The sequence below is a fragment of the Spea bombifrons genome, chromosome 10 (genome assembly GCF_027358695.1).
Source record: "Spea bombifrons isolate aSpeBom1 chromosome 10, aSpeBom1.2.pri, whole genome shotgun sequence".
NCBI lineage: Eukaryota > Metazoa > Chordata > Amphibia > Anura > Pelobatidae > Spea > Spea bombifrons.
In genome coordinates, this window is record NC_071096.1 from 20,998,925 (window position 1) to 21,071,013 (window position 72,089).

The following is a 72,089-nucleotide window of genomic DNA, read 5'->3' on the forward strand; positions in this document are numbered from 1 at the left end:
CTCACTGAGCAGAGTTTAGATGGGGCCCCTAGCAATGAGGGAGGAGATCAGTCAGAAGGGAGTCAGGCACATAGCTGGGTAACAGTAAGACGTGGTTGCAGTGGGGGAGGGAAGAGGGAAGCCAGCCCAGAATTTTTCCATCCCAACAAATTTGCCCATTTAAGTGAGCATGTTGGGGAGGCAGACTCAGAGGTAGGCTTTCCGGAAAAAGCTGTTCTCTCTAACAGCGGGGAGAGCAGCTCATCCAGTGTGCAGGGGACCCGAAAGGAAGGAAAGCCCAGGCAGGTTGTGGGGGTAAGGGATTCAATAATTAGGAAAACAGACAGGGTAATCTGTAGCTCTGATCGCAGCAACCGAATGGACTATTGGGGAATAATCATACGGAGCATCTGAACTCCGCATCAACCACGGCCACCTTGTTCCTGAATACGGTGTTTCGGCTTCACCGCAGACCATCACCTCGGACCGTAGAGTACAATTCACATCACGCTTCTGGAAGGTTTTCTGTCGCAATCTGCACATTCGTCCCACGCTGTCCACGGCTTTCCATCCACAAACCAACGGTCAGATGGAGCGTCTAAATCAGATACTAGAACATTATTTAAGATGTTACACCACTTACCTTCAGAACGATTGGCTTCAGTTCCTCCCTTCTGCGGAATTCACCTACAATTCTATACAAATGTCACCATTCTTGGCGAACTATGGTTACCACCCTACCCGGTCTACCCACTGAACCCACAGCCCCCAGAATCTCGGACTGAGTCACCGCACTAAGGCCTATAAGCTTTATGCGGATCGTCATAGGTCCAGTCCACATACCGCTGCGGTGACAAAGTGTGTTTGTCCACAAGTAATCGACCTAAGTTTATTGGCCCCTACAGCATCACAAAGACCATCAATCCAGTGACAGTACAGTTGAAACTGCCACCACCTGTCGGATTCATCCCGTATTCCATGTGTCGCTAGTCAAGCCATGGGTGGCTAACCCCTTCCCTGATCGGGTACCTCCTCCACCCGCTCCAGTTGTCATCGACGGAGTTGAAGAATATGTGGTACAAAAAATCGTTGATTCCAGGATCCGTCGAGGGCATCTAGAATATCTAATACAATGGAAGGGGTATAGCCCGGAAGAAAGAACCTGGGAACCTGCAAAACCAAGTTCACGCCCCTCAATAATCAGCAGCCTCAATAAAGTTATTTTTTTTCTTTTAAAAGGTGAACGGTGGTTCGTGGTGTAGGGGAATGCTTCGTACCAGAGGAACCGCCATCTTTGGTACCTTACTTCCCAGACAGTTTTTTTCTTTCCATTTTTAACATATGTGCGTTTAATTAAGACTCCCCTTTTCCGTGTTTCATGTACCCATACAAATTACACATCCTTTTTTCAGAACAAATAGGGATTTAATTTGAAACCATAGAAACATGCCAAATGTAAAAAAAAATGCTAGTATGTAAAAAAATGTTATTCCCTTTGCCCTGAAAAATCTACGATCGATTTCTTCACTCAAACGATGTTGTTCTAATGCCTCGACATCGAGGCATTCAGCAACACCAAAAAAATTGTCTGGGCCCCATACGATCACTCCTAGGAGTGCATACATTAACTATTTTGAAAGACTGCACGTCTTTCAAATATGGCGGTGCCCTGCAGCTGAAAAACGGGTTTAGGAAGCGATCGAGAATTGTTTCACCTGTTTAGCAAAGGAAGCGATCGCTTCCTAAATGCTTTTCTTACCGGCAGGGCACCGTTGTATTTGAAATATACGCGGTGTTTTAATATTGTGGCGCCCAGCAATCTGGGGGGTGTCACTTGCTGTCATCAGGGGGGTGTTGCTGGATGTCATGGACATCCAGTGATTAATACCCCCAGCATTCAGATCACTCAGAAGAGTGATCATGATTTGCTCAAACAATGCTTTTGACCAGTATGGATCTGCCTCTCTCATTCACTTGCTTTTAGTGAGGGAGAGTGACAGATCCTTGTGTGAAAGCAGGTATTTGTGCAATAAAAAAATATAAATATATATATATTGATCCAAAGGCTCTTATAAGAGCCATCCATTTGATAAAAACCCCTTCATTTCCATTGATCACTGCATAAACGGTGATCTTGCATAGTGGCAATTGTTTTAGGGGTTAAACATTTTTAGGTTTTTTTTTACATTTTTTAGGGGTTAGTTTGTTTTTCCACTGTAATTTATTAGTGTCACAAAGGATCTTCTTAGAGCCATTTACCCTTTCATTTCCCACTATTCAGCTGAGGCCACTGATATAGCATCAGATTTTGATGTATCTGTGGCTGTTGGGTCCCCTGCCTCAAATAGTCGAGGCAATGCACCAGAAGCATGGGTAGCGCCTTATAGGTATAAGCCAGATATCCCTCCTTTTTCTGCAATTCCTGGCATCAATATTGATGTTACAGGATTTACTCCAACTGCAATTTGTGCAGGTCTTTTTGGGAGATGATGTCTTGGGAGACATTGTCTCACAAACAAACCTTTATGCCCTAATTCTTTTTGGGCAAAACAGCCATGGACTCCCATTGACATGCCAGAATTTCTTAAATATTGGGCACTCACAATGTTAATGGGCATTATAAAAAAGCCTTCCATCCGCTCCTATTGGAGCACCAGCCCCATCTGTAGTACCCCCATTTATGCCCAGACTATAGCTAGGCCAAGATATGAAATTATTCTTCATTTCATGCATTTCAACGACAACAGCCTGTGTCCCCTAAGGAGCACCCCCAGTTTGACAGGCTCTATAAAATCCGCCCCTGATTACCCATCTCGCTGACAGGTTTCCAGAGGTTTTTACACTTAGAAGGGATATCTGCGTGGATGAATTCCTGACGAAGTATAAAGGAAGGTTGGGCTTCAAGCAGTATATTCCTTCCAAGCATTCCAGGTATGGAGTGAAGGTGTATAAGCTCTGCGAGAGCGAGGCTGGGTATACTCAGGCCTTCCAGGTATACGAGGGAAATGATCGCCACCTTGACCCTCCAGGCTGGGAACCAATGCAAAGATTGTTTGGGACCTAATATTCCCCTTTATGAAAAAAGGCTGCCACTTGTATGTAGACAACTTCTATTCAAGCGTCCCTTTGTTCAAGCAGATGTATCTGGCACGAACCCGGCTATAAAAGGGGGGGACCTCGGCTTTACATCAATCTTGGCTTTGAAGTTCAGGGACAGAAAAGAAGCGTGCATGCTGAGCACCATCCACAATGAGAGGACCATGGAGGTTTCTGTCCGTGGCAGAGCTGGGGTCACTAAAAAGCCAGTGTGCATCAGGGCCTATAACAAGAACATGGGTGGGATTGATCTGTCAGATCAGCTCCTACAGCCCTACCTCATTATGAGGAAGACAAAGGCCTGGTACAAGAAGGTTACAATTTATCTCATGCAAATAACAACCTACAATGCTTTTTTGTTGCACACAAAAGCAGACACTGGGATGAAACTGTCTTTTTTTGCAGTTTCTGCTCCAAGTTATTTCGGGTATCTTGTACCGGGATGCACCTGGTCCCCAAGTGGTGATGGGATCAAGCAGAATTGGGGCTACCCATTTTATTTTTAAAATCCCCCCAGCAAAAAAGAAGCAGAATCCCCAAAAGTGATCCAGAGTGTGCTACAGCAGGGGGCAAAGAAAGGACACCACATTTTACTGTACCAGATTGCCCTGAAAAACTTGCACTCTGTGTTGGTAAGTTGTATCACACAGTTGCCCATTTTTAATTTTTTTTTTGTTCCTGTTCCACTTTTGTATTCTTTTTTTTACATTTACTGCTTTTTAGATTTTTTTTTTGCTCCACCATTTTGATGAGTTTTTATTTCCACTGACAAGTGTCCCCTGTGTCTATTCTGTGATTAAGGGTTCGCTTAACAGTGCTAAATGAAATCCCTTCTTGGAGAAATGCCCGGCTTTCTTGTAACCTGCCCCTTCTGATAGTTGGGTACAAGCACTTTACTCAGATGTAAAAGTAAAAGTTGAAAAACTGAATTGCTCATTTTCCAAATGTAGCCCTTTTGCCCCCAAACAATCTGACAAACCCATGCACGTGGGCAATGTTCCATCTAATTTTTCTTAGTTGGCGTGCGCAGAAAATTTCTCTTGTGCAAAAATTTTCACACAGCAGATTTTTGGAAGTGTGCGCTCTCTAAAAAAGCTATGTGCGCACGCACAAGCGCACAGCTTAGAGGGAACACTGCATGAGGGGGAACACTGCAGTCAGGAGATGTTGCTGAACACATATTGGGGTATTGTGTGATAGCGACATATACCAGGAGCTGTAAATTCACACCTGAAGTACAAAGTCTGTGAAAAAAAGACCAAAAACAATTACTATCACAAACTTTGACAAGGGCTGGTGGTAGGATTAGTGCATGGAAAGGGTAAAACTATCAGCATCTGAAATACCCTGCGGTGTTTTCCAAAATACCGTATTTGCTCGATTATAAGACGACCCTGAATATAAGACGACCCCCCAAATCTGAATATTAACTTAGGAAAAAAAGAAAAAGCCTGAATATAACACGACCCTACAGGAAAAAAGTTTTACCAGTAAATGTTAATTCACGTAAACTATTTTTTTTAATAAAAGCTATGATTGTGAAAAATATTTTGGTTTTATTTCCTTCTATTTTCCAAACTGCACCCCCAGTTATGCACATCTGCCCCAGAAATGCCTTATACCCACTGTGCCCCATGATATGCCTTTTAACCCTATATGCCACTGTGCCCCCATGATATGCCTTTTGACCCCCTATGTGCCACTCTGCCTCCAGAAATGCCTTATACCCCTATATGTCACTCTGGGTTAAAAGGCATATTATGGGGCAGAGTGGCGTATAGAGAGTTAAAAAGGCATTTCTGGAGGCAGAGTGGCATTAAGGGGGTTAAAAGGCATTTCATAGAACACTCTGCCTCCAGAAATGCCTTATGCCCCCATTTAACACCCCCCCCCAAACTTACCGGTGCTTCTGACTCCCCTGTCATGCAGCCGGGGCAGCGTGTAGATGTCTACGCGATTCGCGTACACAACTTACGCTGCAGCCGGAAGGAGGTGTGGCTAGCAGCGGGGGTTGTCTGCGTCCATCGCGCAGACCTTCCCCGACTGTCAGAGAGAATTCCCTGCACCGGTGCCGCGAACTGCGATGGACGCAGACAACTCCCGCGAATCGCGTAGACATCTACACACTGCCCCGGCTACACACCGGGGACTCAGAAGCACCGGTAAGTGGGGCGGGGGGGGGGGACAGGAGGATCCAGGGCAGAATTACCAGATTCAGAGAAAAATATATGGTGTCTGAAGAAAGCCCTTGTTGTCCTGAAAAAAACAATATATAACTTGTGTGTGTATACTAAATGGGTGAAGAGAAAATTACAGCTAAACACAAACACCACAGAAACGATAAAACAGCCATTGTCACGAAGGGTACAAAAAATAAAATCAGCCTTTGTCACGAAGGGGTTAACTTGAAACTTTGACATATAGTCCTTCTGCCACCATGTCCTATTTGGGAGATCTTTGAAGCCAGTCAGTTCAATTTACTTCATCAAATCATATTTTTTTTAAACGAGACACCACAGCTTATTTCCAATGGCTGTATTTTAGAAACATAGAAACATAGAAAGTGACGGCAGATAAGAGCCAGAAGGCCCATCCAGTCTGCCCAACCTCTGAGTACTCTCCTTTAGTACTTGCCCTTATCCTATATCTAGCTTGGCATTATGCCTATCCCATGCTTGCTTAAATGACTTTACTGTATTAACATCTACCACTTCCACTGGGAGGCTATTCCATGCGTCCACTACCCTTTCCGTAAAGTAATATTTTCTGATGTTACCATTAAACCTTTGCCCCTCTAGTTTATGCTTGTGTCCTCTTGTTGTGGTTTTATTTCTTCTTTTAAATAAACTTTCTTCCTTTACTTTGTTGATTCCCTTTAAGTATTTAAATGTTTCTATCATATCCCCCCTGTCCCGTCTTTTTTCCAGGCTATATAGGTTAAGATCCTTTAACCTGTCCGGGTAAGGTTTATTTTGTAATTCATAAACCATTTTAGTAGCCCTTCTCTGCACTTTCTCCAACATATCTATATCCTTCTGGAGATATGGTCTCCAGTACTGTACACAATACTCCAAGTGAGGTCTCACCAGTGATCTGTACAGCGGCATGAGCACTTCCCTCTTTCTACTGCTAATACCTCTCGCTATACAACCAAGCATTCTGCTAGCATTACCTGCTGCTCTACTGCATTGTCTACCTACCTTTAAATCCTCAGAAATAATTACCCCTAAATCCCTTTCCTCACACGTTGAGGTTAGGACAGTACCAAATAGTCTATACTCTGCCCTTGGGTTTTTATGCCCCAGGTGCATTACTTTGCATTTATCCACGTTAAATGCCAATTGCCACAGCTCTGACCATTTTTCCAGCTTACCTAGATCGTTTGCCATTTGGCTTCTTCCTCCAGGAACATCAACCCTGTTGCAAATTTTTGTGTCGTCGGCAAATAAACATACCTTTCCATCAACACCATCTGTAATATCACTAATGAAAATATTAAAGAGAATGGGTCCAAGTACAGATCCCTGAGGTATCCCACTGGTAACAAGACCTTGTTCTGAATATACGCCATTGACTACAACCCTCTGTTTTCTGTCACTCAGCCACTCCTTAATCCATTCAACAACATTGGGATCTAAACCCAGAGATTGCAGTTTATTTATAAGTCTTCTATGTGGGACAGTGTCAAAGGCCTTACTGAAATCCAGATACGCAATGTCTACTGCACCACCTTGATCAATTACTTTAGTCACCCAATCAAAAAAATCAATAAGATTTGTTTGGCAAGATCTTCCTGAGGAAAACCCATGTTGTTTTTGATCTTGAAAGCCATGTGACTTCAGATGTTCAACAATCCTTTCCTTTAACATGGTTTCCATTCATTTTCCCACTACAGATGTAAGACTAACTGGCCTGTAGTTGCCCGACTCCTCCCTACTGCCTTTTTTGTGTATAGGCACAACATTCGCTACTTTCCAATCCCCAGGGACAACTCCCGTTACCAATGATTCGTTAAATATATCAGTTAACGGTTTTGCTAGTACACCCCCAAGCTCTTTTAATAACTTGGGGTGTATCCCATCAGGCCCCATCGACTTATTTGTCTTTACCTTAGACAACTGAAGTAAAACCTCCGCCTCGATAAACTCACATATTTCAAATGATTCAGTCTTTTTTCCCAACTGAGGTCCCATTCCATCATTCTCATCTGTAAAAACTGAACAGAAATATTCGTTGAGGCAGTCAGCTAAACCTTTATCCTCTTCTACATATATGCCTTTTGTTTTTAGTCTAACTAATCCTTGTTTAACTTTCCTTTTCTCATTTATATATCTAAAAAATGTTTTATCTCCATTTTTTACTGATAGGGCAATTCGCTCTTCTGCCTGTGATTTGGCAGTTTTTATAACTTTCTTTGCCTCTTTCTGCCTAATTTTATAGATCTGTCTATCTTCCTCACTTTGGGTATTTTTGTATCTACTAAAGGCTAACTTCTTGTCTTTCACGATTTTGGCCACTTCTGCAGAGTACCACAGCGGTTTCCTTAATTTTTTACTCTTACTGACCAACCTAATACAATTTTCTGTTATCTTCCATAAAACAGCTTTTACAAAATCCCATTTCTCCTGAACACCATTTAAATTGTGCCAGTCTGATAATGACTCCTCTATACATTTTCTCATTTTAGAAAAGTCAGCTTTTCTAAAATCTAAAACTTTTGTTTTTGTGTGGTGTGACTCAGTCACTGTTCGTATATTAAACCACACAGACTGATGATCACTAGATCCCAAACTTTCACCTACAGAAATATCTGTTAACAAATCTCCATTTGTGAACACTAAATCCAATGTGGCCTCCTTACGAGTTGGTTCCTCAACCACCTGTTTTAAAGATAATCCCAATAAGGAGTTTAGAATATCCGCACTCCTGGTACAACCAGCTACTTTCGTTTTCCAGTTCACATCAGGGAGATTAAAGTCACCCATGATTATAACATCCCCCTTCACTGTCATTTTAGCTATTTCCTCCACTAGTAGATTATCGAGTTCTTCTACTTGTCCTGGGGGTCTATAAATCACACCTATGCGAGTTACTTTACTTTTGCCAAATTGTACTGTAACCCAAACCGACTCTAAGTTCTCTTCACCAACTTGTATTAAGTTAGATTTGATGTTATTTTTCACATATAGGGCCACCCCTCCCCCTTTCCTGCCCTTTCTATCTTTTCTATATAAAGAGTACCCCGGTATTGATATGTCCCAGTCATTTTTCTCATTATACCATGTCTCAGTAACAGCCACTATATCAACATTCTCAGTTGCCACAACTGTTACAAGTTCATGGATCTTATTCCCTAAACTGCGAGCATTTGTAGACATGACCCTTTCCATGCTAATTTTACCACCAGCCTTTGTGAAAAATTGTGGTAGTACCGTATTTGCTCAACCCGGATAAGACGACCCCCCCAAAATTTGAATATTAATTTAGAAAAGATAAATATACACATGTAAACTTTTTTCATATTTAATAAAAAAATATCTGAGAAAAAAGAATTGTTTTTATTTTCTTTTTATTGCCACTCTACCCCCAGACATGCCTTATACCCCCCCTTTTTGCCACCCTGCTTCCCTGAAATGCGCGCAGACACACATCACGCAGATGTTCACTGGCTGCCCCCACTAGACACCAGGGAAGTCCGAAGCACAGGGGTCAAGTGTGGGGATGCATTGGTAAGTCTGGGGAGTAGAGTGGCATATAGGGGGGTATAAGGCATATCAGGGGGGGCAGAGTGGCAAATAAGGGGGTATAAGGCATATCTGGGAGGCAGCGTGGCATATAGAGGCATAAGGCATATCTGGGTGCAGGGTGGCAAACATGGGGGCAGAGTGGCAAATCTGGGAGGCAAATAAAAGGAAATAAAACCAAAAAAAAGTTTTTATTAAATATGAAAAATAGTTTACATGTAAATTAATATTTACTAGTAAAACTTTTTCCAATAGAGTAGTCTTAAATTCAGGCTTTTTCTATTTTCTAAATTAACATTAAAATTTTGGGGGGTCATCTTATAATCGAGCAAATACAGTACACACAAAAGTTCTGTAGACAGAAGATGATAGTTGTGCTTTTTGCTTGGGGAATAAACAAGTGTGATACCAAGGGGGCAGAAATGCAGTTATCATGTGTACCTACATTGGACAATGGCATAACCCCTTTGTGACAATGGCTGATTTTAACATTTCTGCGGTGCTCATGTTTAGCTGTAATTTTCTTTCCCATTTACTGCACCCACACAAGTTATATATTGTTTTTTTCAGGACAAGAAGGGATTTCTTTAGATGTCATTATTTTGTATCATTTACTATATAAAAAAAGTATAAAATATGGTGAAATCTTTTACTCATTTAAAAAAAAAAAATATGAAAAAACCTGCTAAATAGATTGTATTTGTCCTGAGTTTAGGAATACCCATTGTTTTTATGCTTTTTTTCTGCACGTTATGGGGCAATACGTAAAATATTAACACAACATACACTCTATGATTGTTGGAGAGTTCTACATCCGACTGAAAGGGATTATTCCTTTTATTCAAACATACACCAAACATACTCTCGCATAGACAATTTTTTTATGAAACCACAGACATTAAGTCGCATTATCAAAATAGAGCTAGGCCCAATTTCTTGGTCGGACCATGCCCCTGTTGTTATGGAGATAAAAAATAATGAGCTATATAAACCACGTACAAAATAGAGACTAAATGAAAGTTTGTTAAATAATGAAAAAAATTTAGATTATCTTCAAAAAGAGCTAGAAACATTTATAATACACAATGACAATAATTTAGTATCTCCAGGGACTATATGGTGCGCCCTTAAGTGCTACATGAGAGGTGTTCTTATAAAATTAGGCGTAGAGAAGAAAAAGAGTAATAATAATCTTTCGATCAATGAACTATACATAAAACTATCTACATTAGAAAGAGAAAAATTAATATTTGATCAAAAAGGCTTAGATAAAATTCTTGAAATTAGGGCAGAAATAAAAATAAGAACCCATGAGAAAGTAAATTAAAACAAAGGTGGTATTACGGCAATAATAGAACAGGGAAGCTTCTAACTAAAAAACTACAATTTAACAATGAGATAAAGATAATTAAGAAGCTAGTAGTAGGCAACAAACAATTTCTAGATCCAATAAGCATAGCCAATGCTCTTGGAAAATTCTATAGTGCACTATATAATATTCCGACCGAGAAGGATAAAAATAAATTAGACAGTGAAGTTTTTAGATAAACTAAACTTACCAAAATTATCTAATTCAGATTTAGAAATAATAAATAAGCCTATATCACTTTTTGAAATAGAAGAAATAATCAAAAGTTAGATAAAGCTCATGGTCCAGATGGTTTTCCATCCACATTTTATAAAAAAATTAAAAAAACTATATCGCCATTATTAATGAATTTATTTTCAACTTCATTAGAGACAAATAAATTCCCGACAGAGATGCTCAAAGTTGATATACTTCCTATATTGAAACCAATGAAAGATCCTACGATTATAGGGAATTATAGACCTATATCCCTAATTAATAATGACATAAAAATTTTTTCTAAGATAATAGCTAATAGATTAAATCAATTTATTCCGAAATTGATCAACACAGATCAAGTTGGATTTGTTCTTAAAAGAAATACTGTTGATAACACCCGTAGACTATTAAATATAATTACATAAGATCAAAATGCAACAACTTGGAGTAGTACTAATGGCGATCGATGCAGAAAAAACATTTGATAGAGTAAGCTGGGACTTTCTTGATAAAGTACTGGATACATTTGGTATACTGGGCACTATTAAAACCAACATTATGAGTCTTTATACCAATCCCACAGCTAGAGTAATAGGACCTCTATCCCAATCACAAGACTTTAATATAAAGAATGGCACTCGACAAGGCTGCCCACTGGCTCCACTATTATATATCTTGACTATCGAACCCTTAGCAGCTATGATAAGACAAAATACAGAAATATCGATACAGAACACAAAATAGTACTCTAACGCAGACGATATTCTAGTGACATTAACAAATCCAACTTCATCCATTTCATCTTTACTACGCACAATCGATACTTTTTAAATATTCTAATTATAAGATAAATTTACACAAAACACAAGTACTTAACGCAAATTTGACTAGTAATGAGCTAGAGACGGTAAGTTATAATTATAAATTTAATTGGAATAATAGGTCTATTGATTATTTAGGGATTCAACTAGCCATGGATATTGAAAGCATTAGAGATATTAATTATATGAGTTTATTTAAAGAGATCAGAGAGAAACTGAATAAATGGAGAAGCCTTGAAATTTCATGGCTAGGACGAGTAAACACCATAAACTCATATGTCATTCCTAAATTATTATACCTCTTTAGGATAATACCTCTAAGAGTTAAAGCTAGAATACTTCATAATTTTCAAAAAATTTTTGCTGATCACATATGGGCTGGGAAAACCCCCAGAATATCACAATGTATACTTAAACTTAATAAGAAAGAAGGAGGTATATCCTACCCAGATGTTGCAAAATTACACGAAGCATCTATTTTAATGCATGCTCTCGCATGGTTTAACCCTGATTCCAAAGTATTTGCCTGGTATGGGATTGAATTAACATATTTGGCTCCTCGTCAGCCATCACAAATCTTCTGGGCTAATATAAAGAGAATTTTACATCTATCGATTGATAATCAGGTAATTGTAGATGCATTGATTTCTTTGAATAAATTTAAGACCACATTTAAATTAACGCAAGCAATCTCTATGAATTCCCCTATAGTCATAGCTAAATACGATATAGAAAATATGGATACAACAATATGGACTAACGCTGGCATAATTTACATATCGGATATAATGAATAATAGAAATACTATTCCGTTTAGGGATTTGCAAACTAAATATAACATCCAAAAGAGATATTTGTTTTCATATATGAGGCTGAAAAACTATATATCTAAGAAGTCCCTATTACCACCAAACCATCAAATTAATAGGCTATTAAATAACCTACAGAGAAAAGGACATCTCTCAAGAATATTGTCTTTAAGTAAAGAATCTAGCGCTAGGGAAAAATATCTCCCCATATTGAAATGGGAAAATTCAATAGGTAATGTATATGACATGGAAGATTGGCTTAAAGGGTTACTAATAGTCGTACGGAATACCCACTGTATATCGCTGGTAGAACTTCATTATAAAATAATGTACCAATGGTACTTAGTCCCAACAAGATTACACAAGATATCTAAAGCAATCTCGAACTCCTGCTGGAGATGTCAGAAGGATGTAGGCGATATGCTACACATTTGGTGGGACTGCCCGATGCTTGATTCTTTAAAGGGAAACCTTAATAATATGTTATCTAGAATGTTAAACATAAAACAATTAATTACAGTGGAATCTTTTCTATTTAATATTAATTTTCCAGCAGTGAGCAAGGTACAACAAATCTTAATTTCTCAGCTGTATTTAGCAGCTAAAATATGTATCGCAAGGAAATGGAAACAATCGGAAATAATAGATTGGAGAGATGGTGTTGCACAGGTCAAATACCAAAACAAGATGGAACAAGGCTTCTTAGTTTCTAGAGGCCAACATAATGTATATGATCAAATATGGAGACCGTGGGAAAATTTCTAAAGTGATATGATAGATTAGACGCTCCCCTGTGGGAATTCTTTCACCTAATACAACCTAATGTCTACCCCAAGCCTATGTGAAAGTGTGAATGAGTGAGGTATGTATGTACAACTTGAACATTTTATGTAAAGATGTTAATAATGATTATAATAAATATTTATCTTCCTATAAATGGTAGAAAGTACAGTAATTATTTTTCTGTTGTAATTTTATGGTATTTACGGAAGAAATGTTTTTTGATGTGTAAAAATTTGAAAATTTTTAATAACAAAATAAGTTATTTTGCTTTTTCAAAACCATTTTTTCCGCATCTGACAATTCTGTCCGTGTGCTATTTTGGGTATCTTTGAAGCCGGCTAATGCAATTTACCCCATTAAACCATATATTTTTGAAGACTAGACACCCCAGGGTATTTGAAATGCTGATATTTAAACTCTTGCCATGCACTAATTCTACCACCAGTAAAACTTTGTGGTAGTCACCCCCCCCCAGGAATTTACAGGTCTGGGTATGTCCTGAGTACAGAGATACCACCATGCATGGGTTTGGCTGGCCGTTAGGGGGCAAAAGGGCCACATTGGAGAGACGTGCATTTTTCAGTTTTGGACTTTGACAAATGGTGATCCACTGCCCATGTCCTATTTAGTACATCTTTGAGCCTGTCCAATTCAATATGCCTTATAAAACCATGTATTTCTGAAAACTAGACCTCCAAGGGTATTTCAAATGCTGGTATTTTAACTCATTTTACCTTTGTCAAAGTTTGCAGTAGTATTCTTTTGTGTATATTTTCCCACACATGTACTTCAGGTATGAATTTACAGCTCTTAGTATATGTCACTGTCACACAACACCCCAGTATGTATACAGCAACATCTCCTGAGTACAGTGATACCCTCGATGCATGGGTTTGTCGGGTTGGGACATGTGCATTTTTTAAATTCGAAATTTGACATGCTTCCCCGTCTTAATTGGGACATTGTTGAACCCGGCCAATTCAATTTACCCCATCAAAGCGTACATTTCTTTTAAAAGTAGAAACCCCATGAGCTGTCAGTATTTTAATTTTTTCAATGCAAGAATTGTTCGAAGATATAGCGCTAATTTTAGGACTTGCTCATAAAAATATTAAATGCACTACCTGTATTCAACCTTTTAAAGGCAGCCAGAGTTTAGACAGACTCTCTTGGAAACCTTTTCAACTTAATTTTATTTCGATCACAGCCCATCCTGGAGTGGGTGTTTGGTGTTGCTGAATGCCCCGCTATCGAGGCATTTCAGTTACACCATTGAAGTTTAGGAGGAGATCATTGATTACCTCCTTAACTCTTAAAATGGGCGTCCACTACCAGACAACGTATGGTGAACGTTGATGACATCAAGGTATTACAGTTACACCATTCAGGTGCAGAAAGCAATCATAGATCTCTTTCTACAGCCGCTTAAATCCATGACAATCCCGGCAAGTCAATGGTCGCTAAGTGAATGTGTTTGCGTGACGTGCCCAGACCATCAATTGTCGCCAAGAGGTTACGTTCAGTTAGTACAGCCTGTGCACATTTTTGTGTCATCTGTATCCTATATAAACAAAGAAGGCGCTAGTTAATTGGATCCATTTATTATATAGCTACTATAATGATCTACTGTTTTATGCGATAAGCTGAACCATGTGTCTGAGTTTATAACAAAACATGGAACCCCATCTTTTGCACACAATGTAATATCGAAGTTACTTCTGCAGGCTGTTCATTGTACATAACCCCCCCCAGATCATGTCTGGGTAAATAGATTGTTGATGTTCCAATGTAGAGGGTCCAAAATGGTTAAGGTTTTCACAATGTCCCTCAGCTACGTGGAGAAAACTTTGCTTTGTCCTCATGCTGGGCATTCACTTGCACATGTACTAATATAGAAGGTAGCACAAATCAATCACCAATCTTCTTTTTCTTCTTTTTAGACACCAATACTGTTGGACTACACTGTCCATTAGTTTCACTTGTTACAAGTTGCCTTTTGTTGTAAATTTTCTCCACCACAGTCTCCATGGCATCCCAGACCTCATCAGTCTCTTCTTTCATTTCATTTACGATTGGACTAACATCTTCTTCCTGTGTGGTTATGTGAACATTCAAATACCTTATTATGGTCTTGCTCAACACATACACACAATACCCAGTATAAGCAAGGTACCCCCCCCTTACCTCCCACTTGTCACATGACGTCAGCAGCAGGCAGTTTAACCTTGACTTCAGATAAACCTGGGTGAAGCAACAGGATAATAGTGACTAATGTAATGACTTAAGTCTTTCATTTTGAAATTACTTTTTAAATTACACTTAATTTTCTTTATAAAACACCAGCCAATTTTGAAGAGTTACTGGGAGAGTGAGAACTGACAACACACAAAATTGACAACAACATTAGCTATTGTTACGATTGCTACTGGAGAAGAGGGCACTACCTTCTACAAGCTTACAATCTAGTTCATCATTTCCTCCTAGATAATTATCTTTTATTTACATAGCGCCAAACAATTTACGCATCGCTTAATACAATACATAAATTCAAGGGGTATGACAAGACGAGAATTGACAAACTAAGACAAACAGATACAGATTTTGAGGGAATGGGGTGACAAACATAAGGCACAGAGAAAGGGTGAGAGGTGGTGGTTGTATCAGTGACAAGGAAGTTCTAGCAGCTAAGATGGTATGCTTCTCTGAAGAAGTGAGTTTTGAGATGTTTCTTGAATGTTGGGAGGGAGGGTGAATGCTGAAGGTTCGGTGGAAGTAGATTTGGGGCAGCCCAAGTGAAATCTTGTCGACAGAAAAAGGAAGACGTGAAAAGTGAGGAGGAGAGCCTTAGCCCATGGGAAGAATGTAAGGATAGAGTAGGAGAGTATTTGCTTACGAGGGCAGAAATGTATGGAGGAGCAATGTTATGGAGGGCCTTATATGTTAGTACCAGGATTTTAAATTTAATTCTAAAAGGTAATAGGGAGCCAGTGGAGGATTTCACAGAGTGGGGAAGCAGAAGAGGAGTGGCATGCAAGGAAGATGAGCCTAGCAGTAGCATTTAGGACAGACTGCAGAGGAGAAAGACGAGCCAGAGTGGAATGCCAACCAAAAGAGTGGTGTTTTTTTTGTGTTGTTTTTTTAGGTGCAAGCAGCAAGATCTGGCAAGGGACTGAATGTGAGGAATGAAGGAGAGGTTTGAGCCAAGGCTGACCCTAATGCATCAGGCCTGGTTAGTAGGAGAGATAGTCGTGTTGTTAATGAATTCAGGTAGCGGAGCGGAGATGGAAGGAGGGAAGATAATGAGTTCAGTTTTAGTTTTTTTTTTATTACCAAGCAGTTATTAATACAGGACATGAGAGATGGAGAGAAATCAGGAGAAAACTGGCAGATTTGGGTATCATGGGTATCATCTGCATATGATTATACTGGAGACCAAATAAGTTGAACCAAGAAGAAGGTGGTGATCAACAGTATCAAAAGCAGCAGAGATCCAATAGTATTAGAATGGATAAGTGACCTTTTGCTTTGGCAGAGAGCAAGTCATTGGAGACTTTTGTTAGAGCTGTTTCAGCAGAGTGAAGGGGTTTGAACCCAGACTGTAGAGGCTCAAGGAGGGAAGTAGAGGAGAGGAAGTTAGTAAGGTACACAATCCATTTAAGCAGCTTAGAGGTAAAAGGAAGCAGAGAGATAGGGCAGTAGTTATCCAGACAGATGGGACCTAAGGAAGGATTTTTTTTTAGAATCGGTGTGATTAGCACATGCTTGAAGGCTGTTAGTACAGTTCCAGATGATAGAGAAAGATTAAATAGTTGGGTAAATGATGGACCAAGGGATGGACAGAGACTTTGTGAGGTGTGATGGGGTCAAGGGGACAGGTTCTTTGGTGAGAGGAAGAAAGAAGAGTGGCTCTCTCTTCTTCAGATGTGGGGGAAACGGCAGTTAATATGGGATGAGTGGAAAGAGTGGTGGTGGTGGGTGGTGTAGGAGGGGGTTGCAAAGAAGAGAGGTCTTGTCTAATAGTTTTGATTTTGTCTTTGAAGTGGGTAGCAAGATCTTGGGCAGCGAGAGGTTTGTGGTGTGGGTATGGAGGGACAAAGAAGGGAGTTGAAGATAGAAAAAAGGGTGTCGCGGGTTGGAAGAAAAGGAGGATGTGAGTACAGAGTACAGTCATTTTGTTTTGTTAGGGGTACCAGACACTGTGGATTGGATAATTCTTTCATATCAAAAATCTATTTGTAAACATTTAGGACATAAACTGTTTTATTTGAGGGTACCAAGCAACACTGAGCAAGAGTATAAAGAATTTTCACATTGACTACCTTTTCAGCTGACAGAATTGTCCATGACTGATTACAGGTTAGGACAAATATATTACAAAATAATTAAAGTCTGACCCCGACTTGTTTACGCTCATTGAAAAACGTATTAACGTACTGGAAACTGCACAAAAAAAAAAATATACAAAAATAGGGGAGCGCATAACCTAAAAAGGCATAAAAATTCAGTTTCCCAGGTTGCTGCTCAATATTAATGACCAATAAGCACACAAAAAAGCAAGGATTCAGTGCATGCCCAGCGAATACCATTCAAAAAACTCCTAAGGCATAAATATTGGGGATTCCCACGAGCGTGCCAAATCCTCATGGTACCCATGGTCCTGTAAACAAGTGTTGCCAGCCACAGGTTCTGTATCATTTAGTTTACCTAACATTTGCAACAATGCACATTATGTACTTACAACCAAGTTTTTTTTTTTAGCCTAAAAGGTCTCATCACGGTATAGCAGCAGTAAAATTGGAGGTAAGACCAAAATGCCTGTAAAATTGCCCCCAGTTTTATTTAACAGTGTATTTTATGTTAAAGCCATTACTGAGCTCTACTGAAAACAATGTGAGGATGTACTGTCCAAGACCCTTACTTGGCTCCACCTCATGTTACTCAGTTACCCAAGTCTGTATCATAGAGATGTCAAAACTGCATAATGAATTACATCAAAATTCACTAGGGCTGCAACAACTAATCGATAAAATCGATAATGAAAATCGTTGCCAACGAATTTCATTATTAGTTGAATCGATTTTTATCCTCATTATATAAACCGTTTCAGTGACTCACAGCAGCAGCTCCTACTTACCAGTCCCTCCCTGTAATCACTGTGACAACTGGCCCAGCCCCTTCCTTCTCCCAGAAGGCCAGAACCACATGGCTGTGATACTCATCTAACTAAGTATAAAATTAATATTTGGGTTGCTGAAAGTTAGGGGAGGTGGGGGTTAATTTAGGGGCAGTTATGGTCAATGGGGTGTTTTGGGTTAATTTAGGGGCAGTTATGGTTAATGGGGTGTTTAGGGGCAGCTATGGTTAATGGGGTGTTTAGGGTTAATTTAGGGGCAGTTATGGTTAATTTAGGGGCAGCTATGGTTAATGGGGTGTTTGGGGTCAATTTGAGGCAGTTGTGGTTAAAGGGGTGTTTAGGGTTAATTTAGGGGCTGTTGTGGTTGATGGGGTGTTTAGGGTTAATTTAATGATGAGGACTGAGGGATAATTTAATTAATTTAATAAAGTTAACTTAAGGTGCAGTTAGAGATAAAGGGGGGCAGACTAAGGGGAATCTAAATCCTGGGGGCAGTGAAGATTAACCCAGTACTTATTTATAAAAGTATGGTGTCAGTGTGCTGTGAACAGGTCTGTGACTCTATGAGGGGACTATGAGATATCTGGGGGGTATAAGGCATATCTGGGGAGGATGGAGTGACATATCTGGGGGTATAGGGCATATACGGTATATAAGGCATATGTGGGGAGGGCAGCGTGGCATGTCTGGGAGGCAGTGTGGCATGTCTGGGGAGGATGGAGTGATGTATCAGGGCGTATCAGGCACAGTGGCATATGTGGGGGTAGAGTGGAGTGGTATATGTGGGAGGCAGCGTGGAGTGGCATATGTGGGAGGCAGCGTGGCATGTCGGGGAGGCAGCGTGGCAAGCCTGGGCTCAAATGTGTATAAATTGGGGGGGCTGTTTGGGAAATAAAGACACGAAATGCATTTTATCAAAGTTTTTTTCATTCTGCTGTTTGTATTTAACACCATTTGTTTATTAAATTATTTTAAATAAATGAAAAATGTACATTAATTTTTTTTATCCGATTAATCGAAAAAATAATCGGCCAACTAATCGATTATGAAAATAATCGTTAGTTGCAGCCCTAAAATTCACCTCATATTTGTACTCCTCTTAGGGCTGCCAAAAAAAAGATCCACCATAGGGAGGATAATATGAAAAGTAGCAAAGAAGCGGCTGTCACTGGTATACAGTGAAGATGGATCCATTAGTCACACTAAACTGTAAAATGTAACATTCTCTTCTCATTAATGTTAGTTCACTCTGAAGAAAAAAAACATACCTCCAGCGGTGGCTTGAAAAACACTGCTGACTGGGGTCTGTTTAACGCTCCTGCTGATTTTAATTGGAAGATTTGTTGGACCACTGAGGAGGGCAGCTGCACCTTCTACCTCAGGTAAGTTTTCTTTCCATTTTTGTCTTAGAACCCTGTCCCTCGCCCCAACAATAACTAGTTTCTTTTGTATCCTGACTGGTGTGTTGTTACTGCTGGTAAAGACTCATTTACAAAATTCGGGAGCGGCCACCCACTTGTAGCCAGCTCACACTACGAGGAAGAAGTCAGAGATAGTATAAAGTTAAAATGAGTACCAATGTTTGAATTAAAAAGCTTGCGCCAGACCAGAATTCCCCAAATTGTTACCACTATTCCTGAATCGTTGCAGTATCACTAAATCAGTAAGCACCTTTATCACTTGTAACCACTTAAATTGGATTGAAAGCCCTAAAAAAAGTATAAAAAGCATTACTATACTACAAACCCATAACTAGCCTAAAAACAGAAAGATATGCGTGTGTGTAATATATATATATATATATATATATACACACATACATACATACATACATACTGGTTCATACCTTGTGCAAAAGTTCCTTCTCATTTATGTGATGAATCCGCAGGAACCTGTCTAAACCACAAGAGGCCACTAGGGACATTGACTTGTGACACTGGATGGAGCGTATGGAGCCTGCACACCCTTTCAGAGAGTGAAGGAGGCGACCTGAAAAGAAAAGGAGAATAAAGATGAGAATCCACACAGGGTACAAGAACGGAGTGAATGCAAACAGTTGCTACCTTTCCGCAGGTCGATCACTCCAATGTTACCATGAGAATTTCCAACCAAAACAGACCTATCAATAAAAGACAGACAGTCAGTAAGGGACTCCACCAGTAGTGGTGGTCTACAATTTGATCCTTGGTCATCTGAGCAATCCAATCAGAAAGTATCTATATTTCTTGTAGTTACCGACCACTAGTTGTGGTGACATAACAAGTATTGTTAATGTTTATGCCAGTTGAACTCTTCCCGTAACACGTGTCTTTTGATATGTTAACGAGGGCACACCTACAGTGATTCAATATGCCTGTTGAATGCAAAATCTTAGTTCAGTCTCTCTCTGCCCACCATCCTGCATGGATGGAGCAATCTGCGTTGTGCTGGGTTATGTTGGGCCTTTTGGTTGCAGGTTAGTCTTGGAAAGTGTTCCATTGTTTTTTGTGCTGTCACTCTATTGTAAGTTACTGTGTTTTTGTCGCTTATTAAATATCTGTTAATGTAGATAAACCTTTGTGTTATATTTTAATATTTGGTTTAACACCACACTAGTTAAAAAAAAATGAAAGACTAAGACTATTGTTTGCACTACTATTATTGTGATCCTCTCTCTCTCACCTGCCATCTGAAGTGATGCTCAGCGCAGTCAAAGGCTCTTCTCCATACAGTACCTCAAAAACTGGTCTCCTCTGAGAACTGTTGGGGTCATAGATTCTAACCTACAGGATGGGAAGGCCAATAACAGTTAAAATCATATGCACTTAAAATTATTTTCTTTTCCCTTGTAAATTCATGGAGGGATTTGTAAAAATTCCATACATTAACACGATTTCCCTGCTCTTAGCTTGGTGGAGATCTGTTCAGTACCGACTACTTGCCATTGAACAAGCACGGTATACTCACAATCCGCTAACTCCAGAGTTGGCCTGTGTAAGCAAAGTGTTCTTTCCTGCCCCCGCTGCCAACCCAATAGACAACTTAACCCCTTAACGACAATCCACGTACATGTACGGGGTTGCCGTGCAACGCGATAACGACAATGCCCGTACATGTACGTGGTAACGTTACTTGCCGTTTACCGCAGCGTTTTTGCCGCGATCGGCGACATCGCGGTTTTCCTGGAAGCCTCACTGTCCAGGCAAGCCCAGAAGAAAAGGTTTGCAACCTTCCGATCTCCGCAATTCACGGAGATCGGCGGTTTAAACAGACCGGCGATGCAAATCACCGGTCTGTTAAACACGCCCCCGGACCCCGATTCAAATCGGGTAAGGGGCATTCCAGGCTGCTTCTACATTGAGGCATGCCTGCAATGCCCCAGAGGGGGCTTCACAACCTCCCGATCGCTGTGATTCACCGTGAATCACGGTGATCGGTGGGTTAAACGACAGACCAGTGATTCATATCACTGGTCTGTCAATCACGCCCCCCCCTGAACCAGATGCAAATCTGGTGAAGGGCATTCCAGACTCCCTCTTCGTTGAGGGAAGCCTGCAATGCCCTAGAGGGGGCTTCACAACCCCCCCCCCGATCGCTGTGATTAACCGTGAATCGCAGCGATCGGTGGGTTAAACTACAGACCAGTGATTCATAACACTGGTCTGTCATTCACGCTCCCCCCGCCCCTGCCCCCGATGCAAATCGGATAAGGGGCATTCCAGGCTGCTTCTACATTGAGGCATGCCTGCAATGCCCCAGAGGGGGCTTCACAACCCCCCCCCGATCGCTGTGATTCGCAGCGATTGGTGGGTTAACGACAGACCAGTGATTCATATCACTGGTCTGTCAATCACGCTTCCCCCCGCCCCCGAACCAGATGCAAATCTGGTGAAGGGCATTCCAGACTCCCTCTTCGTTGAGGGAAGCCTGCAATGCCCCAGAGGGGGCTTCACAACCCCCCCAATCGCTGTGATTCACTGTGAATCGCAGCGATCGGTGGGTTAAACGACAGACCAGTGATTCATATCACTGGTCTGTCAATCACGCCCCCCCCCCCGCATTCCAGGATGCCTCTTCATTGAGGCAAGCCTGCAATGCCCAAAGGAGAGTTCTGATTGGATGGAGGATTAGGCAAGCCTAGGGGGCTTGTCACTAATCTCCAGGGATCAGCCCCCACATTCGTGGGGGTTGATGGGGTGGGTTGATCCTGGTTGCCTTGGTAGTTTAGGCAAACCAGGATCATCCAATATGAAATTACAGTTATGTGATTGCTGTGAAAACCAATCACAGTGGTCACATCCCAAGAAATGACCGCTCAGTGACCCCACAAAGCCCAACCTCTTCCTAAGGTTCACTTTGATCTTGTATCAGAGAGAGAGGGGTTGCTTTGTGTGTTACTGAGCAATTGTTTCATTTTTCCATTGCTATTGACAGTTTATCTTCTTATTTGATCATTTGATTGATCTTTATTGTATTGCTTTTTTGGTTTTTAAAAAAAAAAAATCAGTACTAGTTTAGGTACCCTTTCCCCCAAATATCCAGTAAGAATTCGTTTGCGTTAGGAGTTAGTGCTAGTTTTTTTTGAAAATGAAGAAGCAGTATACTGCTGAAGAGGCTTATGCCATGTTGGCATCTGCCTCTGATGGTAGCGAGACTGACACCGCGTCAGACTTTGACGCAGGTCAGTTTTCTGACACTGACAGCGATGTCAGTGTCACAGTTCCTCTTGCTGCTGAGCCAGCGGCAAAGAGGAGACATACCACCTGCCGCAGATGCTGGTGAAGTATGGGTTCCCCCAAACCTCACCAGTCATCCCACCTTTTACTGCCACGTCTGGCATAAAGGTGGATGTGGCAGGTTTTACCCCGGTCCAATATCTGGACCTCTTTCTTGGGGAGGATATTTTGGCTATGATAGCCTCCCAAACTAATATTTATGCAGCGAATTATATTGCTGCCCACCCAACTTGCAGCTTCTCCAAGCAGCAAAACTGGGATCCAACGGATGCCATGGAGCTCCGCCAATTTTGGGCCCTTAGCCTTTGCATGGGCATCATTAAAAAACCCTCTGTACACTCCTACTGGAGCAAAGACATTGTTATGTCTACCCCGATATTCCCCCATACAATGCCTAGGTTACGTTATAAGATGCTGTTACGTTTTCTGCATTTCAATGATAATAGCCTGTGCCCCCCAAAAGAAGACCCCCAGTATGATAGGCTATATAAGGTACGGCCCCTGATTACCCACCTTCAGGCCAGATTTGCTGAGTTGTATACCCCCCAGCAGACTTTGACCATTGATGAGTCTCTCATGAAGTTCAAGGGGAGACTCACGTTTAAACAGCATATACCCTCAAAACGCTCCAGGTATGGAGTTAAGTTCTACAAACTCTGTGAGAGTGAAAGTGGGTATGTTCATGCATTCCGGGTCTATGAGGGAAAGGACTGCCACCTTGACCCTCCTGGTTGCCCAGAACATCTGGGAACCACTGCTAAAATTGTGTGGGACCTTATACTACCCCTGATGAACAAAGGGTACCATCTGTACCTTGATAATTTTTACACCGGTGTCCCTTTGTTCCGATTGCTTTACTGCTTCGAGACAGTCGCCTGTGGAACTATAAGGAGTAACCGCAAGGGGTTCCCAGCAAAATTAGCAAAGACCCGGTTAAAAAAGGGGGAATGCTCTGCTCTGCGCCAGGAGGAGCTGCTGGCACTTAAGTTTAGGGACAGGAAGAATGTGTGCATGCTCAGCACCATCCATGACGAGAGCACTATGCGCGTTCCTGTCCGTGGCAGAGCTGGGGTTACTGTGAAACCAGCGTGCATCAGAGCTTATGATAAGCATATGGGAGGTGTGGACCTGGCAGACCAGCTGCTACAGCCATACCTTATCATGAGGAAGTGTAGGGCGTGGTACAAAAAGGTGGCAATCTACATGATGCAGATCGCCACCCACAATGCCTTCCTCATTTTTAAAAAGTCACACCCCGGAGGAAAAACTTTTCTCCAATTTCAGCTCCAGTTGATCTCCGAGGTGTTGACTTCTAATGCGCCCCGCCCTTCAGCAGGTCCAGCAGTAGGAAGGACTGCTGAAGCCCACCTTATTTATAAAATCCCCCCAACAATCAAAAAGAGAACCCCCCAAAAGGAATGCAGAGTGTGCCGAAGGAAAGGCAAAAGGAAGGACACTTCATTCTACTGTCCTTTTTGCCCTTCCCAGCCAGGATTCTGTGTCAGCGATTGTTTTAGGGAGTACCATGCTACTCCCGTTCACCCCTGAGCAGCTGCCCATCCCTAAATTTCATCTGCATAACTGGAGGTACCGCTGTACTGGGGGGAACACAGCAGAATGCAAAATGGGGGGTTTTGTGGCAGCAGCACCCACCAGGTGTACACAATTCACACAAAGTTCACTTTTTGTGTAAAAAAAATGACAAAATAATGTTACTCTAACTTTTGGCAGGAAACGGTTAAAAAATGACCACTTGAAGAGGTACAAAATACCACTTGCCACGTTGCCTTGGGGGTCTACTATTGCAAACAGACTGCCAAGATGGGGTAAATTAAACTTGGGGACAGCCAGGGGGTCCAAAACCAGACATGGACCTCTACAATCAAATGGTCCAAATTCCACGTTTGAAAGCTGAAAATTACACGTCTGCTATAGGACCCTATAACTACAGAAAAGCCTGGTATATGCATAAACTGGAGGCACCGCTGTACTGGGGGGACACAGCAGAATGCAAAATGGGGGGTTTTGTGGCAGCAGCACCCACCAGGTGTACACAATTCACACAAAAAGTTCACTTTTTGTGTAAAAAAAATGACAAAATAGTGTTACTCTAATTTTTGGCAGCAAATGGTTAAAAAACGACCACTTGAAGAGGTACAAAATACCACTTGCCGCGTTGCCTTGGGGGTCTACTATTGCAAACAGACTGCCAAGATGGGGTAAATTAAACTTGGGGACTGCCAGGGGGTCCAGAAACAGACAAGGGCCCATCACATAAAATTGTCGAAATTTGTTCCTTTCAATATATGATCCATAACTAACAAAAATACATGAAAATCCTAGGCATATCAGGTATTTCCAATCTCAGGACAAATATGTGAATGTATTTTGAGGCAGTTTTCTTTAGTTGCGCTAGTTTTCTATAAATTATGTTTAACAAAACTGGAAAAAAAAACTAATTTTTTGTGTAATTTCATCCATTTGTCCATTATAATAAGAGTAAACAAAGGGTTAATTCTCTAAAGATGGTTTCAAAAGAAAGCCCTGTCTGTCCTTAAAAAAACAATATATAATATGTGGGGATACATTCAAAAAATATGTGTGCAATTCTGTTTCAATGCACACATAGCTAAAATAGCAAAATCGCTCGTCCCAGACAAACATTTAAGAAAATAGGCAATTGTCCTTAAGGGGTTAAAAGGTACTTTTACATGCATTCTTTCTATGCGAGTCTGCAGCTTAATGTCTAAACAGCCCCACTATAGAAGAATACACATTAAACCAATGGATCTGACCGGAGGAAAGCATGCCCAGATAGGGAGATGTGTTTGCCAACCTATCTCCTGCAAGGCATTTAGCTGAGGGGTGGGGAAAGAGGCAAATCCAAACAGGGGGATTCTGCAGACAACACTAAAATCTAAAGGGACTACACAAGTGATGCACCGAAATATCAGTGGCCCGAAACATATTGGGCTGGGCGGAGGGACGGGGAAGGGGAAATTGCTGCTTAAGTGAGTCTCTTGTTATGCCCAGGGGAAACAGGAACCCAGCGGAGTCACGTGAATTTACGTCACATGACCCTGCTTCGTTCCTGCTGCCCCTGGCGGTACAAGAGAACTTGTTCGGACAGAGCGCGAGCGACGCAGAGGGAAGCAGCAGCCCCTGCAAAAGTCTGCAAGCGGCACCAGGAAATCTGCAGGTTAGGTAACGGGGCGGGGGAGGGTGTATGAATGAGTGAGCAAATTAATAAGTATCTGTGAATGAGCAAATTAATATCAGTGAATGAGTATATGAATGAGTGAATGAATGATAGAGTGGATGTGTAAGAGGGGGGCATGGCACAGGGAGGCTGTAAGTGATGTGCAGACCCCATCCTGCAGGGCAGCATTTTATTGGTGCTGGCAGCATCAATACACAGCTAGCCAGGTTTCAACATGTACTGGCTGCTTCTGCATGATAGAGGAATGTGATTCCTATTAAATACCGTAAGTCTTTAAAGTGGGGGTGCGACCTATATTCGGAGTCTAGCGCAGGAATGCACAAGTGCATCCTAAATTTTAGGTTTTGGTCCAGAATTTTCATTTCAGTGCATCCCTAGATGACACAACTATCATATGCATTTAATGTGAATACAACCGTGAATGTGAATAATTTCCATGTTACTACAATGAAGGAAGTGAAGGATGGCCCAAACCTACCTGGCGGTAACTTGTGCAGCTGACAATCTTGTCTGTTTCTGGTATGAATTCCAGATCTCTGATCCAGATTGGTACTCGCAAGTCCAACCAATCATTTCTCACCTGAATAAGAGTGACTTGGCATCAGCAACAATCAAGGACGACAACATATACAAATGAGCCGTTATGACTGAAGATTTTAAAGGTTTTCTATGGTTATGGGAAACATAATAACCTTTTTATAAAAAAAGCAGTGTCCAAAAATAAAGTTGACTTAGGGGACCATGCCTGGCATTATAAACACCACCATTAGATGCATATTTCCACTGATGCTTCATATAGCTTTAAAACCGAACAACTCACATTCTTAGCCCTGAAGATTGGCTCCTCTGGTCTCTGCAGATCCCATATTTTTAAGTCATTCTCTTTTCCACCAGTCCCCACTTTAACACGTTGAGTGTCACATTGGCACATCTTCTGAACTCCAGCACCAACCTGAACTTCCAGCTTAAAAAAAAAAAAATTATATATACACACACACATACATATTGTGACAGTGTAAACCCCAGGGAGACGCTTAGTGTGGCATTTGGGTACAGGTGCTGTCCAGATAGTAAATATGGGTCCCTGGGTTGGAGCAATTGGAGAGCAGGGTGGGCCAATGCTCCGTTTCCCCATTTTGTGGAAATTCCATGCTGGGCAAGAAGTCCGCAGGATCCGGTCCGGGATTCCTATGGGGCCGGCGTCAGGCACAGGTGCTGGGCATTAAAAACCCCTGGAGCCTGATACTCAGAGAGACTGTTGGGGGGGGAGGAAGTTTCCCTGAGCTCCCAGGGCAAGGAGAGGCCCTGAACGAGAAGACCATCCCTGAGCCAAGTGAGGCAATACCTGCCTGTGCTGTCTGGGGGAGGTTTTCCAGAGCCTGGCACAGCTGGGTCTGGCTGGGAGGTCAAGTTAGTGGGTGATTAGGCTGGTCAGCCTGGACCAGCATAGTTTAGTTAGGGCTCCAATTGGGAGCTAGGTTTTCTTTTTATGATTTGGTTTTGGGGTTTGAGCGATTAAAAATAAATTTGCTACAAACAGGTGTTCCTGACTCCGATTGCCCTAGAGGACTGTGCTTAAGACCCCTAACTGACGTTTATGGCCCTCGTGCTACAGGGGTTGTCACAATATATACACAATCGCACACATGAAATCATTATTTTTTCCCTAATACCTTTTATGTCCTGATTTTAGGTCACTTTTATGTCTACTTAGTGGAGATGGTCTTCGGGAGTTTCCTATCCTATTACTAAAAAGAAAACCTTGAAGGCAAAATTATGCAATTGAAGAAATTAATATGTGCGTGCTGCCATAGGAACAGCAATGAAAGGCAATTCTAAGGAAAGTGAGCTTCCTTAATATCCAAGACAGCACACAACGGAGCTATAACAAGACATCAGGCTAAGGGAGGTAACAGCAGCAAACTCTGTATGTTGTGTCCAGGAAGCCCTTGAGAAGAGTTCTTTAAGTCCTTTAACCCTTTTGTGACTAATGGCCTACCAGGTGCGTCATAACCCCCAAACATCAGGTCACCATGGCAACTAGAAAAGACTTCCTGTCTCCAAGGGTTTTGCGGGACAAGGGGCTAAAAGCTGGCCATGGCTACCATTGCAAATCCAGTATCCTACACTTACCTGCTGAGGCACAGTGAAAAGGGTGCTGTGAGGTGCCCGGCAGCGTCACAACATGCATTACGTGACCCCACTGAGCTCCTCACCCTTCACCGCTCCCCTTGCAGGAAAGTGTAGGGTGCTTGATTCACAATGACAGTGTGTGTGCTATAAGTATAGTGCTTGAATCAGTACGTATAGTGTTAGAGCGTGAATTTTCTATACACTGATCAGCTATAACATTATGACCACTCGCCTCATGTTATGTCGTTTCCACTGTGAGTGTGAGCTGGAGAATTTAGAGAACAGTAAGAATGATTCCCTTGGTCCCAATGTTATTTTTGAAATGTTTTTGTAAGGGACAGTAAGGGATTTAATATATATACACCTTTAAGATTATATTTTGAAGTTAGTGAGGTGGGAATTGGAAAACGTTAAAACAAAGAAGATTATATAGGAATATAGTGGTTTCAAAATTCGAGCAAGTTAATATATAACAGGCATTTTGTTCCCATTTACATCAGCTGTGTATAATTTTGATACAGAACATATTTTTATAAATGTAAAAAAAAAAAGCCCTTGAAACAATGATTGAAGAAAGGCATTGCAAACACAAAAACTTAAGGACTAGGTTTTTTCTTTCACTACACTAAATCCCAGATTTATAAAGAATACCTCACACATTTTTTGGAGGAGGATAAAAAAAAAAAAACCCACTCCCTTATACAAGTTGGAAGCTGCCCTTGGCCTGACCAAGGACCTACCTCAGTTATAGCTGTCCTCTATATGCAGTGCAACTAGAGAATACTTCCATAGTCTAATGCACCAGCTGGGGAGATCAGAGATCTCCATTGTAACAGGCCCTTTGAACAGGGAGATCAGATTACCCAATAGAATCATCTGTACGCCTACCCTTTGCGCCTGTAATACTTTGGGATTGGTGGGCAGAGAAGGTGGTTTGTAAAGTGTTTTCATGCCTACTGGAATAGGTACTGGCCTTTTGGAAATGTTAACAATTTAGCATCTCTCATTCTTTTGAGTTTTAAGAGCAGTACAACATAGGGAAAAACTATTTGACAGCCAATAAGAACCATTTGGACCACCTAGCCCAGTTAAACACACGACAGCTTTATGCCTGCCCCATGCATACTTAAACTCCTTCACTGTTACCCTTTTGGTAAAGTTAAACATCCTTACATTACATCTAAGGCTGCAACTAACCATTATTTTTTAGATTAATTGTTAAAAAAAATGTAAATGTTTTCATGTATTTGAAATCATTTAATGAACAAACTGAGTGTTAAAAACAAACATCAGAATAAAAAAAAAACAAAAAAAAAACTTAAAGTTTACATTAACGTGTCATTGTACTCTGTACACACAACACTTATCTCAATGGCATTTCTCTAATTGCCTTATTTTACTGACATAATAAAAGCTAGATTTAAAAAGGAAGAAGAACCCAAACACAATATTTCTCAAACTAGGTTTTAATATTTAAAGCTTTACGAGTAAATAATCACATGTAAACTATTTTTCATATTTAATAAAAACTATGATTGAGAAAAATTTCTTGTTTTTATTTCCCAACCTGCCCCCCAGATATATGCCTTATACCCCCCTATATGCCGCTACCCCCAGACTTACCCCCCATGCTCCAGACTCCCGTGGCGTCTAGTGGGGGCAGCTGGTGAACGTATGCGAGATGCGCGTAGACAACCTCCGCTGCTGCTGCCCACCACTTTCGCTGGAGCTATGACCGAGCACCGGAAGGTCACACTGGCGCGCCATAATAGAAGCCCTGGCGGAAGTGGGGGCAGCAGTGGAGGATGTCTGTGCGCAGACGTTCACCGGCTGCCAGAAAGGAGGATCCAGGTCTCCTGCAGCACTGTGGGGAATCCTCCTCTCAGGCAGCCAGTGATCGTCTGCGTGATGCGCTCAGACAACATCCACTGCTGCTGGCCAGTACTTCCGCTGGGGCTTCTATGATGGAGCACCGGAAGGTCATGTCACACCGGTACTCAATGATAAAAGCCCAAGCGGAAGCAACGTTCACTGCCTGCCAAAGAGGAGGATCCAGGTCCCCTGCAGCTCCACGGGGATCTGGATCTTAATCTTATAGTCCGAACTCTATTTGAGGTGCGTTTATAAGACGAGGAGTATTCTCCAGAGCATTTGCTCTGAAAAAACCCTCATCTTATATTTCGATAAAATCGATTCAACTTATCGATAATGAAAATCGTTGACAATTTTCATTATCGATTTTAACAATTAGTTGTTGCAGCCCTAATTACATCTAAGACTCTGACCCTCTAGTTTTTAATTTAGATAATGACCTTGCGCTACATTTCACCTTCTTTGCAATAAGCTTCTCACCTGTACTTTTTTTAAACGTCTTTTGTTTAAATGTTTCTATCACATCTCCCCTCTTTCTTGTTTCCGTCAAGCTATAAAGATTGAGCTCCCTCTGCCCTCATCGGAACTCTGTCAATATCCCTCTGGGAAGAAATATTATGAATACTAAAAGCCCCTCTGGGTCTTTGCAGATTCCAAGCATCTCTCTTATAACAAGAGGGGCAACTTCTGATGATATGATAAAGGAGATCCCTTTAAATATTTAAAATCTTGTCATTCCTCCTCCTTTTCAGTCTGTAAGAGACTGCGGCACCGCTGTACTTGGCACGATAGGGGCAACTTGCTGCGTCAACACTTCAGGTATTTATATCTCTTGCAGTACTTGTTTTGAGTGTGGTTACATTATTCCATAGCACTGTTGATAGTGGGCAGATCAGGCTGTTAATAGCCCAGAACATATTACTTCCTTGATGTTAAGTGCTGGGGCTAAGAAGATCGATATAAAGATGTATATACTTACATTCTCAGAGGCTCCTTCCCTCCAAACTTTGAGAAGTCCAGACTCCACACAAGTTATAATAGCACTAAAAATATAATGTAAGAAACATAATTAAACTCCAGACTATCACATAGTAGGTTTTTATAATTTCCTGGATCTTCTGCACTTACTTGTTTAGGACCCCTAGACCACAGAATGACCCTTCCCCTCCTCTGAAATCATGACATTCTGTAAATTTAGATTTTTCAACACTGTACACCTTGACAATTCCATCTCTGCACCCAATGAGTACCTAAGTAAAGGACAAACAAGCAGTTTTTGGAACCCCTACGGTATTTCAATATCATTTAACATGGAGAAATGAAAAAAAGGCTACGCAAGACAGCAAAGACGGAAAAGATCTGACCACACACTCACAGCTGCCCTGAAGGGCAAATACAAACATTGTATCAACACAACAGCATTAGATGAGCGAACTACTTGCCCACTAAAGCTTCGAACTCAATTTGCTTTATGGGAGCAAATGCCTTGATTTTGAAAATGGGTAAGATTATCTCCTCCAAATGCGAGACTGTTTTTGAAACTAAACAACCGACACAAACTGAAACAAGCTCACCACTTGCAGTCCCACTGTCACACAGTCATACTGACCACAATGACGCAAACATAAAGACAACGCTTGCCCAAACGGATGTACCCAGACATACAGCATATATACAATTCCTATCCAAACCATAGGCGCTGAAACGTGCACATTACTCTCAGCCACACTAACACATACTAATACATAGATGCTCCTTGTGATCAGCTTAGCCTGCAGGCACCTGGACCACAGCCTAGTAATTCTAGCACGTAGCACAAGCTGACACATAGCAGACTGATGATTACTTGGGACCAAGGTATTACAGCATGCCTGTACTTACTCCACAGGTGGCACTGGTACCACAGGCATTTGGATGTCCACAGGCCACCCTGTAGTTATGCCAGTGGTTGCCCCTTTAAAACATATTGGTTTGTGTGTGTCTAAGGAAAGAGACTAACCAGTTATAATTTTGAATAATTATATATATATATATATATATATATATATATATATATATATATATATATATATACACACACAAAAAGATTTATCTCACCTCAGATTCCTGAGTATCACCCCAGCACATAACACTTATTTCTTGCTCACGGTTGAGGGATGACACATCTGTACAATTAGCTGCTTGCTTCTTCACCAGATTTATCCCTGAATGATTCACATTGAATAAAATAAATATAAATGGCGTTTGGTATTAAAGAAAGCCTCTTAACCACGCTACTTGTTATACTTATAGCATAAAATTGACATGTCTTCATTACTAAATTAAAAATTAATTTTCAAGATTAACGTTTGTTATCGAAGGTCTACCTCATAGAGTTAAACACACGTCACATATAAACTGAAAACATCTGCGCTTAATAAGCACATATAAAATGCTACACTTAACGAAGTCTCATCATTTAAAAGTAGTATGTGCCTTCTCTTCTAAACAAAAAAGGCACAATAGCTTCAGGCATGTATCAAAATCACCTTTCAATATCCCAGTCTCGGTACCGACCCACACGTGGCTCCGTATACACGCCATCTTTCCAGACAAGGGTTGCGGAAAGATAAACTTCCGGTCCAGCACTTCCTGTAAGCCTGCTTAGATCGCTGGGTAGTGTAGTCCAAAGAAAGGAGGATGTAGTTAGAACCCTTATTTCACAACATTTTGCTTTTAATGAAATCGGACGGGACGACACTCTATTTGCAGATTACAAAACAAAATGCAGAGATATTGTTATATAAAACCACCAGCCGTGTAAGGATCAATGAAGGACGGTTTTATTTTGTGTTTTGTAGTGTGATTGGGGACAGGGTCTTTTATGTTTACGCAACGTGAGTAAACGCATTTAAAAAGAATATCTCGTATGCAATTTAATTTATAAACATATTTTCTTTATACATAGGTTAATTACACACCAAAATTGGACAGAAAAATTCAATAATACTATTAATATATATATATTTTATAGCAAACAGCAATCACACTCCTATCATGCTAAGTCAGCCAGCACATGCTACAACCTTTGCATGATAGGATTGTGATTGCTGTTAATTATATATATATATATATACATTAATATTGTAATTGATTTTTTTTTGTCTGATTTTGGTGTGTTACTTTTAATAAAGTATTTTAAAGTTTGCTTTTTTGGGGGGGAGGGGTTTGGCCAAGTGAATGCTGAATTTTCATTCCAGTGCATCCCAACTATATACTAAGCCAGTCACTGACGTGGTAGGCCTACACCACATCAATGTTTGGCTTAGTATATAGTGATAGGGGTTGTACTGCAGTATTGTCAGTGTCTGGCTCAATGTATAGGCACACATTGACGGTGGTACAGCGTAATCCCTAAGTATATAATGATAGCAGTTATGCTGTACCATTGTCAATGTGTACGTCAGTATATAATGAAAACAATTATGCTGTACCCCTGTCAATGTTTGCCTAACCATAGAAACTATGCAGTTTTAAAGTGTGTGTGGCGGGGGGGTGCCACATACAGAATCTGCCACAGGTGCCAAATACTCTAGGTACGCCCCTGCGTCGTGCGACTGCCGCACGATGGGCGCTTTCAATGTCGCTCGCAGCCGCTTTGACGGTGCAATGGGCCACTTGACTAGACTTGCCCCCCAGGCCTTAGGCTGCCTGCCCTCCCCTGTGTATGCCTTTCATTGGTGACAAAAAGTTCTGCTCTATTTTTCGCTTGGACCACTGGCAACTGTTTGTCCAGTAAAGAGGATGGATAACCTCTTTTTAAGAAGTGACTGGTCATTTCTTCTAGCTGTTCTTTTAATCTAGTCTCCTGTGACACTATCCTTTTTACTCTCAGAAACTGACTGTGTGATACTGAATCAAACATAAATGGGGGATGACAGCTAGAAAAATGTAAGAGAGTATTCTTAGCTTGCAGCTTTCTGAAGACATCAGTTTCAAAACCAGTGTCTGACTTTGAAATGAAGATGTCCAAAAAAGCCAACTTATCATTATCTGCCACCATTGTAAATTTGATCGAAGTGGAGACAGAATGCAAAAAACAAAAGAAACTGTCGAAAGACATCAATGTGCCGCTCCACAACACAAGCACCAATATAGCGATACCATTTGATCGCATGTTTTTTAAACAAATCACTAGGATAGATTAATCATAAAAATGCTGGCGTATGTGGGCGCCACATTGGAGCCTACCGATGTACCCTTCAACTGTAAATAAAAATCATTCAAAAACACGAAATAATTATCCGTCAAAACCAAAGTCAATAATTGCATGAGAAAACTTACAACCTCTTCTCTAAAATCCAATCTCTGAAAGCCCAACCTTGTAGCCTCAAGGCCATCCTCATGTCTGATATAGGTACAGTGGGGCAAACAAGGATTTAGTCAGCCACCAATTGTGCAAGTTCTCCCACTTAAAAAGATGAGAGAGGCCTGTAATTTTCACCATAGGTACACTTCAACTATGAGAGACAGAATGGGGGGAAATAATACAGGAAATTACATTGTAGGATTTTTAAAGAATTTATTTGCAAATTATGGTGGAAAATAAGTATTTGGTCAATAAAAGTTCCTATCAAAACCTTTGTTGGCAATGACAGAGGTGAAACGTTTTCTGTAAGTCTTCACAAGGTTTTCACACACTGTTGCTGGTATTTTGGACCATTCCTCCATGCAGATCTCCTCTACAGCAGTGATGTTTTGGGGCTGTCGCTGGGCAACACGGACTTTCAACTCCTTCCAAAGGTTTTCTATGGGGTTGAGATCTGGAGACTGGCTAGGCCACTCCAGGACCTTGAAATGTTTCTTACGAAGCCACTGCTTCGTTGCCCGGGCGGTGTGTTTGGGATCATTGTCATGCTGAAAGACCCAGCCATGTTTCATCTTCAATGCCCTTGCTGATTGAAGGAGGTTTTCACTCAAAATCTCACGATACATGGCCCCATTCATTCTTTCCTTTACACGCATCAGTCGTCCTGGTCCCTTTGCAAAAAAAAAAAGCATGATGTTTCCACCCCCATGCTTCACCGTAGGTATTGTGCAACTCAGCATTCTTTCTCCTCCAAACACGACGAGTTGAGTTTCTACCAAAAAGTTCTACCTTGGTTTCATCTGACCATATGACATTCGCCCAATCCTCTTCTGGATCATCCAAATGCTCTTTAGCAAACTTCAGACGGGCCCGGACATGTACTGGCTTAAGCAGGGGGACACGTCTGGCACTGCATGATTTGAGTAGCTGGCGGCGTAGTGTGTTACTGATGGTAGCCTTTGTTACTTTGGCCCCATCTCTCTGCAGGTCATTCACTAGGCCCCCCGTGTAGTTCTGGGATTTTTGCTCACCGTTCTTGTGATCATTTTGACACCACGTGGTGAGATCTTGCGTGGAGCCCCAGATCGAGGGAGATTATCAGTGGTCCTGTATGTCTTCCATTTTCGAATAATTGCTCCCACAGTTGATTTCTTCACACCAAGCTGCTTGCCTATTGCAGATTCAGTCTTCCCAGCCTGGTGCAGGTCTACAATGTTGTTTCTGGTGTCCTTCGACAGCTCTTTGGTCTTGGCCATAGTGGGGTTTGGAGTATGACTGTTTGAGGTTGTGGATAGGTGTCTTTTATACTGATAACATGTTCAAACAGGTGCCATTAATACAGGTAACAGTGGAGGACAGAGGAGACTCTTAAAGAGGATGTTACAGGTCTGTGAGAGCCAGATATCTTGCTTGTTTGTAGGTGACCAAATACTTATTTTACCAAGGAATTTACCAATTAATTCATTAGAAATCCTACAATGTGATTTCTGTATTCTTTCCCCCCATTCTGTCTCTCATAGTTGAAGTGTACCTATGGTGAAAATTACAAGCCTCTCTCATCTTTTTAAGTGGGAGAACTTTCACAATTGGTGGCTGACTAAATACTTTTTTGCCCCACTGTATATAAGCTATTTACATCAAAAAACTGACTAGAGTTATAACTTTTACCTCCTTAATATCAGACAGTTTCTCTAAGATATCACTGGAGTCCCTCACATACGATTTAATTTCAGTTAACACCGCTCTCAGAATTTGGTCCAAGAATTGTGCCAAAGGTGATAACAGAGACCCTATTCCTGCAACAATTGGTCTCCCCGGGGGGGTTCACTATTGATTTATGTATCTTGGACAACATATATAGAGTAGGTACCACAGGATGTATCACAACCAAAAACAGATCCATAGCAATTATATGCATCTCCATTCCTTCTGTAAGAATATCTTTAATTTTAGCCTATAACGCCAAAGTAGGATCCCCCAGCAAGTTTCTTATATGTGAATTCATCACTTAATTGTCTAGACACTTTTTTCACATAGTCCTCTCTACTCCAAAGCACAATAGCTCCCCTCTTATCTGCTGGCTTAATCACCAGTTGTTTATTCTGTCTCAAATCCCTTAGAGCTTTCTGCTCCCTCTTTATGAGATTTGGAGGGCTAACATGATTATGAGGAGAGGAAACCAGAGACTCAACATCCCTCCTTACAATTTGGATAAATATGATCAGTGGAAGGGGGGGGTAAAAGTACTCTTATTTTTCAAACATGTATCTCTTAATCTGAGGTCAATGGTTTCAATGTCATCATCTTTTTTAAAGGTAAATGGCATTTTATCAAAAATACTTTTAACCTAAGAGAACAAAAGAGAGGTGTAAATCAATGTCAATATCCACCTGTTTTGGCAAATAGGTGGGGCAAAAAGACAGACCTTTTGAGAGGACAGCCAGTTCATCCTTTGATAACTCATATGTCGTCAGATTGACTACTGTATTTTCTTCCTCTTCTGAATTGTATGTTGGATTCTCCACATCGTGGCTATGGTTCTGCCCTTTTGACTCTCCTCTCCCTCTCCTCGTTCTTCTCTGTTTGTGGCCCCCCTTGATGGGGGGTTTCCACTAAAAAAGAGCTGGAGCTTTCTTGCGATGACTCAATATGTGATGAAGTAGATTCCACATTTCTTTTACCATATTTATAAGGTACTTTTGCTTTCAGACCCCGCCTTGAGATTGTGTCATATTGCTTCTTATTTCTGTGCCATCTATATGCAGTGGCATTCTCATAATCGGTAAGATCCCGATGAAATTTAATTATTTTTCTTTCCTCAATTTGTTTCTTCAAAGAATCCACATTGGAATGTGTTTTATTTTTAACCTCCACCAGGTTCTCACCCTGAACCACCTTCTCCAATTCTTTCTCCAATTTCTCAGATTCATCTTTGGTTTTCTTAATAGAAATCTGTAGAAATTTCAGGTTGAGGGGCATCCAATCAAATGAGCATTTATTAAGAATAGTCTCCAATCTTTGGGAATATTCACTATTACCTACAAACAGGGTGGGCTGTACATGCATCCTCACCCCCCTTGGTATATGTCTCTCCTTATAATACTCAGCAATTGTCATAGAGTGTAGTTTGTAGCTCATCTGTTTCTTCTCAGATTTCTCCAAAGCTCTAATTGTTTGCATTACTTGGTGTGACTTTCTACTGAACCTGATTGGTTTATGTAGAATTATACTCACTACTTAAGTGTGTGATTTGGAATGAAGTGTTAGCTTGACAAAGGCCCTGTTTAGCTGAAACTTTGCTTTTTTTGTTTTGCTTTCTCTGAATAAAGTAACTTAAGGATTGGAAGCTGTTTGGAGTGCTGGGATTCGTTTCTGTGTTCATATACTTCAAGAGGGTTTGTGCTGTCCCTTTTTTCCTGCTAGCACCCAGTTTCCTGGGAGTCGTAGCAATGTTATACAAGCAACCTGCAGAGGGTGCTGGGGAGTTCAGTGTGAGTTGTAGCAACTGTAGTTTGGAGCTAACCAGCTCAGCATGGCAGTTGTATGTTATGAAGCTATGCATAATAAAGAAGCCTGTTTTACCCTTAACTGAGAGTGCGTCAATCTATGCATAGGAGGTATCGAAACATGGTGGCAGCGGTATATTGGATGAATTTCCAAAACTGCAAAAGAAAACCTGGAGCTTTTGAGCAATATACAGCAGAGGCACAGAGAGGGCCTTCAGAGCACTGGGAAGCCTGTTTGAGTAGCAGACTTATATACAGCAGAGAACACTGTAAGTAAGCATACTGATTATATCATGGAAGCTGTTCTAAAACCACCAGAAAGCTTGAATCTCAGTGCTGCTAACTTGTCACAAGCTTGGAGAAGCTGGAAAGAGGAGTTTACGCTGTATGTGGATCTGACACTGACAGCAAGAGATGAGAGCAAGAAGGTAAAACTATTTTATTATTATTATTGGTGTGGAAGGTAGAGAAATAGCCAAGACACTAAGCATCCCAGGTGATACAGAGACCCTTGCACTGAGAGACATTATACAAGCATTTGATAAATACTGTGCCCCAAAAAAGAATGAAACTGTGGAAAGATATACGTTTTTTTTCAAGGAATCAGGAGCCAGAGGAAAAAATCGACACACATTAGAAAAGGTTAGCAACAACCTTTGAGTTTGGGGATATAAGAGACTCTTTAATCAGGGACAAAATAGCCTGTGGTATAAGGGATTCCCAAATAAGAGAGAGACTTTTAAGAGAAGATGATCTGAATCTTGCAAAATGTCTCCAAATATGTAGAGCCCCACAACTGACAAGAGAAAGTGTGAAAATGATAGAGTCCTTCTCATTCCATGGTACATGCTATAACGTCAAAAGTAAGAAAGGCACGTGTTAATGCAAGTAAGAGTACTGGATATCTACTGCTGTGTAAATACTGTGGCAAAAGACATGAGAGAAACAAAGAGAAATGCCCAGCTTATGGACAGACATGCAGGAGTTGTGGCAAAAGCAACCATTTTTCTACGCAGTGCAAGCTGAAAGAAAACATTAAGCACATGAAAGTACATGCAGTCACAGAGTACGCAGAATCAGATAGTTATGAGGATGTGATGTGGATTCAGTTACAACCTGAAGCAGACAGTGTAAATGTAATACAACAACCAACTACAAACAGAGCAACCCACTATGATGCTGGATAAAAAGCCCATCCAATTTCAATTAGATTGTGGGGCAAGCTGCAATGTTATTCTATCTCATCTGCTGAATAAGACCGTAGACATACAATCTACAGATCAAGTCCTAATGATGTATAATAAAAGCATTCTTAAACCTGTGGGTAAGTGCAGAATTAAACTGAAAACCCCACGTAACAACAAAAGTTATAGGTTGGAATTTACAGTGGTAAATGAGGGTGACCATGTTCCTCTGCTGGGAATAAAAGCTGTTCAGGCAATTAATTTAATACAAGTGCAGTTTCACAACATTATGGCAATGGATTGTCACACAGGGCCACAGCAAACTAACAGCCAGGCATCTATTGGTTTGCATACCTTACAAGCAAGATTCTCAGATGTGTTTGAGGGAGATGGATGTCTGGAAGGTAGATATAAATTAGAAGTGAATAAAAGAATTGAACCAACAAAACTACCCAAAGGAGGGTAGCTGTGTCCATGGTAAACCCTCTGAAAGCAGAACGCCAATACCTTCAGAAAAGAGGTATAATAGCACCAGTACAACAGAGCACATATTGGATAAGCAGCCTAGTGACCAAGAAACCATCGGGAAAATTTAGAATCTGTATTGACCCAAAACCTCTTAATAAGGCACTGAAAAGAAACCATTACCCATTGCCTACAATTGATGATATTTTACCAGATCTTTCAAAGGCTAAAATATTTTCGGTCTGTGACGTCAAAAATGGATTTTGGCACATAGAGTTAGATGAGCAATCTAGCTATTTGACAACTTTTGCTACACCATTTGGGTGATATAGGTAGCTTCGAATGCCTCTGGGAATATGTCTGGCCTCTGAAGTGTTTCAGCAGAAGCTCAACCAAGCTCTGGAGGGTCTTCCAGGAATCAAAACAATATCAGATGATATACTGGTGAAAGGAGAAGGTGAAAATATGGAGTCTGCAATACAGGATCATGATCAAAAAATGACTCTACTTCCGGGAGGCGCGGGCCCTTGAGATGGCCGCTTTTTAGATGAGCTCCGTGAGGGCTAGCGCAATCGACATCCATCCACGCGTTAATCTGATAAATTTTGATCCAGCTCACCATCGCTGCTGTAGACCTACTACCCAGCATTGGCTCGTGGGTTCATTGGATCCTCTGCCCTCTTTCCTTTTGCTCCCCGGGAGCCGTGTGCGAACCACACGTGTTAGGCCTGGAGTGAGGTGCTACCTCCACTCTGCCTTTCCAGATCCAGCTGCATCGTTAGTGCCGTCCATCCACTTACCTTCGGCCGTCTCGCCCTCCCAAACCTGCGGATAAAGGACTTGGGCTCTGCACCTGGGTTAAATCCTGGACATCTCCATGCCGACACTGTGACCCCTCCGCGGAGGAATGGAGCTTTTGTGCCGGGAGTGGCGAGTTTTGGCCTGTGGACCAGCCTGCATTAAGGGGCTGCGGTGCTTACCGTGGACCCATTGTGCCGGTGGTGTGCCTCGATTTGCTGTGGTCCCCCGTGTTGGGTGACGGGGTTGGGGCTGTCTCCCTTCCTTGCGTGCGCTTGATGGCGGCCTCTGCTGTCATGTGGGCTCTTCTGATCCAGCTGATCTACACCGACGACCACGCTCCATCTGCGGCTATATTTCACCGCAACCGCGGTCCCCTCTGCTGCTACTCGACGGCTCTACACTACCTTACACCACACAACTTCACATCTTGTGGCTGACCTCAGTACTTGTTTCTTGTGGCTGACCTCAGGGCTGATTTACTTTTGTTATTTTACTTTCTCATATTTCAGTTTCTCGTTATTTTCATCGGCTATTAGCTAGTAAAGGGTACGGGAGGGTTATAGTTAGGTTGGGAGGGTTATAGTTAGGTTGGGAGGGTTGGGAAGGTTTTTTTTTGGGGGGGTACATATTGTTTTTTCAATTCCACTACTCCTCGAGCAGCTGGATGTTATAACTGTGCCTTCTGGCCCCATTATTTGTCTCGGCTGGACTATCTGAATAATCATCACATTTATCACACGTTTTCTTACTTTCCCACTTTTGGGGCCCATCATTAGCTAGGTAGGGGTAGGCAAGGGTGGGCTCTAGTTAGGTTGGGTGGTTTGGGCCAGTTTTGGAAGGGGTGCGCATCACATCAAGAAGAACCACGTCATGCTTTAAGTGCACAAGGCCATACATCAGAGTGACTACGCCTACGCTTTTTTGACATTTCCATCCTTGGTTAGTCTGTGGGACAGATTGGGCTTGGTTTATTTTTCTTACCCATTGTTGTTGTGATAAGCTCACTGCTTCTGTGGTATATCTGTATGTGTATATATGCTTGAATACTCTATCTTATCAAAATATCTGTGACCAGATTGTAGTTTTGTGTCATACCCCCTTGTGCTACCCTATTCTTTCCTACTTTTGGGGGTGAGTTCCTCACGGCCCCTTGTCTACCCATGTGGTGATGTGATGCACCATCTTCATTGCGTATTGTATCATGGAATGTAGAAGGTTTAAATACACCTGTTAAGTGTAAAAAAGTACTTACCCATCTCAAATGTATGCGTCCAGATGTTATTTATCTCCAGGTGTGACCCTGTCAAAAATGCGCTAAAAGCTCAGTGGCTCCGCGCTTGTTACTCTGCTACGTACACTAAGAAATCCAGAGGTGCCACTATCCTACTCTCCATAAGGTTGCCCTTTGTTGTCGAGTCTGAGATTAATGACCCGGTGGGAAGATACATTATTCTTAAGGTTAAATTGTTTAACGAATCTTTCACCTTTGTCAATATATATGCTCCCAACTCTGATCAGCCCGCTTTTCTGGCCAAAGTTCGCTACTGCTGGAAAATTTCAGCCCCCAACGTCATTTTGGGGGGTGACTTTAATTTAGTGGCCAAGATTTCCTTAGATGTATCCGGCCCTTCCTCCCGCCCTGTCGGGCTCTCCTCCTCCTCCTGGATCACCTCCGTTTGCGGGATGCTTGGAGGTTCCTTAACCCAACGGATAAACAATATACGTTCTACTCTCATCCCCATAACTCCTTTTCCAGGCTGGACTACCTGTTCGTACCTGTGTAATTTTTGCACAGGTTAAAAGATGCCCACATAGGTCAAATAGTAATCTCTGACCATGCCCCCATCTGGGTGGATATCTGTATGGCTTCCGCATATCAGGTGTCCCGTAATTGGAGGTTTCCTAATTATTTATATACTTCGGAGGCGTTTAAACAATTCCTGATAGCCAAATGGAATTATTATGTTGATGATAACCGTGAACATCTCGACGACTCTGATTTATTTTGGGGTGCTTCCAAGCCGGTTCTGAGGGGACATTGCTTTTGTTGTGAGACGCAGGAGAGAGGCCGAAGCCAAACTCACAGATGATCTCTCCAGGGTGTATGTTGCCCATAAAACCCATCACAGTCCAGATACCCTGAAAACATATAAAGAGATTAAATCCCTCTACGATGCCTGGGTTACTGAAAAGGCAATAGATCCGGCAAGCTTTTGGGCAATCTTAACCGTCACTCTAAATATCATAATGTAACTCAGCTCCAGGATACTTCTCAATCGGTTGTGACCGAACCTAGTAAAATAACTATTTTCTAAATACTTTGAAGACTTTTATTCCTCAGAATCCAATGACCCTGACCTGATGCTTCAAATGTTTCGGCAGAGCGTTTGGTTAAACCGTTCACCCCTCCTGAAATTCTATAAAATCCCTTCCTAACGGCAAATCCCCAGGCCCAGGTGGCCTGGGGGCCGAATACTATAAACTTCTTTCTACGTACCTACCGACACATCTTACTGATGTTTATGACGGATTTCTGCAGGGGAAGACTCCCCCGAGGGAATTTACAGCCTCCCGCTTCATAGTCCTTCCCAAACCACACAGGGACCCTACCTTGCTCTCCTCCTATCGCCCCGTTTCCCTATTGAACCAAGATCTAAAATTATATGCCAAAATCATGGCCTCTCGACTGCAACCTATTCTAATGAAACTCACCTCCCCCTCTCAAACGGATTTTGTTAATGGGCGCCACTCCACTCAAAATATTAGAGGCCTTATCTCAGCTATCCTTACTGCTAAACTTACAAATAGTAAGGCCTCTATAGTAATTAGTTGTGATGCTGATAAGGCATTTGATAGAATTTCCTGGCCCTACCTTGTTAGTTTTTTTTAAATTCCATCATTTTGGTTTACCTTTCATACAGATGTTTCGAGCATTGTACCATTCGCTGATGGCTCAGGTTACGATGAATAATATGAACTCCCGTTGGTTCTCCCTAGGCAGGGGTACTTGTCAAGGATTGAACCTCTAATACGTGTAATTGAGTGTTCGCCGAGCTTGAGGGAATCAGGGTAGGTGATGTCGAACTAAAGATTGCCGCCTTTGCTGACGATCTTTTGTTATATCTTTCTAACCCCAAAGCGGCGATGCCTTACCTACTTAACTTATTTGATCAATTTCATAAGGCCTCGGGATACCACAGAATGGTATTGCCTTCAGGTCTTGAAAGGTACTTGCCCCATACCAGGGTTTTGATCTCCTTCACGGGCGGGATATGTACATGTTGTGGCCCAAGGTTTCGCGACTATAGAGGTAATAACATCTTTGGAGAATGGGGATTTTTATGCCTTATGGTTGTTTCCATGATTGTCATCAGCCTAACTTTACTTTCGGTCTCCCAGATTATTATTTGCACTATATGCGATACTGGAATTGTGCATCACCTGTATTTGTATATGTCTATTTTGTCAACATGTCTATATGCAACTTTGTTCTTATGTTATATGCTTTGTCTTCTCCTTGTAATAAAGAAGTTAAAAAAAAATGACTCTATTTTTAGAAAGATGTAGGAAACACAAAAACTAAATTTTGAAAAATTGCAACTTAAGTTGATGGAAGTACCATACATGGGACATCTCCTAATATCTCAGGGATTGAAAGTGGATCCAGAAAAAGTCAAGGCAATTCAAGGAATGCCCTCAACTACAGATGTGTGGGGTCCAGCGCTTCCTGTCTAAATTTTGTGTGAACCACTACGACAGCTGACACACAAAGATGCACTATGGGAATGGACGGAGCTACAGCAAACAACATTTGAGTCTATAAAGCAGGCAATTGCAGAAATCGCAATTCTGAAGTACTATAACCCAGAACAGGTACTAGTTTTATAATGTGATGCATCCGTGAAAGGCCTGGGGGCAACACTCATGCAGTAGAAGATTCCTGTTGAATTTGCAAGTCGAGCACTGACTATAACAGAATGTGGATATGTGCAAATTGAAAAAGAATTGTTAGCTGTGTTGTTCGGGATGGAAAAGTTTCATCAGTATACTTATGGTCGACCTGTAGTAGTGCATTCTGATCACAAGCCGTTAGAAAGTATAACAAATAAAGCATTACTAAATGCTCCAAAGATGTTGCAGCGTATGCTGCTCAGACTGCAGAAATATGACTTCACCATCTGCTACTGTCCAGGAAAAGACTTACAGATGCCCTCAGTAGAGCTTATTTACCAATAACAACAGACGAAGGAATAGCTCAAGACATCGAGACTATCAATATGGTCGAATATTTGCCCTTGACACAAGAATGGCTACAATCAATACAAACATACACAGAAAATGACAAGACATTGAAACTTTTGAAAGAAGTAATTCTGGAAGGCTGACCTAAATGTAAATAATATGTCCCAGTGGATGTTTCTCCTTTTTTCCATATACGAGATGAGTTGTCAGTACATCATTGAATAATCTTTAAGGGGGAAAGAGCAGTTATACCTGAAGGTCTGAGACAAGACATAATGCACAGAATACATGCCTCACATATTGACATAGAGGGTTGTTTATGGAGAGCACGAGAGTGTGTTTATGTTATGGTGTAGATGCTTTTCTGCTGCATTTCTGGAGGCTAATACAGCCTGGATGGGTTGCCATGGCTACATTCCTGTCACTCCTGTGACTCAGCCCATTGTCCAGCCCACAGCCAGCCCCTTTTGGCTATTTAAGCAGCTAGACTTCACTTCCTCATTGCCCTTGTGTTGTTTCTGGCTGCAAGTGCGATCTCTGTGTTCCTGAATTCCTGTGTATGACCTGGCTTTCTCTGAAGTCCCTCCCGGCTCCTGATTCCTGGCTTGTTCCTGACTTCGCTGATCTCCGTATTCCTGACCCCGGCTTGTCTGAGTACCCGTCTTGGTTCCTGACCGCGGCTTGTCTTTTGGTATATGCTTTTGGATCACGATTTGGCTTTGTTCACTATTGTCATTACAATAAAGGTGATTGCATTTCACGTGTTGTGTCCGTCTGGTTCCTGGTCCCTAACAGTTTAATGGCCTGGTATGAATGAACAGTTAAGAACCTTTATCGAGAAGTGTAGTATATGCAGATGTTGGGAAGGCAAACAAAGTAAGGAAACACTGTACCCACATGAAATTCCGAAAAGACCCTGGGAAAAAATCGGTACAGATTTGTTCACTTGGGATAACAAGGACTTTTTAATAACTGTCGACTATTTTTCTAATTTTTGGGAAGTGGACCAGTTAAAGGACACCAGATCTAACACAGTTATTAGAAAATTAAAAGCCCATTTTGCACGATATGGCATTCCAGACATTGTGTTTTCAGACAACGCTGCACAATTTTCATCAGCGGAATTTAAAGATTTCAGTACAAATTGGGAGTTTGACCATCAGACTTCATCCCCATGATACCCGCAAAGTAATGGAAAAGCAGAGTCTGCGGTCAAAACTGTAAAGGGGCTGTGTCAGGGTTTCATCCAGGCAGCGGAGCTGCATATCTCTGTTTTTCCCTGCCTTGCCTCAGTTCCCATGTTTTGCTGTGGTCCACTCCTGGATTTCCGTATGCTCTATCCTGAACCTCTGATTCCTTGATTCCAGTCTGCTCTTTGCTTCATTTGTTCTGTTTGTCTCAGTCTGCAGTCTAAAGGTATGTCCTTCTTGGTTCTGTGTTTGGATTCAATGTTTAGTTTATCAGTACTTTCGTATGCAGGGCTTAGCCACCGTCATTGGAGTACTTTGGCGTAGTGGTGGGCTAAGCATACTATGGCCATACGATGTGACGGAATCTCCAATTGTTATCTTTTAGTCCTAGGCTAGTTCCTGTATCCATGTTTGTCTGTCTCTTATGTACCTTTGCCCTTCTTCCCTGAATCATCTGAGGATTTCGGTTCCTCTCTCCTCTCCCCATGTCCCAGTTAATATGTCCTATCCTTGCTTAAAGGAGAAGCGTCCGAGAATTCCGGCTCCTCAATCCTTCCCCTGTGTTCCTTGCCTTGTTCCCTGTCCTTTGTTGTGCCCTGTATCATGTATGTCTTGTCTGGTTATGTTCCTTGCTCGGTCTCCCTGTTCCATGCTCTGTCCTCCTTGCTTGCTACGTTTCTGTTGATCCCAGCCCAGTTTCTGTGGTCCCAGCCTGCAGCATCCTGCACATGATTCCAGTGCTACATTTCCTGCCTGTTCCAGGGTGCTTGCCGGATTTAGCTTTGTTCTGGGCATATGGTTCTTTGTATCTGTCTTTATTGGATCAACGCAATACACCAAGCCAGGGTCCAGTAGTCCAGTACAAAGGCTTATGAGCAGGCGAATGAAGACTCTTCTCCCAATGAGTGAACAGTTACTAAAACCCAAACTTCTGGAGCAGACTCGAGTCAGTTTACACGAAAACCAAAAACGACAGGAACATTATTATAACAAAGGTGCAAGAGATCTGCCAGTGCTCCAAAGAAATGATTCTGTGCGAATACAGCCAGTGGGTAACTACAACAAATATTGGCAAAAGGCAACAATCTGTCAGCAGGTGGGACCCCGCTCATATGTGGTATGTAGTATGAAGACGGTCGATTGTTTCGAAGAAATCGTCGGCACCTAAGGAGAACAAGAGAACTGGCCACTAGGGAACCAGGTGGGGATCTTGACGTTCCTCTACCAGAAGTGTCACCTATCAACACTCGACCAGGCGAAAGCCCCATGCGAAATGTGCAGGAACCAAAATCACCAGAAGCATGGAACACTGGAGTACAAGGGACAGACAATGCAAATATTCCAGGGTGCAATGCAGTTCATCTGAAAGATTGTCTGATTTTAGCTAATCTAGGACACCATTTGAAATCATATATCTTTTCTGTATTCTACATGTTTATATTACTAATGTTGTTTTTGTTTCTTTAAGAGAAAAGATTATCAGACAATATGTATGAGCAGGGATATACACAGTGTACAAAACAATGTGATTGCACAAATAGGAATTCAGAAGTACAAGTGAGATGAGATAGTACAGGCATCACCATGAAAGGCATAAGTACCATAATGAGATAATGCAGAACGACATACAGTATATTCCTAACATGCAGTGTATATCAAACAGCTCGCGGGCCAAAAGGAAGATGGCTTTGCCACAGAGAGCGTCGGAGAACCATAAAAATGCCAACTACAGTAAAGGAAACCGTTAAACTACCCACAGGAAGTATATGTGCAGTGTATATGACGAATTTAAAGGAAAATAGGGTAAATAAAAAAAAAGAAAATATACCATGCCATCATAGTTGTGTTAATATGTATGTGTGAGCGAGTGAGGCATTGGGATGTACGACGCATCAGGGACACGGACCCATTGTACCAAAACACCGTTTGTTGTCTATGGTGAACTACTGGGAGCTCCGTAAATAAGACAGAAGTCAGGAGACGAGACAAATGAATGCCACCAAAACCACTTGAGATCATTCTGGTGACCTTACCCCTAGCGGACCAGATTAAGTCTTCCATTTGGGCTATATACATTATTTTCTGGAGCCAAGCCTGCAAGGGAGGGGGGTTGGGAGACTTCCAATACCGAGGCACAATCGATTTCGCAGCGTTAAGTAAATGGATCGTTAGAGATCGTTTATAAGCTGCATGAGGAAGGGGGTTTAAATGAAGCAGCATCGTTGCAGAGGTGAATTGAATATCGGGAGCGCAGACCAACTCTACGACCCTCCAAACTGTGCCCCAAAAGGATTGGATCGGAGGGCACGACCACCACATGTGCAGCAAAGTACCCCCCGCGGCCCCACATCGCCAACAGGCGTCTGGGACACAGGGAATAAATCTGTGTAAGTCTGCGGGGACTTTGTACCAGCACGTTAGGATCTTGTAAGAGCACTCCTGCAGTTTGCTAGAGAGCGATCCCTTGTGGATTGCCAGTAGCGCCTTATCCCATTCCTGTGGAGAGGGGGAGATACCAAGATCTACCTCCCACAGGCCGCGGAAAAAGGGCTTAGTAGCCGAAACAGAGTCCAGTAACAGGGCGTATAGCGCCGAGAGGAGATGTGGTGGCTCGGCAGGCAAAGTGTACAGGGTCTCAAAGTTAGAGAGCAGTCTAGTCTGGTCTGGTGTGGTTAAAAGGGAAGTCTGGGGAATAGAGGAGACAAAATGTTTCAGCTGGTGCAGAAAGAAACGCTGGGCCTGAGTGGTAGCAGAGGAGGTAAAGATAACCTCCACAGTGACGCTGAGAGTCCCCAAGAATACATGATGGTAGCGTAGGGGTACCTGTGCGAAGGAGCGAAGAGGCAGCGAGCGTTGCGACGTCCATCCCAGCGGGAACTCCGGGTTAGGGACCAGGGGAAGCAGGGGGCAAGGTGTAGACGACAGAACGCCTCCTTTCATGACATGTCTGACAACTATCGTAGTACAGCGTCCCAGATGCAGGCAAGGGCTCGGGCCAGGGAGCCAGGGGAGGACGCTCGGGGCAAGGTCAAAAGGGACTCCTCTATTGCCAACCACTGCTTGGGAACTCTTATAGTCCATTCCACAATCCTCCTCAGGTGGGAGGCCCTCCAGTAGAGGTCTAAGTCTGGGACACCCATGCCTCCCTTTAGTTTAGGGTGTATGAGATGCGAGCGTGCCAGTCTCGGCGACTTCGCGGACCATATGTAAGACGCAAAGACCCGATGGCACTTCCTAAAAAATAGCTTTGGAACAAAAATTGGGTGACAGGGTGACCGGGCCCGAAAGAAGACCGTTAACCTTAATATGGGCCTTCGGTTCGTGGTACATGGCTTAGATCCACGTCAGAAAACATTGTCCAAGACCCAATTTCTCCAAAAGACGGAATAAATAGGGCCAGGCCACCCTCTCAAACGAAAAGATCAAGGACCCTAATAGTATTGTCCCTAGCCTTTCTGCCCAGGACAAAACCCACCTGATCTAGATGGACAAGGCGGGGTATCAGGGGCTTTAGTCTATTCGCTAGGATTTTTGCTAACAACTTTATGTCAGAATTCAGGAAGGAGATGGGGCGATAACTACCGCAGGATTCAGGGTCTTTTCCAGGTTTCAAAATTACAGAGATGTGAGCCGTGTTGGTTTGTGGTGTAAAGTGCGCCCCGGACGTCAGAGCATTGAACGCCTTAACTAGTTGCGGTCCCAGCAAGGGGAGAAATTTCTTGTAAGACGATCGTGAGACTGTCCGGGCCCGGGCTTTTGCCCTGGTGGGTTGACTTAACCGCATCCACAACTTCCTCTAAAAGCATAGGGGAGTTTAAGGATTCAATTTCAGGTGCTGTCAGAGTTTTCGGGAAGTACTTAGCAAGGTAGGAGTCCAACATGGAGGTGTAATCGGGGAACGCATCCTGGAGGGCAGGGCATAAAGCTTTTGGTAGAAGGAGCGGAAACACTCTGCGATACAGGGGGTGGAGCACAAGGGCTTGCCCTTAGCATTAACAACACGGGGGATAAAGTTAGTGGCCTTCTGGGATCTAAGAGCCCTAGCGAGCAATCTCCCCGGTTTGTCCCCGAGTTTAAAGAACCTTTTCTTCGTAAGGAGGAAGTGGCGTTTAAGTCGCGCGTTCGTCATTGTTGCCAAAGAGGTTCAGAGAACCTCCAATTGGGTCAGGACCGCCGGGTCCCTAGTGAGTTTATGGGAGCGTTCAAGAGCTGAGATTTGCTTAATCAGGTCCAGCGTTTCTGCCAGCGCAAGTTTTTTTAATAAGAGAGACAATTTGGATAAATTTCCCCCTGACCACTGCCTTATGGGCCTCCCACACTGTAGGAACAGGAACATCTGGGGTGTAATTATCTTTGAAATAGTTATCAAGGAGTTCAGTAATATCCGAAGTATAGGTAGGGTCAGAGAGAATATTTTCATTAAGACGCCATATCCAGGGCCTAACCGGGGAGGAGAGTTTCAAAGACATATAGACCGGGAAATGGTCACTGAATGTGAAAGGGCCAATTGAGGAGGAATCGATTGTGGTGGTGTGAAATAAAAAAGGTGGCAATACGTGTGTAGCTGTTGTGTAAGGGTGAATGGTAGATAGTCCCTATCAAAAGGGTGAAGCGTCCTCCAGACATCAATGAGTTGGGCTAAATGCAGGAGTCGTTTAACTCGATTTATTTTAGTATAAGCGATATGGGATCTGCCCGTGGAGCTATTTAGGAGGGGATTAAGGACCATGTTGAGATCGTCCCCCAGGATCGTGAGACCCTCCTGAAACTCCATAAGCTTTTTAATCGTGGATGTTAGGAATTGAGGTTGGAGGCGATTAGGGGCATACACGTTTGCTAGAGTAATTTTATGCGTGCCAAGGAACCCCTTAATGAAAATGCAACGGCCGTCCTGGTCCCTCCAACTATCTGTCAAACGGAAGGGCAAGAATTTGTGTATGAGGATTGCTACACCCTTAGATTTCGAGTGGGGGTGACTAGAGAGAAATACAGAGGGGTATCTGTGGTTAGTCAGTTTAGGTTCGTTAGTGTCGCGGAAATGCGTCTCTTGCAAAAAGGAGATACTCACTTTTTGACGGTGAAGTTCCAGTAAAAGTTTGGATTTCTTTTCGGGTACGTTCAGCCCCCTGGCATTCAGGGAGACCATTTTAATAGATTCAAGTGGCATTTATAAAAGCAATAGAGTAACTCGCTTCACAGAATGGCATGGCAAGTATATACACTGTGGTAAAGTGTATGGGAGAGTGGTTGATGGGATATATATCTCACCTGGTTACCTCAGCCAGGCATGGTAGCAAACCCAGGTGCTCTCAGGTGAGGCTTCCTAAGCTCGTTACTGGGGAGGAAGCCTTAAAAGAGAGGGCTGTTAGGTTTGCAGGGGAAGGGAGAACCTGAATGAAGGAGCAGCTACAGCCAGCGCTGCAGCCCACCAGGTATGAAGCTTTAACCCATACAAAACTGGTTACTTTACTTTGCTTTGCGTCAGACCTTAGGCTGCTAGAGAGGTATCCTGCTGTTTAGTTAGAGCCGGACAGGCTTATAGTTTGTTTTGTTTATAAGGTGCTCTGTGACTACAACATCTAAATAAACGCGCTTTTACGTTTGAAACCTGTGTGAAACTGTCATTGCCGCCCCATGCGTGAGCTGTCCCCTACAATTGGTGGAGAATGCGGGCACAGTTGTGCTAGGAGCAACGGCAGGACAAAACACAGCATCTGAATTTTGTGGACATTTAAAGGGCCGGAAGCATATGTCCTGAGTGAAGGCTGCAGCACTGTAAGGCCCATCCGGCACAATGGAGGAAGTGATAAAGCAGCTGATACAGGCTAACCTGAGACATGAGCAGGCCTTGGAACAGCAACGGAAGTTTCATGCAGAGGCTTTTCACGCCCAGCAACATGCACAACAGCAGACTATGGCCCAACAACAGGAAACGAATCGCTTGTTAATGGAGCAGATTGCTGCGCTCAGAGAGACTGTTGTGGCTCAGCCCCAACAAGTGGAGGCAAGCCCCCTTGAGACTGTTAACGTGAGGAGGGCCGTTCAGCGGGGCTTACAAAAAATGACACCCGACGACGACGTTGAGGCATAGTGGCGGAGAGAGAGAGACTGCCAGTTGCAGAGTGGGCAGAAGTGATTGCACCCTTCCTGACTGGTGAACCGCAAAAGGCCTACTATGACCTCGGGGAGCAGGATGTCCGGGACTTTACAAAACTAAAAATGGAGATCCTTGCTCGTCTGGGTGTTACGCCCGCTGTTCGGGCCAAGAGAGTCCACTGTTGGAAATACACCATGGACAAGCCTGCCAGGTCCCAGATGTATGATCTGATTCATCTTGTACGCAAGTGGCTGGAACCAGAATCCACTACACCAGCCCAGATTGTGGAAAAGGTGGTAGTGGACCACTACCTCCGCGCCCTCCCGGCGGAGCTACAACGGTGGGTTGGGTATGGAGACCCCAGAACTGCTGAGCAGCTTGTCAACATGGTGGAAAGGTTCATAGCAACCGAGGACTTCCTCCGTGAGGTCCCTGCAGCACCAACACCTTCCAAGACTGTCAGACCCGCGACATCTTTGGGTAAGAGAGTTCCAGCTGGAGGTGTATGGAAAAATGTGAGAGAGAGCAGGGCTCTAGAGTTTGGGCAAGGGCAAAAGACTGATCCTGAACCCCTGGGACCCCACAATCCTAGAAAGGCCTCCCTACTAAGGAGGCCAGGGACCCCCCAGTGCTGGAGGTGCCATGAGTGGGGACACATAGCCGCCTATTGCCCTCTTAACTCAGAGCCCATGGTGTGTGACGCTAGTCGGCGTCAGTCCCTGTTTGCAGAACCTGTTTGTGCAGCCATTCCAGAATCAGAGACTGAGCCGCATTTTTGTATGGTGAAGATAGGTGACTGCTCCGTGAAGGCACTTTTGGACTCGGGTAGCCTGGTGACTTTGGTTCGGGCTGGCCTTGTGACTATGGACTACGTGCCGAACAAGCACATAAGAGTGCTATGCATCCACGGGGATATTGTAGCTTACCCTGTGGCCCCCATTAAGTTGGTGACCCCATCTGTAACTGTGACCTACGAAGTCGGAGTTGTAAAAAGACTTATGCATGCGGTTATTTTAGGCCGCGATTTCCCCTTGTTCTGGGAGTTGTGGAGAAGGGGGAACGTTTCTGCAGCTGGGGAACAAACTCCGGCAGAGTCTGTACCCCTCCCTGTAAATAATGGGTCAGGTGAGACGGCCATTGGGAACAATGATACCAGTAAGGGGCATGATGAAAAGGATCTAGGCCCACCTGAAATGTATAGTGAAGATTCTTTCCCCTTGCAGGTGTTAGCTGGGGAGGAAGAAGAAGAAACTTCCCTACCCGGCCAACAGGTCTTAGATTTAGAAATGTCTCGGGGTAACTTCGGGACCGAGCAAGTGAGAGACCCCACTCTGGGAACTGCACGGGCAAATGTCACGGTAGTAAATGGGGTACCACAGGAACCCGAAGCTGACCAGAAATTTCCGCATTTTGCCATGAATGGGGATCTAGTGTACCGGGTCACCAAAGTTAACAAGGAAATTGTGGAACAGCTTCTGGTGCCAAAACCATACCGACACCTGGTGCTGGACATAGCCCATAACCATGTGTTTGGGGGGCACTTGGGGACTAATAAAACACAAGAGAGGGTCCTCCAAAGGTTTTATTGGCCTGGGGTATATGAAGAAGTAAAAAGGTATTGTGAGTCATGCCCCACATGCCAGAAGAGTGCCCCAACACCACACTTCCGTAGCCCCTTGGTGCCACTTCCCATCATTGAAGTACCATTTGAGAGAGTTGCCATGGATTTGGTAGGGCCCATTGTCAAATCTGCTAGGGGACAACAATACATTTTGGTTGTCTTGGATTATGCTACCCGGTACCCAGAGGCGGTACCCTTAAGAAACATGGCCTCCAAAAATATTGCTAGGGAGTTGTTTTACATGTTCTCTCGCACAGGGATCCCTAAAGAAATTCTTACTGACCAGGGTACGCCCTTTATGTCACGGGTCATGAAAGACCTGTGTAAGTTGTTTAAAATCACTCACCTCCGTACCTCAGTGTACCACCCTCAAACAGACGGGTTAGTGGAGAGGTTTAACAAAACCCTAAAGCATATGCTAAAAAAGGTGGTAGAAAGGGATGGTCGGGATTGGGACTGTCTATTACCCTACCTCATGTTCTCTATCCGGGAGGTGCCCCAAGCGTCTACAGGGTTTTCCCCCTTTGAGTTAGTCTATGGCCGACATCCACGGGGTTTGTTAGATATTGCCAAAGAAACTTGGGAGACCGAGGCCACCCCATATAAGAGTGTTATTGAACATGTGGCTCAGATGCAGGAGCGAATAGCGACGGTGATGCCTATAGTTAAAACGCATCTGCAAAGAGCACAGGAGGCCCAGAGCAGAATTTATAACAGATCTGCCAGGTTGAGGGCCTTTAATCCTGGGGACAGGGTCCTGGTTTTAGTGCCCACCGTCGAAAGTAAGTTTTTAGCCAAGTGGCAGGGTCCCTATGAGGTTGTAGAGAAGATGAGTGAGGTGAACTACAAGGTCCATCAACCGGGCAGGAGAAAACCCTTCCAGGTTTACCACGTAAACCTGATCAAGCCGTGGAAAGAGCGGGAGTCTTTGGGGGCGACCCAGGCAGGGGTCAAAGAAGTGGGGCAACCAGTTCCCCCAGTAACAATAGGAGAGGCACTGTCAGTGCCCCAGAAGCAGGAGGTGAGGGAGTTCCTGCAGGAAAACAGACGCAAGTTTTCGGACCTACCGGGCCGTACCCACCTCATAAAACACCATATTAAAACTGAGCCTCACAGTAAAGTGAACCTGAAGCCATACAGGATACCAGAAGCCCGTAGAGAGGCGGTATCCACGGAGGTCAGGCGCATGCGTGAATTAGGTGTTATTGAGGAATCTACTAGTGAATGGTCAAGCCCCATAGTGCTAATCCCAAAGCCCAACGGGACGTGGAGGTTCTGTAATGACTTCAGGAGATTAAATGAGGTCTCAAAGTTTGATGCGTACCCCATGCCCCGAGTGGATGAACTGGTTGAGAGGCTTGGGAAGGCAAGGTACATTACAACACTTGACCTTACAAAGGGCTATTGGCAGATACCGTTAACTGAGGAGGCTAAAGAGAAGACTGCCTTTTCCACTCCAGAGGGCCTGTTCCAGTATGTTGTGATGCCATTTGGGTTACATGGGGCCCCTGCTACCTTTCAGAGGCTGATGGATCTGATTTTGAGACCACATCGTGATTATGCCGCTGCTTACCTGGACGATGTGGTAATTTTTTCGTCTGACTGGAAAAGTCACCTCCGTAAGGTACAGGGCGTGTTAGACTCCATTAGTGATGCAGGCCTAACCATAAACCCTGAAAAATGTGCAGTGGGTCTGGAGGAAGCAAGATACCTGGGTTATATCATTGGTAGGGGGCTGGTTAAACCCCAGATAAATAAGATTGAGGCGATACAGAACTGGCCTAGGCCAGTAACAAAGAAACAAGTGAGGGCTTTCCTTGGCATAACCGGGTACTACCGTCGGTTCGTGCCCAATTTTGCCTCCATGGCCACACCATTGACAGACTTAACAAAGGGTGGTAAGTCAGTGATGGTAAAGTGGAACCCCGAGGCAGAAAGGGCTTTTCAGAGTCTGAAGTCTGCCCTGTGTGACCAGCCAGTGCTCGTTTCCCCTGATTTTAGGAAACCGTTTCTGGTTCAGACAGACGCGTCTGCTAGAGGTTTGGGGGCAGTTTTGTCACAAGTGGTTAATGGGGAAGAGCACCCAGTGCTGTTCTTGAGTAGGAAACTGACCCCAACCGAGAAAAATTATGCCATAGTGGAAAGGGAGTGTCTCGCCATCAAGTGGGCGTTGGAGTCTCTGAGATATTATCTCCTGGGCAGGGAATTCGTGTTGGTGACTGACCATGCTCCTCTGGCATGGATGAAACAGAATAAGGAGAGGAATGCAAGAGTGACCAGATGGTTTCTCTCCTTGCAAAATTTTAGATTTACAGTGGAGCATAGACCAGGGAAGTTACATGGGAATGCGGATGCGTTGTCCAGGGTGTACTGTATGGTTGCTGACGCTGTCCAGACCTCTGGTCTGGAGTCGACGGGGGGGATATGTGGTAAAGTGTATGGGAGAGTGGTTGATGGGATATATATCTCACCTGGTTACCTCAGCCAGGCATGGTAGCAAACCCAGGTGCTCTCAGGTGAGGCTTCCTAAGCTCGTTACTGGGGAGGAAGCCTTAAAAGAGAGGGCTGTTAGGTTTGCAGGGGAAGGGAGAACCTGAATGAAGGAGCAGCTACAGCCAGCGCTGCAGCCCACCAGGTATGAAGCTTTAACCCATACAAAACTGGTTACTTTACTTTGCTTTGCGTCAGACCTTAGGCTGCTAGAGAGGTATCCTGTTAGAGCCGGACAGGCTTATAGTTTGTTTTGTTTATAAGGTGCTCTGTGACTACAACATCTAAATAAACGCGCTTTTACGTTTGAAACCTGTGTGAAACTGTCATTGCCGCCCCATGCGTGAGCTGTCCCCTACAACACATATAACCGGGGTACACAAAGGAAACCAACAACCAAATGGAAAACGATAAAAGAAGAAAAATAAAAAACAAATCTCAGAAAACCTTCGAGATCAGGATGCCAAAGCATCAACCAGTGAGCATGATGTCCAGTAGACTGGACGGGTACCAAATGGGGGAAGCCCGCAGGGCTCCACCAGGTAGGCTCCGGGGGGGGACAATCTTCTTCAGGAGACGTAGGTAGGTAGGCATGTATAGCGAAGGTAGTGTATCGGAGAGATTCCATAGAGGAAAACATAGAACACATGAAGGAATCTCAGGGTACACAAAGCATATGAAGTGTTAAATGAAGTGTGGGTGCGTGCGAAGGAAAGTTGTGTAGAGGGCAGAGTCAAGTGATACCGGCCATTACCAGAGGCCCAAAGGGCCTAAGATAGGAGTGAAAAAAATATAAAAGAAAGCAAATGAAAATACATAATGGAACAACATAACAATTAGACAAGCCCCCCCCCCAGAAGAAAGCATCAATAACAGCCTCCAGGGGCAAGACGAGCTATAGGAGCGTGTCGGTGCACCGGGTAGAGAGTCCCAAAAAAGAAAAGTCAAAACAGATATATGCAGAGACATCGAGAAGGTGTAGCTCACGTAAGTCCCGGCGTCTGGAGGCCGCAGAGTAGGGTGCGAGGTTGGTAGGTGCCCGTCTGGGGAGGCGTGTGTAGTGTAGTGAAGAGGAGCAGTCAACCGGTACGGCGGAGCAAGCCTCCGGCAGTCGTGGAGCAGGATGTCCGCGGCAGCCCCAGGGCAGAGGCCGAGGCAGTCACCAGATCCGCTGGATGAGGTCGCGGGTCTCCGTCTGCAGATACCGGAGAGCACTTAGGAGAAGGAATCGCAATGTCCCCAGGGGGGGGGGTCAGGTCGTCTTCGGTCGGCATGTCGATCAGCTAGCTAAGCACCACCAGCACCCTCCAGAGCTGTCACAGGGCATCTCGTTGCGAGGGTGGCCTAGCGGAGCGCTTGGAGCGAAGCTTACGTTGTGGTAGCTGGGACCATAATGCAGGTGAGTCAGTCAGCCGCAGTACAGGTGCAGATGAGTTTGTCCATTCCGGGAAAAAGACCGGCGGCAGGTTAAGCTCCGACAGGAACTCCTGGAGGTCGGAGGATAGATGTTAAGGCTAATGTAAATTAGCCTGTAGTTGTGGGAGGGGCTATGGTTATTTAACCAATGCCTCTCCTCCCCACGGCTACGTTTCAGCGTCTGACATTGTGGACGCTGTCCGGAAGGTGATACTCACGTGGATCTCGGCACTTCGGCGGTTCCACTGCGGCTTCACGTCGGCGGGCTTTGTCCCGGCGGCAATTTGTCCCAGCGGCGGTTTTGTCCCAGCGGCGGCGTTTCGGTCCCGGCGGCGTTTCTTCCCAGCGTTCCGGCGGTAATTCTGCCAGGCGGTCAGGCAGCTGTTCGTCCTAGCAGGTTTCGTCGTTTCTGTAAACACCAGAAGCCTCCTTCGGTTCAGGTCGTATGCTTAGATCGTTTTCTTTTCTTCTATACTGCCCTCTGCTGACCGATTGTCAGACTAATGTTGCTAATATTGCTATGTTTTCCATTGCTAGCTTACACTACGAGTCTGGTCTAGTGCATATTACGGTCACACACCGCCATCTGCTGGTGGATTTTCAATTTAATTTGTTGCTAAATTTGTTAGGTATAATCAGTTCCCACTACAAATTAGCAGTACCTTCACTGGGAGTTCTTTTGTTATGTTCAGATACGGTTTGTGATTTTAGATCTTTTCAAACTCAGTATAATTACACACACCTTCGTAATATAATTTTGGGATGTGGAATATTCTCTTGGATGTCGTTCTTTCCTGCATACTTATAACTGGGAAGTGCACCCGTTATTGATATCTCATCCACACTTTAGGGGCATGCTACTCGGGTTACGCGATCTGCATACTTAACTACGTGTTAACCCCCTCTTTTTCTTCCTAACAACAGGGAGGGATTTAAACCTCCTACTCTGGCCCTCGACGCACGGTACTTACCTCACCTACGAATACGTATTCCTCTCGGTTTGTTCTATCTGGACCCTCACTTCGGCGTTTGTTGTGAGTCCAATTCTATCCGGTAGCTCCCTCTTGTTTACTTTTAAACAGTCTGATTTCATGTTCTCACGGCGTGCTCCACATTTTTGGTGAATTTATGGTTAATCATTGTATGATTGTCCGGAGGGAACATACATATACTGTGCTACATATCGGCAGTGAAGTTGATGTTGGGGTAGGTGCCTATGCCTACCACTTCCGTCATTCACCTGCTGGCTGCTTTTCTGGGCTTAGGCAGGTGAGTGGGCTACTTCATACAATCCTGCTGGGGTTTTTTATTACTCGGATGTCCCAGCTTGTCATTGAGTTATTGGGTGTGTTCTCACTATGTTTGTTTCTGTATACAGCAGGTTATGTTTCTGGAGGGTTCGGGCCAGGGTAACGTATGGTTGTACGCAGGTAACATGATATATTTGGACAGTGTTCACGCAGTCATGTGGTCGTGTTCATGTATTTTACCTGCTTTAGGTGCTCAAGTTCGTTCGGCGATAAGTTCGGTGGCCTTGACATCCCCCAAGCATTACGGTACCACCCCTTGCGGGGCCCGCAGGGTCAGGTATGTCATCTGGCGTTTCTCCAACAATTTCCCCTGCTCACTTTATCCAGGGTAATCTTAGGAAGGATATCCTGGAAGGGAAAGACGTTAACCTGGTCTCCGTTCTCCTAAGCTCCCATGACCTGGCGGGAAATAAAGCCTTTTCCTTTGGCAACGTTTCCATAGTGCTGAAAGCGAAAGACCCCAGGCTGGCTAAAAAGTTGTCTATTCCAGAATTTGTCCTGGCCTTCAGCATGTATAGGGATGTCTTGTGTTCAGCCTTTCCGTCCAGAAGGGAGGAGCTGGATCAGTATTTATATAAAGTGGTGGAATTGGGCTATAAATATGGGGGTAGTGCTTTTTACGATTACCACAGGTTTTCCGCCAAAGCAGCTGCAGCACTCGCCCAATTTAACTATGCGACTGACTGGAGTAGAGTAGACACGGAATTGTTTTGCAGGCATTTCGTGGGTCTCAAAACCCCGGCGTGTCAACATTGCCAGTCCACGGCCCAAGCAGCTAACTTTTGTCCGGTTGTCCGGTTATCGACAACCCCCCCTTCCACTAGCTCGGCCACCTTGTCCGCCCCCTTTCGTCCAGGTCAACTACTTTCCAAATCCTATGATAAATTGGGTAGACCGATCTCGTTTCTAGGCAGATCACAGATCTGCAACAATTTCAACGCTAACGGTTGCCATTTTAGTCAGTGCAAGCTTCTCCACATTTGCATCAAATGTCATAGGGCCCACCCCCAGACCATGTGTCCGGGGACTTTATTCCCTAAGCAATGACTATCCCCGATTAATGTAGAGGGCCTTTTGGGTAAGTTACAGGTCCACCCCTCCCCAGATTTGGTAAACTTTCTGGTCCAAGGTTTGGCTTTTGGTTTCCATATGGGTGCAGTAGCCATCCCCCAGGAGTCTTGGGAATGCCCGAACCTCAGGTCAGTCTTATCGGACCCTGATGCGGCGGATTTACTACTGTCCCAAGAACTGGCAAAAGGTTTTATCATCGGCCCCTTTCATTCCCCTCCCTTTCCGGTTTGGAGTGTTAGCCCTCTGGGTATTGCGGTTAGCAAGTTCTCCAATAAAAAGAGACTCACTATGGATTTGTCTGCCCCTTATTCCTCGGCGTGCCCTAGCATTAATTCCCTCATTCCGGCTGAGGAGTTCTCGCTAAAATACGCCTCCGTCGACAACGCCATTCAGGCTATAGTCAACGCAGGGAAGGGCGCTTGGTTATCCAAGGTGGATATTACGGATGCTTTCAAACTATTACCTGATCTGTGGCATCTTCATGGGATTAAATGGAGGGGGTTTACTATTTTGCTACCAGATTAGTTTTTGGTTCTAGAAGTAGCCCTAAGCTTTTTGACACTTTAGCTGAGACGTTGACTTGGCTCCTCCTGAATGCTTCCTGTTGCCCGGTAGTGATCCACTACTTGGATGACTTCTTATTGGTGGAGGCCCCCAACGTATCCCCGTGCAGTCTACGGAAGCTATTAGAATTGTTCGATGAGCTTCATATCCCGGTAGCCCAACATAAATCGGCAGGTCCAGTTACCACTTTAGAATTCCTGGGGATAGTGCTAGATTCTAATAGGATGGAGGCCAGTCTGCCTATCATGAAACTTCAGAGAATTCAGGATATAATCCAGAGTTTCATGAGATCTGAAACTTGTTCCAAACTGCAATTGCAATCCCTTTTAGGCCATCTTAATTTTGCAATGCGGATTATTCCCCAAGACAGGTCTTTTATCTCCTGTCTCTGCTGTCGGCGTCCCATGCGTCTGAGGAGGCAGTGGTCATAGATCAGTCCGCTAGGTCTGACTTGCGTATGTGGGCCAGGTTCCTGAAGACATGGAACGGATGTTCCATGTTTATTTCCCAACCCAGTCTGTCTTCCCCTAGGGTTTTTACGGATGCCACGCCGTCCCTTGGGTTTGCGGCTATTTTCCAGGATCTGTGGTTAGCAGAAAGGTGGCCGTCACAGATGCTTGAGATTCCCTGCTTTCGCAATACCTCGGCCCTATTCGAAATGTATCCTATTGTGGTTGCAGCGACAGTATGGGGCAACAGGTGGACAGGTGATACAGTCACCTTTTTTACTGATAACATGGCCACAGTGGAGATCGTAAATAGGGGTAGGTCGTCCTCAATTCACATTATGGGGTTGATGCGTAAACTCACGTGGCTATCATTATATCATAAATTTTTTATTAAATGTTCACATGTACCGGGAGAACAGAATATAGCGGCTAACGCGTTATCTCGTTTCAATTTCCAGGGGTTTTTCGAGGTCCTACCCTCAGTGGCAGCAGCACCTACGACTGCGCCGATTTTCGACTAACTCATTCTAGTATAGAGATGCATCTGAACACAGCTCGCCATATTATCTCAAGAGCATTGTCCAAAAATACCAGAAAGGCATACGATAGAGCTATTTGGCAAATTTGTGGCAGCATCGGCCCCCTGGCCTTTGCAGCATACTGTCATTCGAGCTTAAACCTCTCATATGGTTCAATTAAGCTTTATTTAACGGGAGTGCAGCATCACATATCTTTAATCTTTCCTAACAATCCCTCACTGATCGCTTCGCACCCAGTCAAGACATTACTGAGAGGTCTGCAAAAAACCAAGCCAGTTAAAACCCCCAGTCGTTTGCCGATTGATGGGGAAGTTTTCAAAGCCTTAATAAACTGCCTAGATACTCACCCATTTTCTCCAGCCACTTGTGTTGTGCTTAAAGCCGCCATGTTTCTAGCTTTTTATGGTTTTATGCGCCCTGGGGAACTGGCCACGACACCTTATGCGACGTCGTTTCTGAAGGTCTCGGATTTACGTCCCGTTGCTGATTATTTCGTTCTATCCCTCGGGCATACGAAAACCAATCAGTCCGGGCCGAGTACTCAAATCACGTTCTTTCCGACTAATTCTGCTTGGTGCCCAGTTGCAGTCCTGGGAGCCTTGTTGGTGTTTTTGACTCGGAAACCGGGTAACAGTCCTCTTTTGCCCTTTCCCAGGGAGCCATTGTCATCTGTCACATTTGTCAGATATGTGAGGTTACTACTTGCATGGGTTGGCCTTAACCCGCTTGCATATTCGGGTCACTCTTTTCGAATCGGGGCGGCCTCAGCAGCATCTAAGAATAAGGTGCCAGCCCATGTAATTAAAAAGCTAGGCAGGTGGAACTCCTCCTGTTTCTCTCTGTATATAACTCAACCAACGTCAGAGATGCGCAATGCCTTCGCGTCACTAGTTCTATAAGCTTGTTATGGTATTCATGGTTATGTTTTGTTTATCAATAAAGTTTTGGTTTTTCTAACTTTGTGTCTTCTTCTTTTGCCCTCTATAGGCCTACCTGGTACGTCGGTCATGGCACACCTCAGACCGAATAGACCCTCTCTTGGTCTTTGCTTCTCCGTTCCACTAATCCTATGCGGTTGCCCCTAACACAAATGTTAAGGCTAATGTAAATTAGCCTGTAGTTGTGGGAGGGGCTATGGTTACATAGTTACATAGTTACATAGGCTGAAAAAAGACATGCGTCCATCAAGTTCAGCCTTTCCTATATCTGTTAATTTGTTGCTGTTGATCCAAAAGAAGGCAAAAAACCTGACGTCTGACGTTGCCCGCCCTTGCCCCCCCCTCGCTATTCATTTCGTAGACGTAGAACCCTGTGGGCCCTATCGAAAACGATAGGGGTGTCTTCAGGCTGATCGAGAACGGTGTTGAACAGGGCCTGGAGAGTGGACGGTAGGTCCGCAGCAAGGACGGTTTCGGGTAGGCCCCTAATCCTAATGTTGGACCTACGTCCCCGGTTGTCGAGGTCTTCGACTTGACGGAGGAGGGCCGTGATATCATACCTTGTTGAGAGGTGTATTGGTCGGGCAAGCCATCCACCGTATTGGAAATCTTTGTGTGTTCATCTTCAAGGGAGGCCATGCGGTCGCCAAGGTGTGAGAGATTGTGCTTGATGTCCTTCAGGTCCTCCCGAAGGCCCGATAAGGCCGAGTGTATTAGGCCAGCCATTTCTGTCTTTGTGGCGAAAATGAATGGATTCAAATGCAAGCTGTGCTCTTACATAGACTGTTTCCTATTTCAAAAAAAAAGCAGCACAGACATTGGATGAGCCCTCAGCATGATGTCACAAGAGTGAGCTGATTGGACAAACGAAAACCAACTCACTCAATCTGTGTCCTCCTCTTCTTTTGCGGACGTGCAGCAAAAACGAAGGCTAACACGAAGAAACGAAGATTCTTCGTTTTGTGTGTCTTCGTGTACGTTTTGCCGCCGCCATCTTCATTTCTTCATTTTTCGGTTTGAACAACGAAAACGCACTATTCATGTTCATTTTCATGTTCGCCCGAAAACAAATGCACAAGTCTAGTTTCAAGGATAAAACTTATCAGAAGAGACTAAGGGATCTCAATGAGGTCTATTCACTAAAGTATAAGTGCCTGGCAAAGTGAGTTGGCAAACAAATGTGGGTTTGCAGCCCCAAAGTCCAACTTGCAAATTCACTAAAGGCAACTCACATAACCACTCGAAAAAAAAGTAACTCACATACACTAGCATTCAGTATATTCAAGTTTAACCTCTTTAAGACCAGGGTTATTTTCATGTTTTGCTAATGTACACCCATCAATTACCGTATTGGCTCGAAAATAGGCCGCACCCAAATATAGGCTGCACCCAAAAGTTAGGTGCTTTTTTAAAGAAAAAAAATTTCTGCCCCCCCGAAGATGTGCAACCCCTCCGAGATATGCTGCCACTCTATTCCCCCCGAGATATGCTGCCACTCTGCCCCCAAGATGTGCCCCCCCGCAAGACCCCGTGGAGTCTGCACCGGTAAGTACCGACAAGAAAGATTGTTAACTGTCATGTATTGGCTTCCGTCCAAGTTCAGTCACTCAGGTCACGTTACACACCCCACCATCGCTCCGACTTTACGTATCCTCAAAAAATATGTCACTAAGGGTCAACTTTTGTCACACCCCAGCCCTCTTTTCCCTATCTCCGACAATCTGGCTTTTCCACCTGGGTACTTTACTGGCCGTTCCAGAAGGTTCATGCCTCTCTCTGCGGGTGCCCTGCGCTTTTGCCATGTCTATGTTAATGATGTTTTGAGACCTATGAAGGACCTGCTAGGCCAGCGACCACCACATGCCCAGGATCCTTTTTCCTACATGCAATTACGTCACTTCATTGCCTCTCTGCCCCGACGGACTGACTACTGTAGACCCTTGACGGCCTTTGAACACCTATGCTCTGCAGCATCTGAGCCGCCCCACCTGCTGTCTGCACTCTACTCCATGCTATTAGCATTAGATACAACTTCTAAGCCCTACTTTTTGGCCCTCTGGGAACGTGAGTTCCCCCACATTTCCACATCTGCGGACTGGGATAAAATTATTCAACTTACGCATAAGGGTGCTTTGGCCAGTAGAATACAGGAAGCCTCCTATAAATTGCTTATTCGGTGGTACTGCGTCCCACATGTTCTTCACAAGTTCCTGCCGGAGGTCCCCGACCTCTGCTGGAGGTGCGAGAGTGGCCTGGGCACCTTTTTGCATATATGGTGGGAGTGCCCATTAGTGGTTCCGTACTGGAGGGTTGTGGAGAGCGTATTATGGGAAGTGAATGACTCAGCTTACACTTTGACTCCTGCTGCCCTTTTGCATCACACCTCCCTTTCCATAACTGCTTACAAGCACTCAGTCACTTATCATATTCTTAGCGCAGCGAAGGCGGTGATACCTCTTTTCTGGAAGCAAAAGGACACACCTTCTATACAAATCTGGCTTAATAAGGTGCAATTAATTTCGCAAATTGAGGAATTGGTGTGGACCTCCCGTGGGAAGGAATTCCAATTCAATAGAAGGTGGTTTTGGTGGAGGGAATTTGTTGCCTCCCCTCGGTTTCCGGAGATACTGCACCTTGCGGGTTAGTTTTACTTCCATCTCTACCTGCTGGGTCCCCTCTGGGTGCCTGGCGCTGGGACCAGCGTCGCTGCTCCTGTTCAGGTCTCACTGTTCAGGTACTATTTTTTACACCGATTCACGCATCGTTTTATGTTTTTCGTTTATGTTTCTTTTTGTTTTTATGTTCACGGGTTACATTATGTTCTTTGCTCTAAGAACTGATTCTCCGGCTCTTACGTCTCAGTTGAGATGTGTGTTATCCATGCGAATGTACATTCCGGGCACTCTGGGCATCTCTCGCCCTAATACAGGCCCTGGATTTCTGCCCTGTCCAGTACCTGTCCTTATGCATTTCGTTATGTATTTTTATGACGCATACCTATACCATTGTATTACGGCACAAATGTCCTGGCCGATTATGCATGTATTTTCAGGCCTGTTGTTTTCTGTGGATGGACTTTGGGGTACCGTCCTAATCACAATTAGTTTTTTTTTTGAATATGCTGTTCCACACTGCATTATTGTATGCTGTCTTACTACACTGTGCTGTACTGTGTTGTTTGTCTTTACACACCTTGCAATAAACGGAGAATTTATAAAAACTGTCATGTATTGGGGTACTATGTAGGTCTCTTGTGTATATATCTTAATGTGTTGGATGTGGTTAATGAAGTAAAGAAAAGAAGTTATGTTCCACTGCTTGTCTGTGTTTGTGAGCAACATCTACATAACATTCAAATACACAAAATTAACGTACATCACATAGACGTTCACCGGCTGCGGCAATGCAAGCGTTAACCTCCGCTGCCGGCACGTCTGCACAATGTGCTTTAACAATCTCCCTTGCCGGAACTCCCCCCGTGGGAATTTCCAGACCCGGGAAGTGGCGCTACAGGTTAGCAGGACAGAGCTGCACGGTGGTCAGCTGTGGGGCGGGCGCTTAGCCCACGTGGCAGGTCATGTGACCGCTCATCAGGGACAACTGGGCAGCGTTCCAGGCCTGCTTCCTGCAGGGGCGTCGGCTGGTGCTTCAGGGTGCGAGATGTGTCGCCGGAGCTGTTTTCCAGGGTTAGATCTGAGGACAGGACAGCAGGAGTCGTGAGAAGACGTCTACGGCTGCCCCATCTGGAGGTGGGCAGCTGGGTGAGTACGTCAGGCATACTGATCCTATGGGGGAGGGCCTGAACAGTGTTGCTGTGCAGCAGGGCACACAAAGGGGTGAGGTTTTTAGTCATTTTTCTGTCTCGTTTAGTGGCCTTAAGGATCTGTAGCAGAAGTACGAGGCTTCTTTAGCAGAGTCTAGTGGGGTTTAGGCAGGGACTGCTCCGGTGGCTGTTTGGGACAGTTGTAGGGTGGCTGGTTCTTCTGACGCGTCTGGTTCATATTTTCAGGGTAAGTCGTGTGCCGGCAGGTGGCCAGCACAATGGTTTGGGTCGGATGTGGTTAGGAATCTTGTTTTTCTCAAATTATTTCCACTTCTGGTGGCCATTTAGTTATGGGGGGACTTGTTGCAGGATAGGAGGATTAGATTTTGGTGTGATAACATGGGAGTGGTTTCCGCGATTAATAACATCTTGGCTTCCTCTCCGTTGGTGATTGGGTTACTCCGGCACTTAGTCCTTAGGTGCTTACGGTTAAAGATGTTTGTTCAGACTGTCCATTTTCTGGATGTTACACCTACCTCGCCCGTCGCGGTCCCACGCAGGTCCACCCCTGGTCCTCTGCCGGTAGGCGTGGCTCGCGTGGTGCTGCACGCACGCCTCCTCCGCATGATGCTGTGTGCAGGACACGCCTGTGGAGTGACGTGCGGGCCGCCGAGTCTCGTCCACGGCAGTCGCACAAACCCGTGCAGCCGGCCCTGGCACGCCAGCGGAGCTCGTATCCGTTTCTGTGTGTCAGCATGGTACACCCGCAACGCCCGTGGGTGTAGCCCACGCTGACACTGTATATTTTTATGTATATGTATCACAACGGCGCTAATTGCATGCGTCAGTCGCGATGACGTCATAGTCGTTCATTGGGCTGTTTCTCCTTATTGCCGCCCAATTGTCCCATTGTGTATTGCCCGTTCAAAGAGTCACTTTGTGTTCTGGGTTCCTGTGTATTGTGCTACTTTATTCTTGACCTCTGTGTACCGACCTTTGGCTATTGTTTTTTCGACTTGGATCACGTTCTGCCTGCCCCGACCCCGGCTTATCCTGACTACGGTTTCCTGCCTCTGGCTCTGAACTGTTTTGTTTGCATTGGACTGTCCTTCTTATACCTGCTACCTCGTGAGTCCGCTACCGTCTCTGCATTGTGGGTTCATCCCCCGATGCTATCCTGGGCTGCGGAGTTGGATGGGCATTCCTGTCCGGATGGGCATTCTGTTGCCTTGGCCTATCGTAATGCTTGGACGGAGTGGGAACATTTCTGCACTACTCCTTGGAGTCCTTCTGATGGTGCTTCAAAGACTTATGTTTTATTGTGTTATTTGAGCAATGCCTTAGTAGTTGTATGTCCGTGGCGAAAGTCACTAAAATGTTGGTAGCCTGTTCGCCTGATTTTACTTAGGAATTTTTGATTACCCAGGAGATTACACAGGAGGCCGGTGTCTTTTAACCAGTGTCTCTTTGCACTAAGCTGGGGTTGGTCTATTGTTGTTCCTGTTTCGACCCACTTTTATGCTGGCCTTCTTTGGAGCCCTGCATATTAGTGAATTGCTGTCTCCATGTCGTACTGTGCCCTGGGGTTTGCTTTGGGACGACACCTTCTTTGAGGGCAATTTGGTTTTGTTGCTGGTGCATAAGTCCAAAATTGATCAGGAGGGTAGGGGCATTCGTTTTCACCTTCATGAGCTCCCTGGGTCCCTGGTATGTCCGAAGGCTCGTTTGCAGGATTTCCTTGCAGTGAAGCCGGGTGTTTCGAGCTTACTCTTACATGAGGATGGGTCCTTTCTGTCTAGGTACCAATTTACTATGGTTTTGGAGGGTATTGGAGGCCATGGGGTTGAATCAACTTCAGTTCGGCTCACATTCGTTACGTATTGGGGCAGCGACGGAGGCAGCAAGATGGGGCCTTCTAGAGTATTGGGCTGTGGGAGTCAACCAGGTTTCGGTTGTACATTAGGCCGCATATTTCTATTTGGGCAACAACGGCTTATTTAGAAAATATGGTGTGCATTTAAATTATATTGGCATCGATATTTGGTTGTTGGATATAAGCATTGGTGTTGAGAAAGCGGTTATTTGTTTACCACAGACTAAGTAAACATGTCACGTGGGTATAATTGGCATGAGTTTACAATGCTTGACAATTCACGTCAAGCAGTGTTACGCACTTTTAAAGTTATGGTTGAGCTTGTCACAGTGTGTAACAATCAAACAATAAAGCGCTGTGGCCATACACAATCCAAATATAAAATTTGTTGTCCTTTCTTTATTTGAAGCAAATCCATTAAGTAGTGCACATTCAAGTAACAACATTAAAATTCCTTTACACTGGGCACTTCTACAGTGAAATTAACCAATGTAAGAGAAGAATTCATTCCAAAAGAAGGAAGTCTTGGTGCTTTTTTTGGCTTGTGGGTCTCCCTGTTGTTGACATTAGGATTGGTAGATTTGATTCTGTCTTCCCATGTTATGTCTCTGTGGCATCATCATCAATTTTTTGTAGAGGTTATAAAAAAATAACCTACTTGGTCAAAAGCCTCACTCAAAGGGCTGACGGTTGAGTGCCGCTGACTGATTGTGTCTCTAAGAGAGAGAGCAAGCTCAAAGGTATTGAAGTTTTATGAAGAAATTAGCATGAGATGAGGGACACTGTCATGAGGGGGGTATGAAAACTATCATTGACAGAGGCTCCAAGCTATTATTCCTTAAAATAAAATCAAAATTGTAAAAAATACTGAGACTATCTAATTTTTCTGGCGCAGGACTCTTTAAAGGTAAGTACCGGGGGGGTAAATAATGGCGTCGTCGAAGTTGAAAATGCCGCCCCCCCCTGCGCCGGCGGGGGGGGGCGCATTTTAAACTTCGCCCCAGGCGGCGTTAAGCCTTCGGTCGGCCCTGTGTATACTGAGCATCAGGACGTTATGCACCAACAGTTTCTACCCATACCACAGGAGCAAAGCTAAAGATGTCTGGAAAGGCCAAGGCAAAGATGCAAGTAGACTTGTATGAATAGAGGACCCCTCTTTTTGGGGGGTAGGGGAAATCTTGTGCAAAGTTATATTTCATTTTTTGATATTGTGATAATGCCAAGGGCTGCCCTTTCCATTTCTGCTCAACACCATTGTAGACAGGGAAAACAACTTCTTTGTTTTACTATAATATTGTCGATTTCTTCTAGTTTTTTTGGCTTATTTCAATTAAACTATAATAATAATAACATTATGAGCGAATGAAGGTACACATGATAAATTGTGTGTTTCCAAAGTTACAAATTTAATTAAGATCAATAAAGGTTGAAAATAAAATAATTATAGAATAGATTTACATTCTTTAAAATCTGTGGAAATTTCGACACCACTATTTGAAAGGCCTGGCTATTACCATGAAACTCAGTTTAACAAGCACATTTCTGAGTATCTGATATACAGTTCTGCGAAAAAGTATTTCTCCCTTCCAGGTTTCTTGTATTTTTGCTTGACACATTTAAATGTTTCAGATCATCCAATATTTTTTATATAAGCAAAGAAAACAAAAATGTTGAATGATCATTTCATTACTTTCATAAAGTAATAGCCCCCTTAAAACTGGTTTGGCTATCTTTGGCAGCAACAACTGCAATCAAACCGGCAATGAGACTTTGGCATCACATCATGAGAAACTTTGGCCACATTTAGGGCTTTTGAGCACTGAACTGCATTTTTTAAGGTCATGCCACACCAACTCAGTCATATTCAAGTCTGGACTTTAACTATGCCACTCCAAAACTTTAATTTTGTTTCTTGTGTGCTTGGGATCATTGTCCAGCTGCACAAACCTTTCAAGATTTATAGATATCAATGACTGTTTCTGATCTGTTGTTAAAAGGTGATTATTGTTGACCTTATTTGCAACAGCCTTACCAGAATCCCTTGTGGTTGTGTTGTGGCAGCACTATGAGATTTTTGAGGGAAAAACAAGCCTTGTGGCTTGTCTGGTGTCTGTAGATGAGTGTTTAATAATGCTTCTACTACCTCCTTAATTTTAAGTGGAAGGGTTTTCCATCACATTTACCCACCATAACTTATGTAATGGTCATCTGTTGTTGAAATTCTTTAGATTGCTGTACCACGTGCTGCTGAGACATTTTACTCTACTTCACTTTGCAACACAGGTTCTATTTAACTGATGTTTATTATTAACTGATGTCTAGTGAAATTGAACCCCATTATCAATTAAATTTGGTTAATTGGTTGATTTAGTAACTAAGGGGGCAATTACATTTTCATATTGGGCCAGGTAGTGTTGCACAGCTTTTTTCCTTCTATACATTACATTATAATTTAAAAACCGCATTCTTTTTTTAAGCAAGTTATCTTTGCCTACCATAAAGATGGTTTGCATTGTACACAAAAATATTGTGCCAATATATATCTTATATATCATATTAATATAATAAACATGAGTACAAAGCTCTTGGAATAATACATGCATCTTGGAAAATAATTCTCTATTTAATACACTTAACAATCAGTGTGATGCATCAGTGTCTTCATGGTTATAAAAGAGAAAAGGCCATATTTTTTAAATATGAAGCTATCATCATATAAATCAATGAAATTTTTCTGCTGATTGCTCCATATTATGAACGGTACATTACTTTGTAATAATAATTGAGTCAGTGTGATGACTGTGATGGCCTTCCACTTCTTCATAAACAGAAGTATACACCCTTTCCCTGACCCCTTTCACATGGTTCTCTTCACTTTATACACTAGGCTGAATATGGCCAACCCAAATGGTGACAAGGAAAGGGGGACAGCGGTTCGGGGTCCTAGGTGAGGCATCCTTTTGTTTTTTAGGACACACATGACGCACACAGAATTCTGCTGCATTTTGAGCTTTCTGGAATGGCAAAGTCACTTCAAATCGGAGGCCGCAGCGTGGACTTAACAGTTCATGGACGCTTGTGTCTGGGCTTAGCTTCTGCTGCCCAGAACCATTAGGGTCAATAAGAAGCTGACAGGGTGGAAGGGTGGCATCAACCATAACAAAAGCTGTCTCCAGTGCTTCCTTGGTTTGACAATGTTGAGATAGGAACCAACAGTAGTATTGCTCTGAACCTGTTGACAAATACAGAGAAGTGTATTACAGAGAGTATAAATATATCTTGATCTTATTGGAACAAGCTAACCATTTTAATTGCAGAAGTGATTTAAAATCTGTTCTAGCCTGCTAGATTCTATGATACTAGGTGGCTGTCAGATCCATGTATTTTTTATTTGATAGAAAGAGAAGCCATGGCAAATGTTTTAGAAAATTAGGCAGGGCAAGGGACTTGCAAACGTAATATGTTGGTTCTGGAAATAGCAGCCTCTTGCTGAGCTGTGCTTCAGTAGTACACTTCATTTGTGCTACCAGTAAAGCCTTTTAATTTTGGAGCACACAAAGAAAGACAAATAAGAACATTTTGTTGACAACTTAGGTAGGAAAGGGGACCGTGCATACACCAGTCTTGTAATGTTCCTGAGATGTGTTTTGGTTGCAGGGTCGGCCCAAGACATAATGCCGCCTGGGGTGAAGTTTAAAATGCCGCCCCTCCCCGCTGCCGCCTGTCATTATCATCCTCTCCCTCCCTATTATCTAACCCCCCTCCTTTGTACATCACTTACCTTGCAGCAGTCTCCCTGCTCTGCCACGGTGCACGCTGCTTTACTGCTGAGTGAAGTACGTCATCTTCCGGCGCTCAGCATTACAAGCCGGTACGGGGACCAAGCCAGAGGGCTCGCAGAGGAGAGAGGGGCGCCGAGCGGGTACTGACAACTTGGTAAGCGAAAACCACTCGGCGCCCCTCTCTCTCTTCCGCTTAAAAAAAAAAGGCGCTTGGGGCGGCAAAGTGCCTCTTCAAAAGTGCCGCCTGGAGCATTTGCCCCACTCTGCTCCATGGTAGCGCCGGCCCTGTTTGGTTGTATACATATGATGAGCTGTTTTTCAGTTGTATGCTTATGTTGCCAACAAAGCCTCTTAATTTTGGAAAACACAAAAAAATAAATAAAATGTTGTTGATAAATTAGGCAGGACATGCAATGGTGCTGAAATGTCCTGAAATAGTACTGTTCCCAAGCTGTGCTACAATAATACACATCACTTAAACTACCAGGAAAGCCTCTTAATTTTGGAGGAAACAAAATAAATTTGTGCCATTAAATTATTAATGGTTTAGCTTGGTGTTTAAAGGAA

The 72,089-nt window shown here is 43.6% G+C and overlaps 1 protein-coding gene and 1 non-coding gene across 2 annotated transcripts; one reads left to right on the forward strand and one right to left on the reverse strand.

The window, feature by feature from the left end:
• The first annotated feature begins 3,835 nt into the window (after positions 1-3,835).
• Positions 3,836-3,965, forward strand: LOC128468091 (small nucleolar RNA SNORA35). The gene has a single exon (XR_008345808.1). It is a non-coding gene; the product is annotated as a small nucleolar RNA SNORA35 (small nucleolar RNA).
• A 10,419-nt stretch (positions 3,966-14,384) lies between these two features.
• WDR74 (WD repeat domain 74) lies at positions 14,385-32,524 on the reverse strand. The gene is made up of 11 exons (XM_053448535.1): positions 32,402-32,524; positions 31,971-32,077; positions 31,002-31,123; positions 30,853-30,916; positions 26,689-26,832; positions 26,347-26,448; positions 20,595-20,695; positions 19,997-20,052; positions 19,780-19,922; positions 14,984-15,040; positions 14,385-14,890 (listed from the first exon to the last, which is right to left on the reverse strand). Exons 1-11 carry the CDS (start codon positions 32,454-32,456, stop codon positions 14,708-14,710), a joined length of 1,134 nt encoding a protein of 377 aa, XP_053304510.1. The 5' UTR covers positions 32,457-32,524; the 3' UTR covers positions 14,385-14,707.
• Between the last annotated feature and the right edge of the window lie 39,565 nt (positions 32,525-72,089).

Coding starts and splice junctions, on each gene's coding strand:
- WDR74 (XM_053448535.1), bottom strand. CDS start 32,456: ATGGCGTGTATACGGAGCCACGTGTGGGTCGGTACCGAGACTGGGATA. Junction 26,833..30,852: donor GGGAAGGAGCCTCTGAGAAT/GTAAGTATATAC, acceptor TTTTTTTTTAAG/CTGGAAGTTCAGGTTGGTGC. Junction 14,891..14,983: donor CGTCATGTGACAAGTGGGAG/GTAAGGGGGGGG, acceptor ATAACCACACAG/GAAGAAGATGTTAGTCCAAT.